Source organism: Giraffa tippelskirchi, chromosome 4, assembly GCF_054371585.1.
Source record: "Giraffa tippelskirchi isolate mGirTip1 chromosome 4, T2T-mGirTip1v1.2.pri, whole genome shotgun sequence".
Classification (NCBI taxonomy): Eukaryota; Metazoa; Chordata; class Mammalia; order Artiodactyla; family Giraffidae; genus Giraffa; species Giraffa tippelskirchi.
The window spans coordinates 203,428,552-203,498,936 of NC_137278.1; the positions used below are offsets into that span (position 1 = coordinate 203,428,552).

At 52.1% G+C, this 70,385-nt stretch overlaps 1 protein-coding gene and 1 long non-coding RNA gene across 10 annotated transcripts; both read right to left on the bottom strand.

Annotated features, from left to right (window-relative positions):
- Positions 1 to 22,751: 22,751 nt before the first annotated feature.
- Positions 22,752 to 42,841, bottom strand: PDGFB (platelet derived growth factor subunit B). 8 transcript variants are annotated; one of them, XM_081590182.1, is made up of 8 exons: positions 42,764 to 42,841; positions 34,473 to 34,569; positions 33,170 to 33,370; positions 32,088 to 32,177; positions 30,761 to 30,969; positions 29,332 to 29,473; positions 24,695 to 24,845; positions 22,752 to 24,344 (listed from the first exon to the last, which is right to left on the bottom strand). In XM_081590182.1, the coding sequence occupies exons 3-7, from the start codon at positions 33,207 to 33,209 to the stop codon at positions 24,721 to 24,723; spliced, it is 606 nt and encodes a 201-aa protein (XP_081446308.1). In that variant the 5' UTR covers positions 33,210 to 33,370; positions 34,473 to 34,569; positions 42,764 to 42,841; the 3' UTR covers positions 22,752 to 24,344; positions 24,695 to 24,720. The 8 variants fall into 8 exon arrangements, with proteins under 8 accessions (XP_081446308.1, XP_081446307.1, XP_081446306.1 ...); XM_081590181.1 differs by lacking the exon at positions 42,764 to 42,841 and adding an exon at positions 41,669 to 41,841; XM_081590180.1 differs by lacking the exon at positions 42,764 to 42,841 and adding an exon at positions 41,669 to 41,841 and having other exon boundaries at positions 24,695 to 24,848.
- Positions 42,842 to 45,240: 2,399 nt separating this feature from the next.
- LOC145545513 (uncharacterized) lies at positions 45,241 to 52,977 on the bottom strand. Of its 2 annotated transcripts, XR_014082129.1 has the most exons (4): positions 52,899 to 52,977; positions 48,487 to 48,565; positions 46,880 to 46,907; positions 45,241 to 45,948 (listed from the first exon to the last, which is right to left on the bottom strand). It is a non-coding gene; the product is annotated as an uncharacterized LOC145545513 (long non-coding RNA). The 2 variants fall into 2 exon arrangements; XR_014082130.1 differs by lacking the exons at positions 46,880 to 46,907; positions 48,487 to 48,565.
- Between the last annotated feature and the right edge of the window lie 17,408 nt (positions 52,978 to 70,385).

Consider the following 70,385-nt stretch of genomic DNA (forward strand, 5'->3'; position numbering starts at 1 on the left):
AATATCATTTCTCATAAATGATAGAACAAAGAGAAAATCAGCAAAGATATAGAAGAACTCAACAACACCATCAACCAACAGATCAACATTTGTAGAACACATCACTCACCTATGGCAGAATGCACATTCAGGTACTTTTGGAACACGTTCGAATGTGAGAGTTGGACCATGAAGAAGGTTGAGTGGAGAAGATTTGATGCTTTCGAACTGTGGTGCTAGAAAAGACTCTTGGGAGTCTCTTGGACAGCAAGGAGATCAAGCCAGTCAATCTTAAAGGAAATCAACCCTGAATTTTCATTGGAAAGACTCATGCTGAAGTTCCAATACTTTGGCCACCTGATGCAGAGAGCCGACTCATTGGAAAAGACCCTGACGCTGGGAAAGATTGAAGGCAAAAGGAGAAGGGGGCGACAAAGGATGAGATGGTTGGTTAGCATCACTGACTCAATAGACAGGAATGTGAGCAAACTCCAGGATATAGTGGAAGATAGAGGAGCCTGATGTGCTGCAGTCCTACTACTGCTAAGTCGCTTTAGTCGTGTCCGACTCTGTGCGACCCCATAGACGGCAGCAGACCAGGCTCCTCCGTCCCTGAGATTTTCCAGGCAAGAATACTGGAGTGGGTTGCCATTTCCTCCTCCAGCGCAGGAAAGTGAAAAGTGAAAGTGAAGTCGCTCAGTCGTGTCCGACTCTTCTCGACCCCATGGGCTGCAGCCTACCAGGCTCCTCCATCCATGGGGTTTCCCAGGCAAGAGTACTGGAGTGGGGTGCCATTGCCTTCTCCGGTGCTGCAGTCCAGGGGGTCGCAAAGAGTTGGACATGACTTAGCAACTGAACAACAACAATAACAACTTTAGAACATGTACCAAGATAGATCATTTTTTCTAAACTCAGTAAATTTAAAATAAATGAAATAATGCAAAGTTGTTCTCTGACTACAATGGAATCAAACTAGAAATCAGTAACAGAAGTATAGTAGGAAAATCTCCAAACACTTAGAAATTAGATAAAACACTTCTAAATAACCCACAGATCAAAGAGGAAGTCTCAAAGGAATTCCAAAAATATACTGAACTGAGTGAAAATGAAAATACAACATAACAAAATATGGGACACAGCTAAAGTATTACTGAAAGGGAAAATTATAGCACTAGGCACACATATTAGAAAAGAGGGAAAGTATCCCATCTAGAGAATCTAGGAAAAGAAGAATATAATAAACACAAAACAAGCAAAGGAAAGAAATAATAGAGATAAAAGTAGAAATCAGTGCAATTGAAAACAAAAATAATAGAGAAAATCAATGAAACGGAGAGCTGGTTCTTTGAAAAGATCAATAAAGCTGAGAAGTCTCCAGCAAGACTGACAAAGAAACAGGAAAAAAGAAAGAATATAAATTATCAATATTAGGTACAAAACAGGAAATGTCACTACAGACACCATAGACACCGAAATGATTATAAGGAAATATCATGAACAACTTTACACACATAAATTTGACAGCTTAGATGAAATACACCCATTTCTAGAAAAATACGAACTACCTCAACTCACTCAATATCAAATCGATAATTTGAAAAATTCTGTAACTATCAAAGAAATTGAATTTGTAGTTTTTAAAACTCACCCACCTACCAAAAGTCTCCAGGCCCAGATAGTTTCACAGAGAATTCTACCACATGTTTTAACACCAACTTGACATGATCTCTTCCAGGGAATAGAAGAGGAGAAAACACTACCCAATTCATTTTATAAAGCTAGTATTATCCCAATATCAAATCCAGACAAAGACAGTACAGAACAAGGAACCAATTTCCTTCATGAATGCAGGTGCAAAGAACCTTAGCAAAATATCAGCAAATATAATTAAACAGCATATGAAAATATTTATATATCATGATCAAGTGTGATTTATTCCAGGGATGCAAGAGTAGTTTGATATTTGAAAAGCTATCAATGCAATCCACTCCACTAACAGGCTAAAGAAAAAGAAAAATCACATGATCATATCAATTGATGTAGAAAAAACATTTGACATGATCAGTTCAGTTCAGTTCAGTCACTCAGTCGTGTCCGACTCCTTATGATCCCATGAATCCCAGCATGCCAGGCCTCCCTGTCCATCACCAACTCCCAGAGTCCACTCAAACCCATGTCCATCTAGTCAGAGATGCCATCCAACCATCTCATCCTCTGTCATCCCCTTCTTATCCTGCCCTCAATCCTTCCCAGCATCAAGGTCTTTTCCAATGAGTCAACTCTTCGCATCAGGGGGCCAAAGTATTGGAGTTTCAGCTTCAACATCAGTCCCTCCAATGAACACACAGGACTGATCTCCTTTAGGATGGACTGGTTGGATCTTCCTGCAGTCCAAGGGACTCTGAAGAGTCTTCTCCAACACCACAGTTCAAAAGCATCAATTCTTCAGCACTCAGCTTTCTTCACCGTCCAGCTCTCACATCCATACATGACCACTGGAAAAACCATAGCCTTGACTAGATGGACCTTTGTTGACAAAGTAATGTCTCTGCTTTTTAATATGCTGTCTAGGTGGGTCATAACTTTCCTTCCAAGGATTAAGCATCTTTTAATTTCATGGCTGCAATCACCATCTGCAGTGATTTTGGAGCCCCCCAAAATAAAGTCAGCCACTGTTTCCACTGTTTCCCCATCTATTTGCCATGAAGTGATGGGACCGGATGCCATGATCTTAGTTTTCTGAACGTTGAGCTTTAAGCCAACCTTTTCACTCTCCTCTTTCACTTTCATCAAGAGGCTTTTTAGTTCCTCTTCACTTTCTGCCATAAGGGTGGTGTCATCTGCATATCTGAGGTTATTGATATTTCTCCCAGCAATCTTGATTCCAGCTGGTGTTTCTTCCAGCCCAGCGTTTCTCATGATGTACTCTGCATATAAGTTAAATAAGCAGGGTGACAATATACAGCCTTGACGTACTCCTTTTCCTATTTGGAACCAGTCTGTTGTTCCATGTCCAGTTCTAACTGTTGCTTCCTGACCTGCATACAGGTTTCTCAAGAGACAGGTCAGGTGGTCTAGTATTCCCATCTCTTGAAGAATTTTCCACAGTTTATTGTGATCCACACAGTCAAAGGCTTTGGCATAGTCAATAAAGCAGAAATAGATGTTTTTCTGGAACTCTTGCTTTTTTGATGATCCATTGGATGTTGGCAATTTGATCTCTGGTTCCTCTGTCTTTTCTAAATCAGCTTGAACATCTGGAATTTCACGGTTCACGTATTGCTGAAGCCTGGCTTGGAGAATTTTGAGCATTACTTTACTAGCATGTGAGATGAGTGCAATTGTGTGGTAGTTTGAACATTCTTTGGCATTGTCTTTCTTTGGGATTGGAATGAAAACTGACCTTTTCCAGTCCTGTGGCCACTGCTGAGTTTTCCAAATTTGCTGGCATATCGAGTGCAGCACTTTCACAGCATCATCTTTCAGGATTTGAAATAGCTCAACTGGAATTCCATCACCTCCTTTAGCTTTGTTCATAGTGATGTTTCCTAAGGCCCACTTGACTTCACATTCCAGGATGTCTGGCTCTAGGTGAGTGATCACACCATCATGATTATCTGGGTCATGAAGATCTTTTTTGTACAATTCTTCTGTGTATTCTTGCCACCTCTTCTTAATATCTTCTGCTTCTGTTAGGTCCATACCATTTCTGTCCTTTATTGAGCCCATCATTGCATGAAATGTTCCCTTGGCATCTCTAATTTTCTTGAAGAGATCTCCAGTCTTTCTCATTCTGTTGTTTTCCTCTATTTCTTTGCATTGATTGCTGAGGAAGGCTTTCTTATCTCTCCTTGCTATTCTTTGGAACTCTGCATTCAGATGGGAATATCTTTCCTTTTCTCCTTTGTTTTGGCTTCTCTTCTTTTCACAGCTATTTTTAAGGCCTCCTCAGACAGCCATTTTGCTTTTTTGCATTTCTTTTCCATGGGGATGGTCTATGACATGATAATTCATGATAAAAACACTCAGAAAAAATAGGAATAGAGGGGAAACTTCCTTAACTTCATAAAGTATGTACAAAACTCTTGCAGATAACATTAGACTTAAAAATGAAAGACTAAATGCCTTTCCCCTAAGATCAGAAACAAAACAAGTATATCTGCTCTCACACTGTTATTCAACATAGTGCTGGAAGTTCTAGCCTATGCAAGAAGGCAAGAAAAATAAATAATATACAGATCAGAAATGAAGAAATAAAATTGTCCTTCTTCACAGATGACATCATTGTTTATATAGAAAGTTCCAAAGAATCTACAAAAAAACTCCTAGAATTAATAAGTGAATTCAGCAGGGTAGCAGGATACAAGATGTATGTTCAAAAATCAATAGTATTTCTATATCATAGAAACAAACATACAGGCACCAAATTTTAAATACCATTTATAATCTCTCAAAATAAATAAAATGCTTAGATGTAAATCTAACAAAATATATACACAGGATTCACATGCTGAAAACTATATGCTAATCACATAAATCAAAGATAAATAAATAGAGTGATATATCATGTTCATTAATTGAAAGACTCAACACAGTAAAGATGTCTGTTCTCCCCAGCTGACATACAGATTTAACTCAAATCCTTTAAGCACTCCAGCAAGATTTTTTGTAGTTATAGACAAGATTATTCTAAAATTTATATGAAGAAGTAAAGACACTTGCATCATTTAAACAACTTTGCTGTTTTCTTAATATATATATTTTATTGAAGTATAGTTGACTTACAATGTTTCAGGTGCACAGCAAAGTGATTCAGTCATTTAACAACTTTGGGGAAAAAAGAACAAAATGAGAGGAATTGGTCTACTTGATTTAGTATTAACTTTTATAACGCATAAAGGATTTATTATACACCTACTGCAATCAAGACTATTGTATTGGCTGCGTGAGTAACACATAAATCAGTGGAATAAACCACACAAATATTCCTGATGGATTTTTTTTTATAAGAACGCAAAAGCAATTCAATGCAGGAAAGACAGGCTCTTAACAAGTGGTGTTAGAGCAACTGGATATCCATAGAGAAAAAAAAAGCCCCCCAAATTAAACCAAAAACCCCTCAACCTAAGTCTCACACCTTTTACAAAAAATTAATTCAAAATGGACCATAGGCTTAAATGCAAAATGTAAAACTATAAAACTTTCCAAAAATGCAGGAGAAAAACTTTGGGATCTAAGGTTGGTGCTGCTGCTTCTAAGTCGCTTCAGTCGTGTCCGACTCTGTGCGACTTCATAGACGGCAGCCCACCAGGCTCCCCCGTCCCTGGGATTCTCCAGGCAAGAACACTGGAGTGGGTTGCCATTTCCTTCTCCAGTGCATGAAAGGGAAAGTGAAAGTGAAGTCGCTCAGTCGTGTCTGACTCATAGCGACCCCATGGACTGCAGCCCACCAGGCTCCTCCATCCATGGGATTCTCCAGGCAAGAGTACTGGAGTGGGCTGCCATTGCCTTCTCTGGGGATCTAAGGCTAGGAGAACAGTTTTCACACTTGACACCAAAACATAATCCATAAAAGGAAAGATTGATAAATTGGACTCCATCAGATTTTAAAACTTTTCCTTTGTGAAAGAACCTGTTAAGAAGATGAAAAGACAAACTACAGAAAAATATTTGTAAACCACTTATCTCACAAAGAAGGGATTCCCAGGTGGCTCAGACTGTGAAGAATGATCCTACAATGTAGGAGACCTGGGTTTGATTCCCTGGAGAAGGAAACGGCTACCCATTCCAGTATTCTTGCCTGGAGAATTCCATGGACAGAGAAGCCTGGTGGGCTACAGTCCATGGGGCCACAAAGAAATGGACACAACCAAGCAACTAACACTATCTGACAAAGAACAGGTATCTAGGACACGTAAAGAACTCTCAAAAGTCAACAGCAAAAATAAGAAAATATCTAATTAGAAAACACATAAAGAGACACTTCACCAAAGAGGATATTCAGATGGCAGGTAAGTATGTGAAAATATATTCAACATCATTAACTGTAAGTGAAATGCAAATTAAACCACACTGAGCTATCATTACATACCTCTCAGAATGGCTAAAATAAAAAATAGTGACAACATCAAGTGTTGGTGAGGATGCAGAGAAACTCAGTTCAGTTCAGCTGCTCAGTCGTGTCCGACTCTTTGAGACCCCATGGACTGCAGCACGCCAGGCTTCCCTGTCCATCACCAACTCCCAGAGCTTACTCAAAGTCATGTCCATCGAGTCAATGATGCCATCCAGCCATCTCATCCTCTGTTGTCCCCTTCTCCTGCCTTCAGTCTTTCCCAACATCAGGGTCTTTTCCAAGGAATCAGTTCTTTGCATCAGGTGGCCAAAGTATTGGAGTTTCAGCTTCAGCATCAGTCCTCCCAATGAGTATTCAGGACTGATTTCCTTTAGGATGGACTGGTTGGATCTCCTTGCAGTCCAAGGGACTCTCAAGAGCCTTCTCCAGCACCACACTTCAGAAGCATCAATTCTTCAGCGCTCAGCTTTCTTTATGTCTCAACTCGTACATCCATACATGACTACTGGACCTTTGACTAGACGGACCTTTGTTGACAAAGTAATGTCTCTGCTTTTTAATATGCTATCTAGGTTGGTCATAGCTTTTCTTCCAAGGAGCAAGCGTCTTTTAATTTCATGGCTGCCGTCACTATCTGCAGTGATTTTGGAGCCCCCCAAAATAAAGTCTCTCACTGTTTCCATTGTTTCCCCATCTACTCGCCATGAAGTGATGGGACTGCATGCCGTGATCTTAGTTTTCTGAATGTTGAATTTTAAGCCAACTTTTTCACTCTCCTCTTTCACTTTCATCAAGAGGCTCTTAGTTCTTCAATTTCTGCCATAAGGGTGGTGTCATCTGCATATCTGAGGTTATTGCTATTTCTCCTGGCAATCTTGATTCCAGCTTGTGCTTCATCCAGCCTGGCGTTTCTCATGATGTACTCTGCATATAAGTTAAATAAGCAGGGTGACACTATACAGCCTTGATGTACGCCTTTCCCAGTTTGGAACCAGTCTGTTGTTTCATGTCCAGTTCTAACTGTCACTGCTTGAACTGCATATAGATTTCTCAGGAGGCAGGTCAGGTGGTCTGGTATTCCCATCTCTTTATATTGCTGGTGGGAATGTAAAATGGTATATCCCCTCTAGAAAACAATGTGGCAATTTCTTTAAAAATTAAACATGCAGCTCTATATGATCCAGTAATTGCACTTCTGGGGATTTATCTCAGAGAAACGAAAACTTATGTTTACAAACAAACCTGTACTGGGATGTCTATGGCAACTTTATTCATAATAGCCAAAACTGGAAACAACCCAGATGTCCTCCATGAATGAATGGTTAAACAGACTGGGGGACATCCACACTGTGGAAAACTACTCAGTGACAATAAGAAGGGAACCATTCATGTCCACAACAACCTGGATGACTCTCCAGAGAATCACGCCGAGTTAGAAAAACCGACCCCAAAAGGTTACATACTGTATGATTCCACTTATATAACATTTTCGAAATAACAAAATTGCATGCTTGCCAGGGGTTAAGGAAGGATAGGGATTAGAGGGAAGTAGGTGTGGCCATAAAAGGGCGACAGGAGGGATATTTGTGGGGATGGAAATGTTCATTATCTTGACTGTATCCATGTTAACATCCTGATTGTGATGTTGTCCTACAGTTTTGCAAGACGTTCTCATTGGGGGAAACTAGGTAAAGGGTACATGGGATCTCTGCGCTATTTCTTAAAACTGCGTGTGAATCTACAATTACCTGAAAATGAAAAGTTTAATTAGAAAAAAAGACTTTAGCCGGTATCGCCTCCCTCTTTCCCTCCCCCCACCTCTAGTCCAGGAGGGCTGATGCTACTCCTGCGGACCAGCTGTGGCTGGCGAGCCAGGGTGTCAGAACCTCTGCCATCATCTTTGAGGAGACTTAGAGAATGGGACTGAAGCCAGATGCTAAAGGCAGGCAAACGTGGTTTCACATGAAACGAGGGGAAATGATACCAGGAGGCCTAAACCGGACGGCTTGACAGACTGGCAGACTTCCAGGGCAGACGAGGACGAAGTGGGACACCTAAATCGTGGGAACCGAAGTGGGTTCTTCCAACAAAATGGAAGTTTTTAGGCCTCTCTGGACCTGCATGAGGTCCAGGTCACCAACTCCCTCCTAGTCTGGCCCCAGCCTGCCCGTTCATGACCCCCATCCCTCCCAGGCCCTCTCCTCTGGGGATGGAAAGAATTTTACCCTGAGAGCAAAAGGGCTAGTGTTCAAGACCTGGCTCCATCAGTGCAGCACACAGTAGGTCTTCAGAAAATAGGTGCAGGACACAGAGTTCCCAAGTCACCTAACCTATGGCTGTCAGGGCCCAGTCATGGAACGAGTTGTAGTTCTCTGGGAACTCTGTCACCTTCACAGCTCCCTAGCCAGGATGCCTAAACCATAGGCAGGAGCTGGGTGATTCCATCTCACAGCCGAGGTGCAGGGTCTGCCACAAGATTCACAGGGCAAGTACCTTCCTGAACTGACCCGAAGTTTCCCTACCAAACATTCTTCCATTCTTGTCTCTCAAAATGCAGTCCCTCGATCAGTAGCATGGGCCTCCCCAGGGAGCTTGTTAGAATGCAGAGTCTCAGACTCCATTTAGTCCTGCTGATGCAGAATCTGCCTTCTGACAAGATTCCCAGGGGATTATTTTGCCCAATAATGCTTGAGAAGCGCTGTCGTACAGCATAGCCCCTAAATCCCTCTATGTGGCCCATTTATATTTGTTCAATCAATCAGCAAAATGTTGTGGGTTTTTTGGGGGGCTGATTTTTGTTTGTTCTTATCTTGGCTGCACTGAGTCTTTGTTGCAGCACACGGGCCTCTCTAGTTGCGGCACTCGGGCTTCTCTTGTTGTGGCCTGAAGGCTTAGGTGCCCCTCTGCGTGAGGGATCTTAGTTCCCTGACCAGGGATTGAACCTGCATCTCCTGCATCGGAAGGCAGATTCTTAATCCCTGGACTACCAGGGAAGTCCCTGTGTTTTGTTCTGTTTCTAGCAGAATGTTTATTAAGTGAATTCTAGCACCTTTTATTGCGGGGGCCTCCCTTTGGGGATAAATTCAATGTTTCCCAGGCAACCATCCAAGAAGCCACTGGGCTCCCACGTACACAGGGTCAGCCCCTGTCTGGTCGAAATACCCAGGCCTTACCCATCTGCTGAGGTGACCATCCTGTGCTGTGATCAATGACCCTCCAAGTGGCAGTCTGGCTGCAATGACGTTAACGATTTTAAAGGCGAGAAGCCAAGGCATGTCCCCTTCCCACCCCCAGCTGAGGTTCCTCCCCTTAACACGTGAACACACACACTTACACACACATGCAAGCACACTTGCACTGCTGCTCACACACATTTGCCCGACTGCATGCACACACACACATGCCCCTCCCAGGCCCTGGTGTGCCTGTGTGAGTCACGGGGTGACTCACAGGCATGTCCTCCTCCCTGACTGGGAAAAGGAGAGGCATAAGAGGTATCTCAGAGGCAAACGTGAGAAAGTGACTTTGGACACGCCTGGCAAGGGACTGCCAAGGTCAGGGCTGGGGCTTGGTCCCAAGGGGTCCCGCCTGGGAAACCAAGCAAGTCACCGAGTCAGCAAGTCCTTCCCTCCCGCACAAGCCCACAGGACTGTGTGGAGACAGTTAAACACACACACACACACAGCATCAGGACCAGGCCCCATCCTCGTGCCTCCCAGTGGCTCCTGAGGGTGAGAGCCATTCCGACTGGTGGCCAACCATCACCAGCAGCCCCCTAGGCCCCAGCCCACCCCTCACTTACAATCCTCACACATCCAGGGCCCACATCCCTCTCCAGGGAGGTGTGCAGACAGGGCAGGGAGTCACCCGCGGCACGGATGAGTGGTGGAGGCCTGGACCACACTGATCTGGAGGATCGTGTTATCTGCCGCAGCCTCCTCAGGAGAGAAAGCTTCATGAGTGACAGGATCAGGGGTGGAGTGGGCTGGGAGGATGTGGGGTCTGGGGGCAACGCACAGGTTGGGACGACCACACCACCCCCTTGAGACCTGGAACCACCTCAGTTTCCCGATTTGGGTGATTTCCTGCCATCACTGACTCTTCTGAGGCTCTGTCTTTCCTCAACTCAGAAAAGACATGGGGGAGGAGGGCAGGTTGTGTGGGGGGAGGGGGCTCACGCGGGGGAGGGGGGAGGGGTAGGGGTAGGCGGGGGAAACCTTGGGAAGATGAACACGTCCCTTCCCTGCCCCGCCCCCCTCTGCTGGGGCCCCAAGTCCTGCTTCGAGACTCAACACCCCCTCCATGTGTGGGATCGTCCTCTGGGCTGAACCCTCGACCCCCGCCTCCCACCTACCCTGGTGGGATGTCTGAGCGCGAGGAGGCAGGGGTGGGCGGCAGAGTCGCCCCGAGTCTGGGAGCTTCTCACTCGCGACGCCCAACTGCTTCCCAGGCCCCAAACAGGTGGCCACGGAGCAGGGCTGGGGGGGTGGGTGGTGCTCCGACGGCCCCCACGCCCCTGCTTTCCGCCTTGATTAGCAGAAACATTCCTACATCTGTCATGGGAAGACAGCCTGCTCCCCGTCGTCGTCAATCACCCAGGAAATGCAAACACATTCTGGCTGCTCCCAGACCTTCTTCCCACAAAGCCGTGGGCACCCTGGGGGCCCCCACCCCCACCCCAGAGCCCAGGGAGCAGGCTTGTGAGAGAAACCCCCTTCCCCCCACCTCGGATCTCAGCTTCTGCCACAGCCGGGGAAGGTCTGAGTCACACACCTCCCTCCTTACACACACACACACACACACACACACACACACACACACACACACTCTCAGGAATACATAGAACTGCCAGCAAAACATGGATGCACTCAAAGCCATGCCCACGGACAGCTGTGCACATGCACGCAAACACACAGACAAGGGGGTGCAAATGCACTCACAGTTTTGTGCCCCAGCAGAGATCTCTCTCTCCCATAGCTAGCACACAGTAGTGCACAGTAGGTCTACACCAAGTGGCCCTTCAGCACTCCCCACCTTGGGACCTCCAGTGTAATGTCCCTATTTCTTCCACCTGCTTCCATTGCTGTCCATTTCCCCACCCCACTGGGATGTGAGCTCTGTATGGGCAGGATCTTTCTCCCATTCACAGTATCCCAGTACCCAGCACAGAGCTTGCATACAGTAGGAGCTCAGTAGATTTGCTCAGTCAAGAAACAAATCTAGACCCAACCTGCAATTTGGAACCAAGTCCAGTCAACCCTCAGACTGGTAAGGGAGACGTGCACTCTCAGGGCTCTATACCACTGATACCACTGAGTCTGGTGTTTGTTACACGGTGTTAACATGTCAGTTGCTGACTGAAACAGCTGCACTCACATGTACTTCTTCACTTGATTCACTGAGCTTATTTGGCTCACCATTATCGTTACTCCTGTTTTTCAGATGAGAGAAGTGAGACAGAAAGGCTACCACAACCCTAAGGGAGGGCAGAGGCAGCGAGATTCCAGAACTTGAGTACTTAACCACCCCATCACTCTCAGTAATCAAATCTCCTACCCCAGAAACAGGGGTGAAGCCACCCATCGGTTGGGGCCAGACTCAGCTTGTTCTCTTGTTCCTTTTTTGACTTGTTCCTCGTGCAGGGAGGCCTGGTCTCCAGGAGAGAGGCCCACAGCAGCCCTCCTTCCCAGCTGAAGCCCTGAAAGTCTACAGAGTAATTTCACAACCTGTGTCTCATTTAAAACTTACAAGAGCCTGGGGAGACAGGTGTCTCTACCTTCAGCTTATACACAATGAGATGTTCAGAGAACTGTACATCTTGCCCAAGGATGGAAAAGAATATGAGGTCAGATAAAAGCTAACATATGTGACATGTATTCTATAAAAATAAATTCAGTTGTAAGCAAACAAAAAAAATATCCAATTAATATCAGTTAAGGGAAGAGAAACAGGGATTTAATTTTTTTCCATCATAAGAAATCAAGAGGTAACAACAGTAATCCAGGCCATGTCCCATAACTTGACAGGGTCAGAGCTGGAGATCTTACTGTTTCCTTGACTTTGTTATCATGTGCATCACCTCATTACTGCAAAATGGCTGCTGATCCTCCAAGCACTGTATCTGCATTCAAAGCAGGAAGGGAGAATAGAGAAGGATGACCTCCCTGAAAGTCTCTGTCTTTTTGTTGCGGAAGAGCCTCCACTGTCACGCTTCCTCTATACCCAACAGACTTCCTCTTACATCTCAATAGTCAAAATAGGGTCACATGGCCACACTTAGACCCTGGTCCAGGGAAATCAGAGGTCCATGACTGGGTTTGACCAATCACAGTTCATCTTCTGGCACTGAGATCACAGCATTTCTGCTGACTTCATAAGCAGATCAGTGTTCTGTTTATCGGGAAAAGGGAGGATGGCCGCTGGTCAGGTGAGGCGACAGACACACCACCAAGCAGTTTCCATACATCATCTCACTTGGTCCTCATACAGCCTTATGAAGCCAGGACTGTTTTATGTCAACTTAGCAAACGAAGTAACAAAGCTGGAGAGCTAGAGAGCTGCTCCGTGTTCTTAACTATTCTTCCAGACTGCAGGTCATGGAGGGACTCACATGCCAGCAAGGCAGGAGATTGTGCAATGCGTCTATGTCAGGCCCACTTACCACACACACCTCACCACGCACCTGCCCTCCCTTGGCTCCAACCGTGCAGGGTCAGAGTACCTTGGTACCCAGGTATGACAGGTGACTGCACCCATGTCTGGGAGGGGGGCTGCCCACAAAGCTCACTGCAGCCACTGTGCTTTAGCCAGAGGCATGGGCTGAGCCACTCTCCCCCACCCCTGCTCTTATGGAGAGACCTCGCTGCCAGGCTCTCCTACTTCAAAGAAATCTTGGGTAGAATGATTAAGGGATTCAGAGGAAAAAGTGCTCACTTCTGACCACAGGGACAGTCTTTTTCCTCCCAGTTTTGTTTTCTTTTTTTAAATTGTGGTAATATGGGCTTCCCTGGTGGCTCAGATGGTAAAAGAATCTGCCTGCAATGCAGGAGATCCAGGTTTGATCCCTGGGTCAGGAAGATCTCCTAGAGGAGGAAATGGCTACCCACTCCAGTATTTTTGCCTGGAGAATTCCATGGACAGAGAAGCCTGGCAGGCTACAGTCCATGAGGTCTCAAAGAGTTGGACATGACTCTAGTTAGTGAGTGACTAACACGCATAAAATGCACATAACATTAAAGTTACCATCTGAATCATTTTTAAGTGTACAATTAAGTGATTTTGGATACACTCAGATTGTTGTGCAACCAGCGCCACCATCCATCTCCAGGACATTTTCATCTGGCAAAACTGAAGCTATAGAGCCATTAAACACTAACTCCCTATTCCTCCTTCCCCACCCCCTGGCAACCATCATTCTAGTTTCTGTCTCTATGAATTTGACTCCTCTAGGGACCTCACTGAAGTGGAATCATACAGTTTTTCTATCTTTGTAACTGCCTTGACTTAGTAGAATGTCCTCCAAGGTTCACCCATGTTGTAGTTTGTATTAGAATTTCCTTCTTTTTCAGGGCTGACTATGGGGCTTCCCTGTTCGTCCAGTGGTTAAGACTCTGCGCTTTCACTGCAGGGGACATGGGTTCGATTCCTGGTCGGGGAGTTGAGATCCCACATATCATGCGGCAAAAAAAAAAAAAAAAAAGGCTGAATAATAATCCATTTGTAAGTATAGACCACGTTTTACTTATCCATTCATCCGTCAATGGACACTGGGTTGCTTCCAGCTTTTGACTATTGTGAAATAGTGCTGCTGTGAACATGGGGTACCAATATCTCTTTGAGACTGTGCTTTCAATTATTTTATGTATATACCCAGAAGTGGAACTGGTGGGTCATACAGTAATTCCATTAAGTCTTTTTAGCAACCACTGTACTCTTTTCCACAGCAGTGGCACTATTTTACATTCCTGCGGGGGCAGTTTTACAGCAAATTGGAGGTTGACCTTGAAGATGATCAGCGAGGCTTAGATGTGGGGAAACCCACAGCACAGTGGGGAAGGAAGGCGGAGGTGCAGCCCAAACTGCTGGCAGGAGGGCAGGCTGTTCATGGGGGCGGCTGGGGAGGGAGAGGTCAGGGTATAGATCAGGGCAGGGGCCTCTGCATGTCTGTGGGTGAGTGTGACTCTCGTGTGAGGATGGGAGCCACAGGTGGCTTTGAACAAAGGAATGACCTGACCGCTCCACCCCCAGCAAGCTTCACGGGGCGGCTGAGAGTGAGGGGGACTGTGACAGAATATTCTGGGGGTGGGAGACCCAGGAGGAGGTTTTTGATAGCTGGGGCAATAGAGTGAGAATAGAAACCGAGTCCACAAAAAAAAGCAAAAAAGCTGTGAACGTGGAAGCAGGATAGAAGGGCTAGGACTAGGGTGAGGCCGCTGAAGCGCTCACCTTGGGCACAACATTTTAAATAAATAATATTTATTTAGGGCTTCCCTGGTGGCTCAGTGTAAAGAATCTGCCTGCAGTGCAGGAGCTGCAGGAGGGAGACACAGCTTCGATCCCTGGGTTGGGAAGATCCCCTGAAGGAGGGCATGGCAACCCACTCCAGTATTCTTGCCTGGAGAATCCCATGGACAGAGGAACCTGGCGGGTCCTTAGTGTCGTAAAGAGTCGGACATGACTGAAATGACTTAGCACACATGCATATTGTTTGTTTAAATAATTTATTATAAGACTTTCCTGGTGGCTCAGTGGTAAACAATTTGCCTGCCAATGCAGGAGAGAAGGGTTTGATCCTTGATCCGGGGAGATCCCACATGCCTCAGAGCAACTAAGCCTGAGCACCAGAACTACTGAGCCTGGGCTCTCGAGCCCGGGAGCTGCAACTCCTGAGCCCCTATGCTGCAGCTACCGAAGGCTGTGTGCCCTGGAGCATGTGCTCTGCAGCAGAAGCCAACGTATCGCAATGAGAAGCCTGAGCACCGCAATCAGAAAGTAGCCCCCTCTTGCCACAACTAGAGAAAAGCCCGAGCAGCAACAAAGAGCCAGCACAGGCAAAAATAAAAATAAATAAAATTATATAAAAACAATGTATCATCATATTTATCATAATGTTCTAATATTTGTATTATAAATATAGATAAAATTTATATTTTATTTAAATAAAGGATCTGACCTGGCCAAGATTAGAGTGAGGCAAGTGAGACATCCTGAAAGTGTAAGGTTGGATTGTGTCTTTAATTGAAATTTGATATTTGGTTCACTGTGGATTTTTTTTTGATTAAAAAAATTTTTTTTTCTGTTAATGAGCATATCTACAAAACAGAAACAGACTCACAGATATAGAGAACAGACTTGTGCTTGCCAAGGGGGAGAGAAGGACTGGGAGTTTGAGATTAACAGATGCAAACTAGTATATTTAGGATAAAGAGACAACAATGTCCTCCTATATAGAACAGGGAACTATATTCCATATCCTGTGATAAACCATAATGGGAAAGAACATGAAAATATATATATATGTATCCTTTGCTGTTCACCTGAAACCATGGCAACATTGGTACGCCCCGATACAAAATGCTTTTGGTGTTAAAAAATTTTAAATTTTTTAAAAAGGAATATATATGTATATACATGTATAACAATCACTTTGCAGTACAGCAAAGTGGTTTACAATGCACAACATTGTAAATCAACTCTACTTCAATAAAATTTTTAAAAATCATGTTGAAAATATTACTTATCTTGATGCTGAGTGTTTGGTGCCCCCTGCAACTTTGCACCTGAGGTGAGCGCCTCACTTATCTTCACCCTGGACTGTGGCATAGATTCATGCAATTATTTGGCAGGACTTACTGTGAGCCTGTGACGTAACTGTGCTAGGATCCGGGGATCCAAAAGTTGGTGAAATCAGTGTAGTTCTCTGTCCTCAAGTTTAAGGCCAAGTAGAGATAATGAATCAGAGAACGGGAGACCTGTTTTAAAAGAGTTTATTATTGTTTTTTTTTTTTTAATGGCTGCATCAGGTCTTAGTTTCGGCACGTGAGTTTCATTGTTGTGTGCAGATAGTTAGAACTTATATTTTATTTAAATATATTTTATCTTCTCTCTAGTTGAGTCACATGGGCTCAACAGGCTCGCAGCTCGCTGGCTTAGTTGCCTCAGCTTGTGGGATCTTAGTTCCCTGATCAGGGACTTGACTTGTGTCCCCTGCATTGGAAATCGAATTCTTAACCACTGGACCACCAGGGAGGTCCCCTGGGGAGAGAGTCTTGGGCAGATAGACTTCTCCTGGGCTAGCTTGGAAGAGATGAGTGAAGTGTGGTACATAATGAAGCAGACATTTCAGGGTTTTGCCCACCCACTCTCTGAACCTCACTTCACGGGTCTTAGGCCCACGGACCACCCACTCCGATAGAAACTAAAAATGCCAATCCCACATTCTCAGACTGCCTTGCAGCTGGGGCCTTCAAGGGGGGTTCACCTGATGGGGCTCACCCATCAGATGCACCAACTCAAGATTTAAAAATAAGACTTGCGCTGCCAAGAAGCAGAGCACCTCCCTGCTGAGCCCCAAGGATGGTGGTGCCCAGGGCTGGGTGTTGGTGTGTGGTACATGCAGGTCACAGGGGTTGTGACATCCTTCAGGTGTTTGGAGCACCAGCCTCAGAGGTCACCTGGGAGCATCGATTTTGTTTGCATACCACAAGCCTGGGTCTCCGGCTCACTAGTGATTCATGAGTCACTCAACATTCTTTGAATATCCTTTTGAGTATCTATTCTTTGAACATCCTTTTCTGCTTAAGTTAACCTGAGTTGGTTTCTACTGCCCAAAACCAAGAATGCTGCCTTATATAGAAATTGGTGCCAGAAGGGGTTGCAGACCATGGATGTTGGAGGATATTCAGAGAAGCTGAGATTGATTGTCTGGACTCCTTGGGACTGGAGACAGTAAAAATTCAGAGCATAACAAGGGATCAGACCAGGAATCCTATGGCATGCGGAGGAAAATGGGAATTCCAGTCCGCCACCTGAAATCACCTGGAATGAAGAGCCCGTTGAGGGCAGGGGTTTTGAGACTGAAATTCCACTGCCTTACAAGAGCATGTAAAGAATGAGGAAATAGACTGTGGGAATGCGCTGCTGGCTCGGACAGATGAAGAAACAGAAGACAGTGTCCTGAATTCTTGACTCCAGAGCCAGATCAAAACCAGAAGACTCATATGCTGAAGGTACCTGATATCTTGCAGCCATAAGGCTGAGACAGCCAAAAATGAAACTCAGAATTTGAGCCTGCAGCGTGGCAAGTTATATCATTAGCGGATGCCATGGCTTTCATCAGCCCTGCTCCGTGGACATCAGATCTTTGGGAAACTGTGAGCTCAGCCTTTGCATGGAGCCACGTGGGAGGGTGTGGGATAGTGCTGAACCCCTCCTTGATCCCCCATACTCACTGAACTCCCTCGAGAGCTGAAGAAACTTCTCCTCACTGATGATGCTGGCCCTGTCCAGGGCCCCTTTAACGAGCCCCCCATGTCCCTCCATCCCTCAGGGTCTTTGGATCACAGAGCCATCCCCAGATGGCCAGTGGGATGGGGCAGCACTGAATATCACCCCCAAATCAAATTCTGGGCAAAACTTCGCCCAGATGTTATTTCGTATCATCAAAAATCTGGAGACAGTCTGTGAATGGACTGACCAAGATGAACCTAACACAGCCGTACCTAGCGGCAGTCCTGGATTCGAGGTGTCAGACTGATCAGTTGGGGTGGCTCTAATTGTTTCCAGGGCTGGTTTGTTTTTCGCAGGTATGCTGAAGCCTGACTCAACGATGGCCCACGCTCACTAAGGCAGGGATAGCAGAGATGCCAAGGTGGAACAGAGAGACAGCTGTGTGAGTTAACCATGGGTGACCCATCCCACCTAAGCACACCCCAGAAGACTTTCATTCTTTCCTTCGTCAAGAGGGTGAGCAGCAGGATACTGAGGCAACCCAACAGCTTTCAAAGGACTCGGTGTCCAGGTGCGGAGTGCTGCCAGTGATCTGACTCCTGATTTCTGGGGGAGGGCGTAGTAGGGGGGCATCTAGCCCTTGGGAGGGCAGAGGTCATGGCAGCCATGACTGGCCATCACAGCAGCAGGACCAGGTGGCCATTCCAGTGATCTGACCATGAGGACGGGTGAGGTTAATGGATCACAAAGTCCCCAGGATGAAAATGGATCAATGACCCACAAGGACCTAAGGCTTTTCTTTTTAAAAATAATTTATTTGATTTTTTTGGTTGTGCTGAGTCTTCATTCCTTTTGCACAGGCTACTCTATGCTGCGGTCCAAGGACTTCTCATTTCAGTGATTTCTCTTGCTGAGCATGGACTCTAGGTGTTCGGGCTCAGTAGTTGTGGTCCACGGGCTTAGTTGCTCCACGGCATGTGGAATCTCCCCGAGACAGGGTGGATTCTTATCCACTGCGCCACCAGGGACGTCTGGACCTAAGACTTTTATAACCAGAAAGATCTGGGTCTGGTAAACAGAGGTCTGACTTGACAGGAATCAATGGGTGGTCTCACCCCCATCTCAAACCCAAGTCCCTTCGCAGACCCAGAGCTCCTTGAGCAAGGAAAGGACCTGACATTATATTCCCAGTCAGTTCCATGCATCTCCCCAAAACATTCTCCCAAGGGGACCATGGCCATTTATGGAAGAACTATGCTCTGGGGAGTAGGAGGGAGGGAGGTCTGAACCTTGCTGAGTCCTTGTTTCCTCATCTGTAACGGAGGACAATAATATCTGCCTGAAAGGATTGTGGGGTTAATTGAGTAGAATAATGGGGCAGTGCCTGGAATATAAATGCACACTCTGGCTGCAGCTGAACTTTTCATCCCTCTGTGATTTTGTGCTCATTCTTTCTTTGTTTCCATTTTTACTCCACTGTAGTTGAGTGTGATTGGCCCTTTGCTGGATGCTGAGAGTTAAAAAATAACACCCCACCACTGACCAAAGTGAGGTACATGCCAGGGGAAGTGCTCAGCCCTCATGTCTCTAACCTGTGCAGCTGCTCTGTAAGGCCATACAGGGGGTTAGTGCTGCTGGGATGGGGCCAGCTGTGTTCTGTGCTAAACCTTTGCCCTCTTCACTGGTGCCACACTCCTAGGAAGTTAATAAAATGAGGTGGCAAGTACAGATCTTGGGACATGGCAAAAGTGAGAAATAGAGAAGGGAGGAAGGAGGGAGATGGGGGATGAGTAGATGGAAGGACAGATAGATAGATGGGTGGATGAATGAATGGACAGATGGATGAATGGGAGGGTGAATGGATGATGGATAGATGGATGAGTTGGTGGATGGGTGAGTGGATGGATGTTGTGGGAGACAGGTAGATGAGTGGAAGGGTAGGTGGGTGGATGGATGGATGAATGGACAGAAGGATGGATGGGTGAGTGGATGGGTGACGGGGTGGATAGATGGATGGATGGAGAGATGCAGATATGGAGAGAGATGATGGCCAGATAGTTTAGAAGACGGATTCGACATGACCCCAGCTCTCAATTATCTTCCAATCAAGGAAGATGGCTGAGAAGTTGAAATATCTTATCTGTAGTTAGTGACTGCAACGTCCCAGCCTCACCACAGTGTGTGTGATGAAGATTAGCCAAGCAAGCTGCCACATGGGGCAGATACACTTGATTGCTCCGGTAACAGACCTTTATATTCATTCATTCAACGGACATCTATTGAGTGCCTATTATGTACCAGGTACTAGGCTCTGGGGACAGAAAGATGGACAGAATAACTCAGTGGGGACAGGGAGGAGATGAGAAAAGATGTACAGTGGACCCTTGAACAATGCAGGTTTGAATGGCATGGGTCCACTTATACACATATATTTTTCAAGAGTAAATACAACAGTACTACGTGGTCCACGGTTGGTTGAGTCTGCAGATGAGGAAGAAACAAGGATGAAAGGTAGATAGGGAGGGCTGACTATAAATGATACACAGATCAACCCTTATGTTGTTCAGGGGTCAACTATACATGTAGAGTGAGCCAAAAGAGGTAAGTTTATGGCGATAAATAAAGCAGGTAAGAAGGCAGTGGGGAGTGGGGGAGTTAGTTCTGGAGCAAGACTCACTGGTGGGTTGACAATTGCATGGAGGCCCAAAGGAAGGGCTGAGATCTGAAAGGAGCAGTGACTTTCCTGGGATCACATGGTAACTACATGACTGAACCAGGACTATACCCCAGGTTGTGTACAAGTGTTGGGATTCTGAAATAGTGGAAACACACCAGAGGTGGTTAGCAGAGGAGAGTGTGGTTGGGATCCAGCCACTCAGGAGCTGCATGATCTTCTGCAAGTCACTTACTCTCTCTAAGCCTTTTTGCCGTCACTTCGTCCTTCATTTCCTCCTCCATTCCTTAAACAGTCCCACTAGTATTAAAAGGTCACAGATATTTTTCTTTATAAGTGACAAAGGTCCATTATTTTGTCATGTTACAGAGGCAGCCAACTGAAAGCCTCCATGGAGGGCTACAGTTCTACTCTATTTGAGGGAGAAGCATTGCTAACTGGGACAGAGAAGGCTCCTGGGGGGCGGGGGTGGGGGTGGGGGATGAGATCTGAGTGGGCCCTGAATAAAGGAGAAGAGTTCACAAGGTGATGCTAAGTGCCCAAGGATTGTGGAAGATTAATGGTCCAAACTGGGAGCCACATCATCTCTTTCCCAGAATGAACAGGGCTATGAGTTATGATTGAGTTTGGTTATGAACAGAAAACCCCACATAAAAAGTAAGTCAAATAGAGACACTTCCTCCTTTCTTATGTAAAAAACTCTTGAGCTAGGCGGTCAGGTGTCAGGGACCCTGGGCCCTTTTGTTGTGCTCCACCAATCTCAGCACTTTTTCACCTCAGTGCTCAAGATGGCTGCTGAAGTGCCAGACATCATGCCTGTATTACAGCCCACAGGGCAGAGAAAGGAACCAAGAAGGGAATGCCCTGTCCCCAGCAGAGCGGATTCTGGAAGAATGTCATTTTAGGTTGGTGGTTCTAAAACTCAGAGAGGGCCCACCAGGACCCTGGAGGCCTATAGGCTGGACACTGCAGCTGCCTGGGATGGCACAGCCTGGGAGAGCACCCGGGAAGGGGAAAGATGCAGGCACCTCTGCCTGTTTCACCCAGGAAGTTCTTGCAGCTGTCCATGGAACATCACAGCTGTTTTCAGACGCCGAGATGTCACATACACTGGGCCCTCCAGCTGCCTGCTAAGTTCCATCCCCTCCTCCTGAGCCTTTTCTAGTGCCTTGGGACCCAGAACCCTGGAGGTCTGGGGAATGGGGAGGGTTCTCAGACAGGTTGGGCAGGCAGGGGTAGAAGTTTTCAGATAAGACCCTCCGATCTGCACTGATCTGCACAGTCCCTCTGATCCATCACCACCACTGCAAGCACAGGGCTATGAATCCCAGGATGAATCTACACCAGATAGCTATCAAAGACCCTGGCAGAGACACACAAAGTACGGGATCAAGGTGAGTGAATGAATGAATGAGCCAGTCAGTCTATCAAGGTGAGTGAATGAATGAATGAGCCAGTCAGTCTATCAATCAACCAAATAACCAATCAATCAAGGGATGCCCCAATGTTATTCAGTCTAACCTCAGCCAACTTGTCACCAAGCTGCCAACTTGTCACTTACACACTTCTAGTGACAGGGAGCTCACCACTTACAGAGGCAAAATGGCTTTAGTTTTAGATTGCCCTTACGATGAGTCAGATTCTCCACCTCCTAGGTTTCCCTGTGCCCCAGTCTGCCAAGGGGCTTCCCAGGTGGTGCAGTGGTAAAGAATCCACCTGCCAATTCAGGAGGCTCAAGAGATGCAGGTTGGGACCCTGGGTTGGGAAGATCCTCTGGAGAAGGAAATGAAACCCATTCCAGTATTCTTGCCTGGAAAATTCCATGGACAGAGGAGGCTGGTGGGCTACAGTGCATGGGGTCCCAAAGAGTTGGACACGACTGAGCACACACACACAGTCTGCCAGCAAGTAAGACCCAGATACATTTAGCATCTTCTCATGAAATCAGATCCAAGTTTTCAGGGATGATGGGAAGCACATAACTCCACAGCTGGGCCTTGGATTCCACAAGTTTCCTGCTCATCTTCTTGTGCTTCAGACAGGGCTCCGACCGGAGAGGGACTATGACTTGCCCAAGGCCACACAGCTGGCTAAGGGCTGAACCAAGATCAGACCCCAGCCCCAACTTTGAGCTGTGCTCCTTCTAAACTCCACACTCCTCAGGGACCTCCTCCAGCCTTCCCCACACTGGGTCTCCCCTCCCACAGCCAGTCCCACCCCATGATGCTGAGGATCCCTTCTCTTTGTAGAGACCGTCAGACTGGAGAAATTCATCTCTTTTCACTGCCAGTGACGGGCACAGGGCTGGCATGTGGGGCCCAGGTATCACGAGCCGCAGCGGGACCTAGCTGTACAGAGCGGGCTGCCTGGCTCTCACCCACTCCCAGACAGAGGCTTCCCTCAGAGCAGTAGGCTGGCATGTGTGCACAAGCATGTGTGAACGTGTGTATGTGTGCGTGTGTGTGAGTTTGTGCCTGAGCCTCCGGGAGCGAGAGGAACACGCCGCAAGCTGTCGGCAAATCCTGCCAATGCAGAAAGGGTAATTGTCACACCAGTGCCAACAGACAGATCTCCGGCGGATTCATTTGGTTTTGTTTTGTGGTTATTTTTTTTTACAACTTTAAATACGGAATATAAATAAATTTTACATTTAAAAAATAAAAGGAAAGCCCCCAAAAATATAATCACCGACTTTACAAACTGAAGAAAGCAGATTTGGGAGACAGCAGGGAGAGGGGAAAGTGCAGTAGAAGGTGGAAAGGGAGGTGGGAGGTCAGACCCCACCCCTAGGGGGCCCTGGGGATCTTTTCCCTTTTCTCCCCTACTCCCAGCCCAAGAGCTGGTTTCCTGGGAGGAGCCACCAGATCTGGAACTCAAAAGGATCTAAGAGGAGGGGTGTGAGCAGAGGCATCGAGCACGGGTTGCTCCCTCCCTTGGAGACACTCTCTTGGGCTTTTCACACCTGCCTGAAGGGAAGACTGCTTGAGCTGAGGACTTGGGGAAATGGAGGCCACATGGACAAATGCTGCCTCCCTGCCCCTCACCAAGGGCTTACTCCTGTCTGACCACTGCAAGTCCTGGGCTGGGTCATAGACACAGCCAGTCCACATGGAGCCTTCGTGTCAATTAGGAAAAGAATCCCTCCATTTGCCAAAAAAATTGTCATAATAAATACACAAATTGGCCATGTCTATGGTGTGTGTGAACTGTGATCCCCACATGCAGTGCCCTTGTGCAGTGCACACCCTGTACAACTTTACATGGCAGTCTTGGCTGGGTGGGGATACAATGGGCAGGCCCCTTGCTGCCCTCTGGCCCCTGGTTTTCTGTCCTACAGAGCACTGACTGGGGTTATCTGGGGCCTCAATAAGGGATCCAAGAGCCCCTTGGTGGAGCAGATAAGGGAGGAGATACAGGATGGAGGTAGAGAGATGAAACAGGAAACAGTGAACTGGGGTGGGGAGTGGGAAGAGGCAGTGGATGCCCGGGTCACCACCTACATCCACCTTCAGAACAAACTTCATCTCTAACCCGTCTGAGAGGGCACTTGACTGCCTGGTGCTCTGGCCCCACCTGCCCAGAGGAGTCCACGTCTTCCAATAATTCAAACATATTAAATGAAAAGAAGCCACTGTGAGCAGAGGTGACCAAGGGGAGACGACCGGGCCTGGGCACCACAGGAGGGTTCTCTCCAGTCTCTGCTCCCCGACCTGGTCTCAGCCACAGGAGTATGAGTACCCTGGCCGGCCTGGGGGTGCTCCCGTCAGAGCTGGCTGGGGGTTTGGGGACCAGGTGGGCTATGCTGAGAGGTCCTCAGGCCCACATGCAGGGTTTCAGGCCAGTCCACAGCATTGGGGAAGGAAGCCCCTTTCTCCCAACAGCGACTCCATCAGTCTCTCTTGCACTTCTATCCCGTTTTCGCCAGGTCAGGAGAGGAAGACGGCGATGGAGTCCAGGTCCTTTGTTTCCTTCTCGAGCTTCTTGGCAAGATGCTAGAGGCCACTGATGGAAGGACCCACTGGTGGAAGGGTGGACAGACGCGTGGAGGGGTGGGGGAAGCACCATTGGCCGTCCGAATCAGGCATCGAGACAGACGGACGAGGGGAACAATATTATCACTCCAAGGACCCCATGGGGGCAATACAGCAAATACCATATTAAATAACCCTGTAGGCCAAGCAGAGGGACATGGGGGTCAGAGACAGCCTGGGGCTCCATCCCACGCTCACAGGCAACCAGGGGCAGGGTTGACCAGCTGTTCCTGATTTCTAGCAGCATTCAGGACTGGGAGGTTTGAAGTTTAGACTTCCTGATTCCTTCAGGATGTACTGGGACACAGCTGGGTCAGGGCCCCCCCAGCCCCTCACCCAACCTGCCTCATGGAAAAACTCCATTGATAACTGGCAAGAGGGGGTCAAGGCTTAGAGCCTGGATTTTGTAAGGGAAATGCTTCTCCCCTCGCCCCTCCCTCAGCCCAAGCCCAGGCCAGACAGAAGGAACAGAGTGCTGGCCCTCACCTGCCCACTCTCTCCTGCAGATGCCCCTAGGCTCCGAGGGTCTCCTTCAGTGCCGTCTTGTCATGCGTATGCTTGAATTTCCGGTGCTTCCCCTTGGGGGGCCGGCGGACTCGCACCGTCCGAATGGTCACCCGAGTTTGGGGCGTCCTGGCTGCTTGGGAGAAAGAAAGGTCTGGTTAGCAGGTGGATGAGAACGGCAGAGGTCGGGGCATGTCAATGCCCCCTTGACCAAGGCCTGGCACAGACCTCCTCAGATCCTGCAGGCTAAGGGGAGGGGAGTCTGGGACCAGACCTTCTGGGTTTGGATTCCCAACTCCACTGCTCACCAGCTGTACCTGAGGAACAATGACTGAGCCATTTTATGCCTCTGTTTCCCCATCTGTGAAATGGGGATAATAGACTGTTCACTTCATAGGACTGGTGGAAGGAATAACTGATAGTATGCTGGCCAACACAGAGAGGAGCGGATGAATTCTGGCCTCAATTTATTTGTCATTACCCCACTGACACTGGCCCTTGTTTCCATGCCCTTGAACCTGGCCTGGACTTGGACCTGTTAACCAATATAAGGAAGCAGACTGGTACTGCGCAGGTCCAGACATGAGCCTTAAGAAGGCCTGGCAGCTCCCACCTTTGCACTTTGGGGAACCCTGTGCCTCCACATAAAAAGTCTGGTTCCCCTACTGGGGATGCCATCTGTGGAGGCTACGGGGTGAGGAGAAGTCCTGGACTTCAGGGAGAGGGACAGAGGCCCAGCTGTCTCAGTACAGCCTCCAGATAACTGACTGCAATCGTAAGAGATGCCAGCAGACCCACCCAGCTGAGCCCAGGCAACCCACAGACCAGAGAACAGAAAATGGCCATTGTCTTAAGCCATTAAGTTTAGAGAAGAAGTGATCAGCAAACAGCAGCTGTTCTTATTCACTTGGTTCTTTTTTCCTCAGCTTGACCTCCTACTGAGGTTTCCTCCCACCAACTTCAGCCCTTTCTGGTCGGTCGGTCATGGGATGGCGGAGCCACTAGGCTTTGAGCATAACCACATCTCCCACCAGGGACCTGGTCCTCTGCCTCCACTGTACCTGTGGTCTACCTGGCCCTCACCACCAGCACAGCAAGGTGGGCCAGACCCCTGCATCCAAACTGGGCTCTCCCAGGAGTTACTTGGAAGCTTTGAGGAAAGCCATGCACACTCTCTGTGCTTCAATTCCCATACCTCTAATAAAACTGAGAACAGCTGCCCTGGCCTCCTAGGGTTAGGAGATAATGCGTGGAAATTACCAGAAACCCTTAGCTAGCACTTACCACGCACCTGGCAAAGTTCTAAGCCTATTCCTCCTCACAGCAGACAGAGATTTGAATGGTTAACAGATGAAGAAACTGAGACAGAAAGTCTGGAATTTTAACCCAGGGATCTGCCTCCAGAGTCCATGCTTTTAATCACTGGGCTGAAATCACTGTGCCTGAAAGTCTTGGTCAAGGTTAGCACTTCACTTCTGTCTCTCTTCCTCCTGGGCTGCTAGGTAGACAGCCTGGAAATGAAAGTTTTCTCTGCCAAGCTCAAGGCCCACCTCTTCCTGGGAGCCTTTGGAGTTTCCCTCTTGGCTCATCCAGCTCTCTGGGGGCCAACACTTGACCTTCCACCTCACAGACACAAGTCCCCATGAGGCACTTATCCCACTACAGCACATGCGAGATTTAGGGACTTGGCTGGGTCTCAGATCCTTCTTGAGGGAGGCTGCCCAGGGGGGCCACTGAAGGGCCAGAGGCTGAGCCATCAGCAGGACGCTAGGCTGGGCAAAGTCTGAGCAAACTCAAGGTCATCACTCAGCTCACAAGTGACAGGACAGAGATTTGAGCCCAGGAGGCCTCACATTGACCATCACATGAGCCACACCGCCAGCTGCCAAGGGACCTGTCCCCCAGGGCCAAAATGCTGAAACTAAAATGGCAAGACCTACATAGCAAGTGGTTGAACATGCCTCCTAAGAAACTGGTTTAGAAAATCATATGAAACAAAGGCAGGGAAGAGAACCCCATTCTAAACATAAAGAAGAATATAATTTTTCCTGAATAGAAATCACTCTCCATAGTAACTCTACAAATAATGTACTGCATGTCAGTTTGAAGCTGTCAAATTATCAGCCTTTCCCAGGGCATCCCTGCCTCAGCTCAGCTCTGAGAGCAGGAGGAAGAGGCTGAGATGGCTCTGCCTTCAGGGGGCTTGTTAGTAAGAAATGACAGTGAGATTGTCCTGCCCCCTAACCAAAGAAAGTTACTGAAAATCAGAACAGTCACTTGCATGGATTTTTTTTTTATGCTTATCTAATCCTATTGCCAGGAGAAATATCAACAACCTCAGATATGCAGATGACACCACTCTAATGGCAGAAATTGAAGAGGAACTAAAAAGACTCTTGATGAGTGTGAAAGAGGAGAGTGAAAAACCTGGCTTGAAACTCAACATTCAAAAAACTAAGATCATAGCATTCGGTCCCATCACTTCATGGCAAATAGAACCAGAGAAAGTGGAAGCAGTGACAGATTTTATTTTCTTGGGCTCCAAAATTACTGTGGATGGTGACTGCAGCCATGAAATTAAAAGACGCTTCCTTGCTCCTTGGAAGGAAAGCTAGGACAAACCTAGACATCATATTAAAAAGCAGAGACATCACTTTGCTGACAAGAGTCCATATAGTCAAAGCTATGGTTTTTTCCAGTAGTCATGTATGGATGTGAGAGCTGGACCATAAAGGAGGCTGAGTGCCAAAGAACTGATGCTTTCAAATTGACGTGCTGAAGACGACTTGAGAGTCCCTCAGACTGCAAGGACATCAAACCAGTCAATCCTAAAGGAAATCAACCCTGAATGTTCATTGGAACATGTGATGCTGTTCACATGTTCACTTCAGCTTCAGTGATGCTGAAGCTCCAATACTTGATGTGAAGTGCCAACTTGCTGGAAAAGACCCTGATGCTGGGAAAGATTGAAGGCAAAAGGAGAAGGGGCTGGCAGAGGATGAGATGGTTAGATAGCATTACCGACTCAAAGAACATGAATTTGAGCAAACTCCGGGAGATAATGAAGGACAGGGAAGCCCAGTGTGCTGCAGTCCATGGGGTTGCAAAGAGGCAGACACAACTCAGTGACTGAACAACAATCCTATTAACTTAATGAGTCTCATATAATCCTTACTTTTCTCCGAGGGAGAAAAGATAGCACAATACAGTCAAAAGAACCCCAAACTAGATGTTCCAAGACCTGGGTTCCAGGCTCAATTTTGCCACTGTGCAACCTTCATTAAGTCCCTTAACCTCTCTGTGCTCCAGCAGCCCTATAGTAACACTGAAGGAGGGACTTGTAAAGTCATCTCTAGCTCCAAAATTTTTAAATACTTAAAAAGAAGAAATGAGCCAGTGACAGCTGTCAGGGTGAGAGAAGAGCCAAGAACAAAACTTCAGAATACCTGAATTCTAGCTATGCTCCTGTCTGGAACTGGCTGTGTGACCTTGGGCAAGACCTCGACCTATCTAGGCCTCAGGCATCTCTTCCATATAATGTAGAGGAGGCAACTGGACCGGATCGTTTTTTAGTCCATTTCAATTCTTTAAGTCAAACTGCACGCCTGTGTGCTTGGTCATTTCGGTCACGTCCGACTCTCTGCGACCCCATGGACTGTAGCCCACCAGGCTCCCCCGTCCCTGGGATTCTCCAGGCAAGAACACTGGAGTGGGTTGCCATTTCCTCCTCCAATGCATGTAAGTGAAAAGTGAAAGTGGAGTCGCTCAGTCGTGTCCGACTCTTCACGACCCCATGGACTGTAGCCCACCAGGCTCCCCCGTCCCTGGGATTCTCCAGGCAAGAACACTGGAGTGGGTTGCCATTTCCTTCTCCAGGGGATCTTCCTGATCCAGGGATTGAACTCGCATCTCTTATGTCTTCTGCATTGGCAGGCAGGTTCCTTACCAGTAGTGCCATCTGGGAAATACATGTAGTTAAAATCTCTCTCTGGTGATTTTTCCCCACTGCCCCTAATTCCTTCATCAAGGCTACAAGGAATTAATTTGATTTTTCATCTCCAGGACAAGTTGTCAAATATCTGAATATGATATATGCATGGGGTGTTCTCTTATCCAGGTCACGGTTCCTCCCACCATTTCATGCACTCACTAAACAAAGCAGGGGGCTGTGGCAGCAAGACTGGGAGGGGGGCTGCTCTGGATGAGGTGGCCAGCAGACCTCTAGAAGGAGGTGACTTCTGATCTTAGACCCAAGTGAAGAATAGGAGCTAGGCTTGGGAAGAGCTAGGAGATGTGACTTTCACCCAGACTGACATGTGCAAAGGCCCTGAGGCAGAAACTTATCTGGCCACTCAATGAGGCCACCCTGGCTGGGATGGCATAAGTGATGGGCACTGGTTGGCAACAAGGACAGAGGGCCAGCTGGGGGCTACATCCTCCCGTAAGCTCTCCCAGGCAGGGGAGGAATCCGGACTGTTGTCAGTGCTATGAAAAGCTTCAGGTGAATTTAACCAGGGGCACACCTGATCCAATTCTCCCTGAGTGCCCCCAGCAGCTGCCATAGGAGAAGGGGGCTGCAGGGCTGAGCAATGAGAGGCAGACCTTGGATGAGCAGTTACCTCGCTGCTCCTGGGAACTCCCCGGGGTTCGGGTCACGGCTCGAGCCACCACCGTCTCACACCTGCACGCCAGGTGGTCCACCAAGGTCACTGTGGCCTTCTTAAAGATTTTCTTCTTCCGCACGATCTCAATCTTTTTCACCTGGAGGACAGAACCCCCAAAGTGCCTCTGAAGGACCACACGGGTTGGGGCCCGAGGGAGCCGCCTGCCTGGTCAGCATCCCCTGAGGTCATCTTTCCTCGAAAGCCCAGAGGGCGGCAGGGCAGGCGCTTCAGCCCGAACAATGGCAGGACTTTGCCCTCTGCCCTCCTCATAGCTTTTCCATCAAAACAAGCCCTCCCGACCTGGCCTCCGGCAGTCCCCTTAGGATCTCCCAGAGAGGGAGAAAGGCATTTCCGGGTTGAGTGTGGGGCCTGTGGTATCCTCATTCCCGGAGCGCCAGCCAAGGTCAGGGGCTGCGGCAGAGGCGGGAGATGGTTGTCTGGAAGGAAGCAGGGGGAGGCTTTATCCAGGAGGGAGGCGGGAAGGGGAAGGTCAGCTGTTAGGTGTCCATCCATAGAGCTGGCAGGGCTGGGGACAGGAGATATCACGGCGGTGGACGCCGGGGTGGAGAGTGACATTGGTCATCTCGGGCCCAGGGCCCAGACTTGAAATAGAAGGGGGACACAAGAAAAGGCTGCGGCTGACCACAGGGGAAGGGAGCGCGGTGAGGAGGCAGAACACTTGGCAAGAGGAGGCAGGGGTCACCTGTTGGTCCTGGGCCCTGGGGAGGTGTGCCCACCACCCAGCAGCTGGTGTGTGGCGAGGCTGGCCAGAGGGATGCGGAAAACTTTCCACGTGAATCAGAGACTTCTCTGGCCCTGCCCCGCCCCATGTGAGACCAGGAGCTCCGAGGACGGCCTCTGCTCTAAAATTTCCCTTGAATCACAGTGTATATCCAATCTTTCCAGCAAAGGGGCAGGCTTCAGCCTTCTGATTCTCTGCTAGGGGCTCCCCCAGCTCTTGCAGGGCCTGCTGCCTGGGGAGTGGGGGGTCCTCTGTGCCCCCCTTGCTGAAGACATGACTGGTTGAAGGGAGATAAGTAGGTGCTAAAGATGCTGGGGTACCTATGAGCCCTTCTCTGTGTGGAAGGAAGAAAATGGAGATCCCTGTATAGGGGAGAGCTTTGGGGAAAGCTGAACACCTGCCCAGAACATCCTGAGTGTCCAGTATGTTAGCGGACCTGTCTGTTGCAGGAACATTTGGGGATTTTATCTACCTGGGGGCTTGTCTGTGGCTCATGGTCACCCTAGCCTGGGGGGCCTCCGGGAAACCATGGGCGGCCTCCCCACGCCTGTCAGCCCTCTCTGGACAGACCCCAGGAGCCCTCCAGGAAGGCCTCTGCACCCACCCCCCGCCCCCATTCCGGGCTGGACGAGGCCTGCGCACCTGCACCTTCCGATCCTGCACCTGTGTGGGGCGGCACTGCACGTTGCGGTTGTTGCAGCAGCCAGAGCAGCGCTGCACCTCCACGCAGGGTGGCCACACCAGGAAGTTAGCATTGGTGCGGTCTATGAGGCGCCGCGAGATCTCAAACACTTCCGTGCGCGTCTTGCACTCTGCAATCACAGCTGGCTCTGCGGCAACCGTCGGGGAACCTGGAGGGAGCAGGGACCTCCTTCAGCGGGGGTGGACCTGTCCAGAGGCCCTCTAGCCAGTGGAAAAGCCCAAGGCTCTAGGACTGCTCGCCTTCAGAAGCAGGCAAGGCCTGTCCCACCTCCTGCAACCCCGGGTTGGAAGGTTACCAGCCATGGGAACTGGGCAGGCTGCTGATGGGCTCGAGGCCTCAGTTTCCCCGACTCCAAAATGGGGTTGAAATCTACACCCTAGAACCACTTTAAGGATCAAGTTAGATCGTTCTAACTCTGCCATGAACGAGAGTGCTGATCTGTGCTACATGTCAGTTCCTCCACCACTTTATTTTACGATTTCACACATTTATAAGTTTGCCCAGTATGTGGCCCTTACTTGTGTATTACCTTACATTGCTGTTTACACTGTAATATAGTCTTATCTTTTTTCAAGCCTCAGTTTCCTCACCTGTGAAATGGGACAATAACTCTGCCTACCCTGCATTTGCCAACTGAACAAGTAATGGGAGTGAAACTTGGCCTGCAGCAGACTGACAGTCAGTGCTGGGGCAACTGCCATCTGTCAATCACATACAAAGACTGAGGCTCTGAGAGCTAAGTTAGCTGCTCAAATTTACAGAGTAAGGAATGAAACCCAGGCCACTTGATTCTTATGTGGCAGGGCCCCAGCCTCAGTCTACAGCGTTTTGGGATTGCAGGCAGACATACAGGAGGGGCTTGGAGTGGGCACATGCCTCCCTAAAAATACTGCCGTGGGACCCAGTGACCTCCATCCTCCTTTGCTTGATGTGCATCACCACTTGCTAGCTGTGTGACCTCAGGCTGCTTCTTCACCCTCTCTGGGCCCCAGTTTTCAACTCTGTAAAATGAGGTCAATAATATCTACCTCCCTGGTGGAACTAATGAACAAATGAGGTTTTAAAGAACTATACAGAGCAAAGAGCCTGTGTTGGAGGAGGGGAGAATGATGACTCATCGCCTGGATAGAGGGTATTTAAGGGTGGCTACACACTTTTAGCTCCATGCCTTCCCAAGCATCAGGACGAAGGAGCCGGCCCTCCAGCCCAGTTCTCCATCCCTGGCTCCCACCTTTGAGGGGCCATCACCGTCACCCTCAGTCTTACCTAGGCTCCTTCTCCCACGGGATAAGCTCTCGAGCTCGCCTCCAGAATGGGACCGGGTCAAATTCAGGTCCAATTCAGCCCCGTCTTCATCTGTAGGAGGATGTCAGACACACTGAGAACCGTGTGAGAATCTGATGGGGATTCCAGGACAGGTGGGAGGATTGCTCCCCTCCCCCACCCCCACTGGACCACCACCACTCCAGGAAACAGTCTCCCCTTCTGGCTTCCTGTACGCGAGGGCCCGAGCTCTGAGGAGGGGCCCCTCCAGGCAAACAGACTCCAGGGTAGCCACAGGGCTCAGGGGGTGGGGGTGGGGGGGTGGGGGCCCTTGACTGCATCACCAAGGGATTGTCAGCCCCACTCCCGGCCCTTCCACCACTTATTTGGACAGAACCCATGTCAATGGAGTTAAAAATAACCCATCCCCTTTGCTACTGTAAGAGAACCCTCCTTGGCCTCCAGGGCAGGGTGAGGACCCAGAGCTCTGAAGGCCAGTTTCCAGTGCCCCTCCGCCCAGCGTTCCCACAGGAAGTGCTGAATGGAGAAATTCCCAGCATCCCCAGGGGGGACCAGCATGCCCCGGACGCAGCCCCTCTGGAGCCCCGGACAATGGCCCAGTCGGGCGGGGGAGAGAGAGAGGGAAGGCGAGGGGTGGGGGTGGGGTGGGGGCCGAAGACGGAGAGAAGGGTGGAGAACCAGGTCTGCTGGGGTAGGGGCGCCCTTGCCATCCCCCCTTTTGGGCATGAGTCTCTCTCCAGCCCCCAGTCTTTTACTGTGCTTATGTCTCTCCCTCTGCCCCGTGTCTGCCCTCAGCTGTCCATTTACTCCTAAAGTCACAAACCACAGCTCCCTTCTTGAGCCTGGGCGGCCCTCACCTCAGCGTCATTGGCATGCCTTGAAGGCATCTCTCTCTCTGGCAATGGCAGCCGGAAGCCGCTGCAGGAAGTGAGGGCCGCAGAGGACTCAGAGCTCCATGCTGAATCGTGGGCAGCCCCTTCTATCTCTCTGATGGCTCAAGGGTCAGCAAATAAACCATGCGGACATGGAGGACAAGCTGCTGCCTGCTTCACACAGCACCTCACCTCTTTTCCTCTGTCTCCCCAGCCTGCTGGCCCTGCCCATGACAAAGCTCCCTGCTCATCCGTGCAGGCTCCTGGGGGGTCTTGTTCGGAGCAGACCGTGCCCTAACTGGTGCCTTTCCGTCTAATCTGCTGCTCCTGCGTCAGCACATCTGTCTGTCTTTCTCACTCCCTTCCTTTCTCTCCACCATCTCTGGAATGTCCCTGGTGGGGAGGAGATGGGGAAAAGAGGTGCTTTGTGGAAAGGTTAAGTTGATTAGGAAAAAAATAGCCACATGGTTGCCTTGAAACAGGCCCACTATTGAAAGGTTCATCTCTGAGATCCCGACCCCCACCTGGGGTACGTAGGGGCTGTCCGAGGGTGGGGGCCAAGGGCCTTGGAAAGAAACAGCAGAAGGGCTAAATTTGGCAGTTGCCCCATTGTGTTGACCAGGGCTGGCCAGTCGGGCATGGGGTGAGGGGTGTGGGAGACAGGGGTGGGGGGCCTGGTGAACAATAGGTGGGCCCAGCTGGGTCCCCCTCCCGCCTGCATCGCCAGCCCCCAGCACTGGCGGGTTTGAAAGGGCCCGAGAATGCTTTTGAGAGGGAGCCAGGGGCCCAACGGGGAGAGGAAACAAAGGCAGGAAATGCTGTCCCCCGTAGATAGCAGTCTGGGCAAGGATTACAAAGTGACAAAGAGACAAAACCCCAGAGGGAAGGGGAGCTGGGGGTGCGGGGGGGGGGGTGTGCCGACCAGGGCTCCAGGGAACAGGCCAGAGAGAGGTTAGAATAGAAAGGAATTTGCTCTGAAGACAGCGTTTATAAATACATTCCCTACCCAGCCCGTCAGCCCCGCCACGTGTGTGCCACCAAGCACGTGCCCATGTGCTGGGTGCGCTCTTGGGCATGGGCAGGGCTGCCTACTGGTCCAGGCCAGGTGTCCCCGGGAGACCTTGGAGACTGGGCCCTCAGCCAGAGGGGCAGGGAGATGGCTCCTCCCACCCCACCCTCCCTGGCTGAGTCCACACCTGGATAGACATTCAGCAGATGCCTGGGCACCTTCTCTCCGCCCCCTCCTCTCGGGACCCCACCCTCTGCACCCGGCCAGAGCCATATGTGGGAGCTTCGCTTGCCACGCCCCAAGTCTCAGGTAGCAACCCGCCCGCCTACTCAGCCCTGCCCTGGACAGGTGTGGCCAAGCCCTCCCAGGCAGCCACAGGCCTCTGGTCCTCTGAATGTCAACGAAGAAGGGATGTCCTTGCCCGGCCCCTCGCGGCTCCCCAGGACTCAGCGAAGGGCCAGAGCACTGGGTGAGGATTCAATTTACCTACGGAGTCTCCGTGCAGCAGGCGCTGGAGGTCATCGAAGGAACGGATGGAATGGTCACTCAGCATCTCGTAGAGCTCCTCGGGAATGGGGTCTCCCTGCCAGGCAAAGACGGGGGGGCCAAGTGAGCTGAGAGCAAGGGCTTTCCAGCCATGGCCCTCTTCCCCCCAGCACACACACACGCTCCCTCCCACGGGAAAGTTCCCACAGGGCCTCTTGGCCAAGGGCAAGTGGACAGCCAGGATGAAGGCAGGTGGGGGTGGGGTGAGGGCAGATTCCAGGCTGGACAACCAGGAGCACAGAGACCTGGGACCAAGCCTCTAAGACCCAGCTCAGATCTGTGTCCCTCACCCCAAACAGAACCCCAGCTTGCTTTAAGGTTAGATTTGACCGTATGTATCTGTCTCCCCTTGAAATCCATATTCTTGCCTGGAGAATTCCATAGAGAGCCAGGCAGACTAGAGTCCATGGGGTCGCAAAGAGTCAGACATGATTGAGCAACTAGCACACACACACATACACACACCTGCCTCCCCATCACACTACAGGTTCCGGAGGCCCCAACAATCTGATTTCTCTCTGCCTCCCCTCCACACCTGACAGCTAAAGGCAGACAGCATTTGTCATGGGAGATAGAATTATCTCCATTGGACAGATAGAAAAACAGTGGCTCCTGTGGCTGATTCATGTCAATGGATGGCAAAACCCATCACAATATGTAAAGTAATTATCCTCCAATTAAAATAAATTAATTAATTTAAAAAAAAAGAAAACTGAAAAAAAAAAGAAAGAGGCTCAAAAAGGCGACATCCTTTGTCAGAGCCCTACAGCCGATTATCAGCAGAAGCTGCGTTCAAATCCAGTCTTTCTGATGGCAGAGCCCTGCTGGGTACACAAGGTGTTTAATAAGTGCTTGAAGAGCTGGATGGTCTCAGGAGGCCGCATGTACTTGCCTTATCTGTTTAGCCTCTCACTCAGAAGAGGAGAGAAGGGAATCCTCAGATATGGCCAGGAAACCTGAAAGTTCACCCGTGCCCCCTGCCCAACCAAACCCTATTTTTAGAGCCCCTCTGGCCTGCCACCAAAAACACTTGAAACTTAATAGCACTTTAACAGGCCCTGTTCGAAGCTGGGCTTCCTCCAGGGAAATCACAGGTCCCACAATAACATGACAGCAGCCCTCGTAGGAAGGTCACAGGCACGTCCCCCACAGTCCAGGGAGACCCAAGGGGCTGATGGCAAAGGTCTTAAGAAAGAGGTGAGGGCAGAACAGAAGCTGAAAAGCAGACTCTGACCATCAGTGTCTCTGGGCAAAGAAAATGCGCAAGATCGGCTGCAGGTCCGAACTCACATGCCTGCAGACACGCCCACGTGTACATGCAAACACACAGAAGGGCCCTGTCTTGTGGGAGGAGCCCCAGCGGGGGCATCAGCAGACGGGACTTACTACCACCTGACCTTAGGTAACACAAGTCCCGCCTCGGTTTCCCCAGATTAAGAAGAGAGGTGCTCCTGCTCCAGCTAGTTCTCTCTACATTCCGAGGACTAGAGTGCCAAGAGGCTCTGCACAGGCTGCCTTGAGAAAGTGGTGCCTTCTCCCTGCCCGACAGGTGAAGGAGGTCATCCTGCCTCGTGGCCAGTCCCAGGGATGCTCCCAGAAAGGTTTGTTAGGAGCCTGGTGATTGATGAGGTTTTAGCCTCCCCCAAAGCTCCATTTCCTCATCTAAGGGTCCCATCGCTTGCAGCCCTGGCCACTGGAGTCAGCCCTGGAACCAGAAGACCCAGGGTGGAGCACGGCCATGCTTTTAAAGCAAATTCCTTAAGAGCCTTGAGCTCAGTTGCTTCATTTGAATGTGGAGCTTATAATCCTGCCTGGTGCCTAGGCCTGTTGGGAGAGAAGGGTAAGGGTCTAGCAGTTAAGCCTGGCTGGAAGCTGGGGTCCACGATTGCACAGCCGGGAAACCAGATGATGCGTGTGTGAGATGGGAAGGATGTCAACTCGGCTGGCCTGCACTTGCCTTTCCCATCTCCAGCCTGCCCTGCCTCCTCCCACCCAGAGAGACCATGCCTTTATTGGTCTCCAGATATGAACACAGGACCCAGTTCATGCAAGGGAAAGCAGGGCTGGTCTCCAGTGAAGCCCAAAGCAGGCCATGCCCCCTGAGGGTTCTGTCTGTCTCAGAGCAGGTAGTGCAAAGAGCTGGATTCCCCCTCCACTGCTACTGACCATCCCGTGAACTCAGGTTGGCCACTGCCCCTCTTTGGTCCTGGCTCTCACCTATGAATAGAAGGGGTTGAAGACACTTGATTCAATTCTCATCCTGCCTGGGGATGGCTAGAGAAGCAGGAGAGGAAAGCCAAGGGTGGGGTACCCAGCCAGGTCTCCCCGGCTTCTTGTGGAGTAATGATTCAATTAATTCCCCAGGAGAGGGGCCCAACGGCCCAGGACCGAATGGCACATAGCACTCATGCCAAGACCTCCTTGCCCCCTAGAGCACTGGCTGCAGCTGCCAGCGATGGCAGAGCAGGCAGGTCCCCAAACCAGCCTAGCAGATGCTCCTGACTCTGCTGATGATTCCAAGAAGATGCCATCTCATGGAAGCAAACCCAGGACCTCCCAGCCTGAGAGGGGAAGAGCCTGGGAGAGAGACAGGGGAATTGGGAGAAGCACACAGTAGGTGCTAAATAAATGCTGGTAAAATGCATGAAGGACTCTCCCCTTCTCTCTGGAGTTCCCTTCTGTGTGATTCTCCCACCCCCTCCACCAGGAGGACCACTCCCAAAGCACCCTGCCTCCTAAAGAGTCCACTTTTTTCTAAGCAGAGAGGTGATTCCTGCACGTGCTTTCTGTAATTTGGCCACCAGATGCCCAGAATGCCCTGAGAGCTCCTGGATTTGATACTAACACCACAGCTAATGTCTATGAAGCGCTAACTACAAGGCAGGCACTGAGCTAAATGCTGTACCAACGACCAAACCCAAGAGGCGGGCGCTGCTTTTATTCCCATCTTCCAGAGGAGGAAGGTGAGGCTCAAAAAAATTAAGTAAACAGCTACAAGTCTACACGACTCCTAAGAGGCAGAGCAGACCCCCCTCTCCCAGCGCTACGGAGGTGCTCCTCAGTTGCTGTTGGCTCCCCACCTTGTGTGTGTCATGAGCAGCGGTTCTCAACCAGGGGCGAGTAGGCCTCCAGGGGACACTGGTCATGTCTGGAGGCATTTTTAGTGGTTACAAATAGAGGAATGCTGCTAGTATCTAGTAAGTGGAGGCCACTGAGGCTGCTAAACATCCTTCTATGCACAGGACAGCCTCCACAATACAGGATTCTCTGGCCCCAGACATGCACAGAGCAGAGATGGAGAAGCTCTGTAGTAGACAAAAAAAGCAAAGGCTTCAGCTGTCACGGAAACCTTGGGTTCTTGGAGTAAGCATTTTATTTATTTATTTGTTGGCCTTGCGGGATGCTGGATCTTAGTTCCCCCACCAGGGTTCAAACCCGTGCCCCCTGTAGTCGAAGAACAGTCTTAACCACTGGATCACCAGGGAAGTCTGGGAGTTAAGTTTTTCAACAGCCTAAAACCTCAGATTCTTTCTCTTTTAAATGGGGCTCACAATACCTCACCTGGGTTATCGGGAGGTGGAATCAGACCTAGCACAGCAGCCAACAGACTGATGGGTAGTTAATGAGCCCCACTGTGGTCCGCATCCATTCCTTCCCTGCGGCTCCTTGAGGGCAGCAGTGAGCAGCACACATGCGTGGGGCCAGCAGTGCAGGACATTTTTGAGGATAACAGTGGGTGGGTGGAAAGCTGCCCACCCAGGGGAGATATGTGGCTGTGCGGACCACAGGAAATGACACCTGAGCCCCACCCTGGCACTTGCCGGGGGCCCTGTAGGCTGGTGGGTGGGTCCCTTCCGGGGCTGAGGGCGGCTGAGAGGTGGGGACATTTCGCCTTGTGGTCAGCTCCAGGATGCGATGCTCTGGTGGGGACTCAGGGCACCTGCCGGGGGTCAGAGCCTCCTCATGGCGTGGGAGCGTGAGCAGCCCAGAGCCTGGGTTTCCTGGGCACAGGTTCGAGAAGCCTCCTTAAGTTGGGCAGCTCCCCCTCTGAAATGGGAAAGGAGGCCTGGCACCCTGATAAAGCTGCCCCAGATCTCAGGCCTGGGGTTCCTGGCAGGGCGAGGGCGTGGCGAGAGAAGGCAGCTGGGGCACAGCCAGCCTCGGGAGCCAAAGCAAACAGCCTCCTCCCCACCCCACCCCACCCCCAACGCCAGCTGCAGAGGTAGGAAGGGCACAAGCTGGCTAAGGCCAGGTGATTTACCTGCTCCCAGCCAGGCTGGCAGATTAAAGGGGCTTGGACCCCACCCTCTGCCTGGGCCCCTGTACGCACACAGATACACACTCCCCAGGCTGCCTGTAGTTCCGCTGTGGGAGACGACAAGGGCTTGGCCCAAGCAACCAGGGGCGTTGTCAGTGGCTGGCAGAGGAAGAAGGCCTCGGAGCACCCGCCTGCCTGAGAGTCTCAGGCCTGATTTAGATTCGATGCCAAAGCCAAGCCCTTTGAAGAAGGCTTCTCTGGGCAGACCATAGAAGCCTTTTAGAACCAGCCTTTCCCACCTAGCATTTCCCTGCCCTATTGCTCCTGGGACCCTCCCACTCCCCCATCCCTATTACTATTAGCCCACCCCACCCCCCAGTGGGCTCCCTCCTCTCCTTCCAGCAGAAAAACTGTTAGACCGGGAAGACAGAGGTCAGAGCAGCAATTACAATTCTGGCAGTCCACTGCAATCACTGCCCCCAGCCACCACCACCACCCTGGTCCCAACTCCCAGCAGCCAGTGGGGCCCAGGAATCTGCATTTTCAAGAGACCAGGTAATTCTGCTGCTCTTGGGGAACTCTGAACTAATCCAGTCTTCCCTCTCTCGCGCGCGCGCGCTTTTGGATGGTGGAAACTGAGGCCCAGCTCAAAACACCCAGAACTATTTGTGATCTCATTTTCCTCCTGTTTCTTCCCCTCTGTCCAGTCCACTCTTGGCAGTCCAAGTCCCAAGACGTGGAAAAGAAAGACATGCTTGTCTTTCAAGACTGGGGGATGGTGCAGGGGGACTCGAAGATGTCTGCTGAAGAGCAGGAGAGCTGTACTGGGCTGCCCTGGGTGAGGACGGAATGAGGCCATGTTTATAAAGCACTCAGCAAGCCTGAGACACATGTCCAGTCCTTCCCTCCCCCCTTCAAGGATTCACTGTCCTCTCCACAAATATTTACAGATTATCCATCATGGCCAGGCATCATTCTAAGCAGGGGAGACAGTGGTGACCAAGACAAAAGCTCTCTAGTGGAGTTTACACTCCAGTGAGGAAAAATGGGTAAGGAACAACTAAATAAATCAGAAAATGAAGATAATTGCACTAGAAGGGGTATTTCAATGGAGAAGGGGGGTGAGGGAAGATTCTGAGAGGGTCTTAGGAGGCCCATGGCAAGTATTTCTTTACTACTTCTGCTGAATCAATCTCTCTCACACACACTATTCCTAGGTCTTGCACCAGAGCCTTCAAATTCTGTTTGATCCTAAGCTTGCAGACACTTCTAGGGTTGGGAGATTCCAGCAAGGCAGTTTCCCACTAAGTAAGGCCATTAGCAAATAAGAAAGAAGCTGGGTGATGAAGGTCTTCTTGGCAGAAGGGCGCTGAGGCCAGAGGCATCACATGACAATGAGTGTCACCCTCCCGGAAGCCAGCTCAGCTAATGGAGATGAGACCTTATGGACTTCAGCCGACCCTCAACCAGGCCCCACCTCAGAGCTCCCTATCCTTCCTTCCCAACTGCTGGCATGCAGGGGACAGGACCAACCCCAAGGCCACCTCCACCAGGAAGCCCTCCTCGATTGGCTCCCATGTCGCTAGGTTTTCCCTTTTCCCTTTAGATCTCCTCCCTCGGAGCCTCCTGAGGCTTACTCAGGCTCTGCAGGAAAGTGCTTCATCAACTGCAAAGCACGACACAACCGTGCTGTGATTCAAGTGAGGAGAGAGGCACCAGCTTCCTGGCCAGAGCCTCCGCACCAAGCACACACCCCCATGGAGTTGTGGAACAGGAGGAGGAGGTGCTGGATGAAGCTGGAAATGGAAAGGGCAGGCCTGGAGAGGCCTTTTCCAGCTGTCACCCAGCCTCCCCAGAGCCGGTTGGGGAGGGAAAGACGATTGAGCCGTCAGGGGTGGGAAACCCCCTCAGAGGTTCAGGGCCCTCAGTCTTGGCTGGAGGTTCAAAGCCGGGCTTATCTGAAGTTAGAAGTGCTCTGGACATCACAGCGCCCCCAGTCACACCAACATCTTTTTCGGCCACCTGAGGATGGTTTGAAAAAGCAACCACAGAGGGGTCATGCTTGAGGGGCGTCGGGCTGACTTGACCAGGCAAAACCCAGCGCGCGCTGTGGAGCCGGGACCTGATGGGAGGGTTCCTGTTTCCATTCCCTCATTGGACCCAGGAAGGAAATGGGGTGGCTGCAGAGGTGACCAGGTTCCAGGGTCACCTGTCGCGCGGGGGTGGGCACCTGGTACAGGGTGGGTATACGGGCCCTGCGTGCCTGTGTGCGTGCGTGGGTGTGCGCGCACGTGTGCTGAAGCTGCGTGTTCGGCGGCCGTGCGTACGTGTGTATGCGGTGCGCGCGCGTGTGCCCCGCGTGTGCACGGGCGTGGCGGCGGCGGCGGGCGCGCGACCCGGCCGCGGTAGTGCGTGCCCGTCGCTCTGCGCACCCGCCCGCCCGCCGGAGCGCAGCATCGCCTCCGGCCAAGAGTGTGCATGCGTGGGGTGAGTGAGCGCGAGTCGGGGGGCCGGGCGGGGTGGGCTGCGGAGAGCAGAGGCGGGGGCGCTGCCGCTGTTCCCAGGACGCCCTGGCACCGGGCCCAGCCCCCCAGGCCCCGCGGCGAAACAAGGCGGCAGCTGGGGCCGGCCGGCGCCCCCCTCCCCAACAGCTGGCCGCGGCCCGGGGGGCTGCGGGAGCGGAGAGGAGGGGACGTCGGGAGGGGCCTGCAGGCGGCTGGGCCGAGCCCCGTGTCCTCCCTCCCGGGTGCTGGCCGCCGGGAGTTGGGGGGGGCGGGTGGCCGCGGAAGGGCGGGGCCCCAGAGCGGGCGGCCGGCGGCCCTCGAGGAGCCCCGAGAACAAAAGGAGACGGCGACGGCTCCTCCGTGGTCAAAACAACCTGCGCTGGCGGCGGCCCAAGGCCGGGCCGCGGCCTCGGAGCTCTTCACCTTAACCCCTTCGCCGCCGCCGCCGCCTCCTTCCTGCGCCTCGTCGGAGGCCGAGAACGGCCGGTCCTCCCCCCGGGAGCGGGCGAGGTGCGGGCTCCGGGCAGCGGCCGAGCGTTGGCGGGACGGAACCCAGGCGCGGCGCGCGGCCCGCCGCCCTCTCCTCCCCGGCACCTCGCGCCTCCTCCCTGCCCCGCCCCCTTTCCCACCTGGATTCCGGATAGACTTGCCAACTCACTGCTACGTGAGGCTGGGAGGGGTGCGGGGGACCCGTACGATCTGATAGCTCCCGCAGACGTTTCCCTATGCCAGCTTCCTTGCTGCGGGGCTTTTCGAGGCGGCGCGCTCAGCACCCTGCGAGCGGGGGAAGAGAGGTGCGTCCTCTCGCAGGGTGCAGGCGCAGGTATGGCGCGGCCTCAGGCACACACCGCCACCGGGGCTGGATTCCCTACGAGCCCCTACTCCGCCCCTCAGCCCAGGTGCCCCAAACCTCTCTGCACCCACCGCGCCCAAGACTGCAAGCGGTTCCGGCACTGCACTTTGGGGCCGGGCAAGACCTGCACGGCCCGGTGGGCACCCGCCCCGACCGGGAGCGGGATCCGGGGTAGTTCGCAGACCCCCGCCGGTGCGCGAGCTCGCACCTCCCGGGCAAGCCGGGTCCTGGGCAGGACCTAAGCTTAACCGAAGTGGGCTCGCGAGGACGCGCTGCCTGCTGCCTAGGCACCACCCCACCCCTCTCGCTTGGCTAGGAAGGGGCTTATTCTCGGGTTCCTGGAGGGGTGGGGGACAGGACCACACACACCTCCTCCCCTGACGCTTAAAAGATCGGAGATCTGAGATCGCCCCTGGGAAAAGAAAGCCACCGCTGCCCCCTCCCTTTAGAGCCTAGCACCCCCCGGACCTCGCGTCGCAGCCCTCGGAGGTCACCTCACGCCCGCCGCCAAGCCCACGGGTCCAAAGTTCACTGCAGCGAAAGGAGGGGGCGATCGGGAGGCAGGGATGGGGGTAATGAATGAAGCGAAGCAGCCCCAGCCGCCGTCGCAACTCACCTCGGCGCTGACCAGACGCAGGTAGCAGCAGAGAGACAGGAAGAGCGCCCAGCAGCGATTCATGCCGACTCCGGGCCCGGCCCCGCGGGGCCCCGGACGCGTGGACCGAGCGCGCCGCCCCCGCGGCCAGGGTGGGGGGCGGGGGCTGGGGAGGGAGGTGGGCTCTGCTCGGGTCTGCGGCGATCAGGCTCTCAGGCCGCTGCAGCCGCCACCACGGCTCACCCGCATGGCCCCCGGGCGCCGCCGCCCCCAGCCCGGGCTCCGTCGTTGGGGGGTTGGGGAGGGCCTGGGCGCGGGACCAGGGTCCGAGGCCGCTACCTGGGCGGATCCCGAGCCTGAGCGAGCATCCACGGCCGGGGGGCTGCGTCGCGAACCAGCCGAGGCGTCTAGCCGTGTGGGGGCGCCCAGGGGACTCCAACCTCCAAGAGGAAAAAGAACACGGCAGTCGATGGTTCGTCTTCACTCGCCGGCTAAAGGCGTTTTCCTCTGCCCGCCGGCTTAGCTTTTTTGCAACATTTTCTGGAAAGGTCCCTGAAGTCGGAGAGCGCAGAGCTGGGCACCTCAAAGCCAAAGTCTCCCACAAAAAACTTTTTCCAAAGTTGGCTCTGCAGCGGCGGCTCGAGTACCCGGGCAGGGAGAGGTGCAAACTCCCGCCCGGGCCGGGTGGGGGGGGCCGGAGCGTGTGCGCCCTGGCGCGGGGCCCGGGCGGCGGGCACGGCTGCTCCGCGCGCGCGGCGTGTCCGCTGCGCCCTGGGCCGCGCCCGGCAGACAGGTGGACGCGGCTCGAGTCTGTCGGTCCGTCTGCCCGCCCTCTCGCCGCTCTGGACGTCCTCTGCGGGCTGCGAGCTGCGGCTGCTCCGGCTTTCTCTTTGCAACGAGGCTGGAGGGTGGGTTGTCTTTTTTTTTTTCCCCCTTTTTGCGCGTGTGTGTCTGTGTGTGCGCGCAAAATATCTCTTATCTGGGGAATGAAAGATGGGCGCTGGCGGCCAGAGGGGAGCCCTCGGGGAGGCAGCGGGGGAGGTTGCGGGCGCACGGGGAGGCAGGAGGAGAAGTTGCCACCCTTTCAGCTGTTCCGGCCTTTATAAAGGAGACGGGAGAGTGCGAGAGGTGGGTGGAGACAGCTTTTCCTCTTCTGGCCAAGAGTCAGTACCGGGAGGGTGGGGAGAGCTCCAGGAGGGCCTGAGGCGAGGACGGGGCGCTTAGGGGTCTCCGAAAGCCCCGCCACCCCTCTGCCCAGGAATCTGGTCCCTGGCAAGGGAGAACTAGGGACCATCAAACGCTGGGCCCCTCAGCAGTGTCTGTGGCCTGGTTTCTAGCCCACGTGGTTGGGGGCCAGGGTGTCTCCCAAGCCGGTACCTCGAAGACCGGAGGTTTGCGGCCCTAGTACAGGCGTGTTGCTGAAGGACTTCAGGCTCTGCAATCCTGCCTGGCGCTGAGTAGCTGGGTCACCTTGGGCAAGTCACTTCCTTTCTGTGCTCCTCCATCTCGCCTCAAAGTGGGGTTGGCGGACTGTGAGGACTTAATGCCTGGAAAGGGCAAAAAGCACCCAGCCCCAAATCAGCCACAAGGTGATCACACAAACCCTGCAGCCCGTACCATGCCGCTGAAAGCCTGATGCACTCGTCTCTTCCTAGCCGGTTGCCTGGCACACAACAGGCACTGCCAGCATTGGCTGAATTTGAATTTGTTGAACTGCAAAGTCACACAAACCCCACAACCCTGCAGCATCCTTGTAGGGCCGCCATCATGCTCCTCCAATCACCCTGATGTTTACTACCTCCCTCAGCCCCCAGGTTGAAGGCTCGGCCCCACCCACACCCACACCCACACCAGCATTCATACAGTTAACGCCTTCCGACCCCCAGCCCTGGGAGCTGCTATGTCCCTGCTTTCAGCAGTCACACGGTCACAGTCACGGAGTCACACGCTCACACGTGGAGCCCAGCACCCACCATGAGGCCCGCAGGCTCACCGCATCGCCCAGCTCCTGGCTTGAGGACACCTTTATCTGGTCTCCTTGTGCTGTCTTTGTCGTCTGCCCTTTGTACCCAAACATCCCTATGGGGTGGCAGCCTGCTCCTCAGATATGCACACACCCTTCTGAGAGACGCACCCACCGTCTATGCCTAGATTGTCTTCTTGGACCTGAGTAGGGGTGGTGAGGAGGGAGAACCTCCCGGGGGGGCGTCTCTACAGACCGCCACACGCTCCCACCCTCTTCCCATTACCGCCAAGGCAGCTTGGCCGGGGATGGGTCATCTTGGTTCAAATACTGGCGTGGCCGCTTGCTGACCAAGTGTCTCTGGGAAATCTAACTTCTCAGTCCCTCAATTTCCTTCCCTATCTCAAAACTGGAGAGAAATCTACAATTGGAGGGAGGGAGGGATTTCCAAGAAGCATGGGACATTTTGGGGGGGGGTGGTGGAAGCATTTGTCATCTTGGCTGGGGGTGATGAATTCACAAGTATTCACATATATCCAGACTGATAAGTGCTTTATTGGAGCTCAAGACAGTTGTAGAAGAATTGTTATCTACTTCATAGAGTGGTCTGGAGGCACAGATAAAATAATCCACGTGGAAGCACAGAGCAGGATGCCTGGTACATAGAATGCATCATTCCTTCAACACAGTCCCCCGGTGGCCAGGCACCGTCCAGGCACCGGGGAGACGGCTTGGTGCTGATTCTGCCCTGGAAGAGCCCCATGTGGAAGGACAAACAGAGGCACGAACACATAAATTAGGAGACAGGGAGACAAGGGGGACAGGGTGGGGAAGGTGGGAAGGTAATCCCCAAACCCAAGATTTGAAGTCTGGAGACTTAGAGATAAAACCCTGCTCCACTGGACAGCTAGGTGACCTTGACCTTGACCTCCTGTATCCTTCTTTATAATTGACAGTAGCTACCATTATGACTGAGCTGTCCTTATGGCTGATAGTGTTCTTCTTAGTCTGCCTATGATCAATGCTCCAGTGAGAGATGTTTGCTCCTATCTTGTAAATGAAGTCAGTGAAGCAAGGTCACATAGCCACAGAGTTCAAGGTCACATAGTGGTGGAGCCAGGACTTGAATTCAGGTCATCCAGCTGCTGCGCTGACACACTTGCTTAAACCACCATGCTGTGCTGCGTCCTGGCAGGTGATGGTGATGACCTCAATGACACTTCTTACACAGGGCTTTGATGAGCTTCAAACACACAAACACCAAACAAAACACCAAATCAAACACACAAACCCCTGCAAAAGCACGTTGCCAACTGAGAGTGCTGTACCAATATGAGTTCTGACTTAAGTACAAAGTGCTGTAGGAGCACAAAGGGAGAGCACACAGCTCAGCCTCAGAAGGGGGATGTGATGGGGGAGGCTACTGGGAACAGCATCATTGAGCACCTACTGCATGCAGGCCCTGTGTGAAACACTGGGACATGGAATCAGGAAGGAGAGCCAGCCCTGGCACTCTGGGACCGCCAGGCTCTTGAGTGAGGGAGGCATAAATCATTTCAATCTAAGATGGCTTTGCACACTGGTTAGAAGTGGCAAGACAGGGACCACAGCAGAGGCAGCAGGGACCACATGGCACATGGGCCTGAATGCCATGCTGAGCAGAGCCCTTTCCTGCAGCAAGCACCATATCAATGTGGGCGTGGCAGGGAGGGGGAAGAACACCTCCTACTTTTTCTCTTGACAGGCTGGGTTTAACGGACACCTCCTCCAGGAAGCCCCCAGGCTTGGTGCTTACTTTGGGTTCCCACAGCATGTCCCCCGTAGTATTGAAAGTGGATGTGTTAGTCACTTAGTTGTGTCTGACTCTTTGTGACCCCATAGACTGTAGCCCACCAGTCTCCTCTGTCCATGGGATTCTCCGGGCAAGAATACTGGAGTGGGTAGCCATTTCCTTCTCCAGGGGATCGTCCCGTCCCAGGGATTGAACCCAGGTTTCCTGCGTTGCAGGCAGACTCTTTACCATCTAAGCCACCAGGGAACCCCCCGCCTCCATTATATTGTCATTGCCCTTTTATTAGTCTAGCACTAGACTGACACCCATTTCAGCTTGTGCTGTACAATAGTTGCTCAATAAATATCTGTTGAAGAAACAAATAAATGAGTCAACATCTTACCTGTTTCTTCCTGGCCTGCTGCTTCCATCTGAAGGGTGGAAAAAGTTGGGGAGGGAGCTTATAACATGAGCCTCTGAACTGAGATGCACAAGATATATGTGGGGCACCCATTTGCAGAACCCAGCCCATCTTTGGCACTGGGACCGCTGAGGAATCAGGCTTTCCAGGAGGGCTGGGAGTGGATTACGATGGGTGGAGGCCATACTCCCATAATTCTCATTCCCCCTCGCCCCAAATAGGTCTGACCCAAGTGGAAAACTGAGCAGCCAACGCCCTCAAATAGGTGCTGGAGGGGGCCTGCCCAAAGCTAGGGGCTTTGGGGATTGTGTTTAGAGCAAGCTAAACCCTCATCCATTGAAAGCATCTCATGCCATGGGAGTGGGGACCAGGGGCTGAGGAAGGAGTTGGATTCAAGCCCACCCTCAGGTGCCCTCAAGTCCAGAAGGATGGGAATGGCATGTCCTGGGTATTCCTGCTCTGCAGAGGGAGCCCTGGAAATACCCCTGCCAGGCAAGTTAGCTTTTCCCAGCTTGATGGAAGAGGAACTGGACTGCCAAGCTGGGGACAGTCCAAGACCAGGCCACAAATGGCCTGAGACCCCAGCCCGGCCTGACTGATGGCCAAATGCGTCCTCTGTGCCTGCACGCTGTAGCTGCCATCGGCTCCCCCAGACCCCCTCACTGGCCAGTCCCCTGCCTCCCTGATGGCAAGGCCTTTGCCCTAGCCTTGCCCTCACGATCACCTAGGGAGGAAAGTGTTACATCGTATGTGCTCATTTTACAGTTGAGGAAACAGACTTAGCAAGGGCAGTGGACAAGGCTTCCCAGCAAAGACTGCCTGGGTTTAAAGCCCTGCTTTACCATGTATCAGCTCGTGACTTTCAACAAGTCATCCCACCTTTCTGAGCCTTGGTTTCTTCATCTGTAAAAAGTGAATGACAGTTGTAATTACCTCATAGAATCAAATGAGTTAATACATCTTAAGTGTTGAGAGCAGGAGCAGGCAGCCCAGCAGTGTCACCATTTGTCCCTGTGTGCGTTATTATCACTCTAAGCTGCACACGTGTGTGCACGCACACACCCACCTGTGAACTCCAGAGGCAGGGCTAGAAGCCCACAGCTGGGAAGGCCACAGCATGTGACATGAGCGGGGGGACTTGTCCTCACATAGTGCCCTCGCCAATCCTGTTAGACACCTCCCACCCTGGTTGAGGCTCAGGCCATTGAGGCTGTGAGTACCAGGGAGGCAGGAGAGACCCCAAGAAGGCAGAGAGACAGACACCCGCCCCCCGCCCCTGCCCCCACAGGCCTAGGGAAGCCTGGAGCAGCCCACCACACTGCCTTTGCGGCCTTGGGCCTTGTGTCCTGTAGACAAAAGCAAGGGAAGCGTCGTGTTTGTTTTCCCAGGGCCAAGGCAATGCATTTTTAGCTCCTCCAGTCTCCAGACAAGGAAGAGGATGTTTGGACGGGCAGCTCTGATGTACCTGTCCTGGAAGCTGACTGGAAATGGAGTAAAGCCTCCCAGGGTGAGGGGAGCTGGGCAGACAGCCTGGGAGACAAGCCCCCTCTGGCACCTGGTCTGCTCTCACTGCACCTTTTGCTGCTCACCTGCTGGTCCTGGAGCACCCTAATCACTGAGACAGCCTCACTTCCGGAGCACTCGCCCTGAGCCAGAGCTTTACCTAAACTGACAGCATTGAGAGAAGTACAGCAAAGATCACCCTTTCAGCAGCAAATGAACATGACTGACCAAGTCCTTACCCGCTTCCCAGAGGGCTGGTGCTCTTATCATAGTGTTCATACCTGGAGGAGGGGTCAGTGAAGGTCAGAGAGAGACACTAGTTTGCCCGGTGTCACCCAGCAAGGGAGTCACTGTGCCAGATTTTGAATCCAGGGCTGTCATGCCAAAGCCCACACTTTTGCCACCTCCCTGATACATGATGCCTCCCTGTGTGGCCTGGACCACAGCTGCCCAGCTTTTCATGTCACTTTACACATAGAAAAGTAAACAAATTACACAAGCCAGATGAAGGAGGCTGGGCAGGGCGGGGGGCAGTGGGCCTCCAGGACCTGCCCACCACCCCAGGGTGGGAAGCCGCCTTCTAGATCTGAGTTAGCCATCCCTTTACGAATCAGGGTGTCCTGGCTGCTGGGTGCTGAAGATTTGACTAGGAATTCTGGAAAGGATGGGACAGGAGGTAGCACAAGCCCCCTGGGTAGGGGTACAACTACAACAGCACACAAACCCTCACCAGCTTTCCAGGGGGATATATCTGTCACTGCAGGAAACATAATGGACCTGTCAGTGGGAAGCCAGCTGCAGTGTAAAAGTCAGAGATTTTTCATCAACATTCATGAGAACAAACGTCGATGTGGCACTCACTTCCTTGGCAGCTTGCTCCAAGCCTTTCAGGTGTATTGACTCAGTTAAGCCCCAAGAGAGGAACCATGATCACCTCATTTTACAGATGGGAACACCAAGATCTGGTGCAGTTCCGCCAGGGCAGGGTTGAGGAAGGGCAGGGCTGGGATTTGAACCTAGGCAACTGGGACCAGCATCACTCTCTGGATGTCTACACCCATCTGCCAGGCCAGGCAAAGAGGAAGACATGTAAGTGCCCAGTCCCCCTGGGCCCCGCCCTCATTCACCCACAGGTTTTGGCCCAGCTCCACTGCTCTCTAGGGAGGGCCCTCTGGTGACATTGGTCTGGACCCCTGGCTAAAGAAACCTCCTCACACTGTCATGAATGATGCTGCCACGTACTGGGGAGGGGACCCTAGAAGCTTCGAGAAAGGAAATGCACATGGGAGGTATACATGGTCCAGTCCTGGTCTTCCTCTCTCTCTGCCTCAGCTTACCCACCCACACCCCCATCTCCTCCACCGCCATTAGGAAGCGCCCCTTTGGGAGAAGGTCTGACATGGCTTCAATATTCAAGATTGATGGACAACGACCCCACTGGGTAAGCCCTGCAGGTCTGCCTTTGAGACCCGGCAGGTGCCAGTTACTAGCTGTGTGTCCTTGGGCAGGGCATTGGCCTCTCTGAGCCTCACTTTCCTCATCTGGACACTGGGATAGGCACACTTGCCTTGCAGGGCTGCTCTGAGGATTGGACGGGAGAAATGGTGTGAAAGAGCCTGGCACCACATACTTGCTCAGTTTGCATTGAGGTCTAGCTCTCCACTGATACTTCCCACAGTGTGGCCCACCCCACCGACCAGCAGCCATATCTTCGGGAGCTTGTTAGAAATGCACAGTGCCAGGCCAACCCTAGACTTGCTGAGTGAGAATCTGCATTTTGGAAAGACCCTGGTGAGCCATGTGCACAGTCTGAGGAGCCCTGCTCTAAAGCATGGGTCCAGAAAGGTCCGACATTGTGATTTCATGGCTCAACCCCTGAACCACCTGACAATCCAGGGAGAGCAAAGTGTATCCCCATTCTACAGACAAGAAAACTGAGTCCTGGAGAGATCATGTGGCTTCCCTAATTCACATGATCGGGAGGCAGCCAAGTCAGATGTCATCCAGTGCGACGGGCTTCAGGGCTGGACCTGCTGGGGTGGCCGTCCTGGGCCAGTCTGGCGCTGGGCTTGGAGGAGAGCATTGCAAGATCTCAGCGTGCTCATCTGTTGAGTGGGGTCCCGACACAACCTGATGGTGGGGAGTGTGTGCAGATGTGGCCTGTGTGGTGCCCTGGAGTTGTCCTCACAGAGAATAGGGTGTTGCATTGTTAGCTCACCTCTCCGGAGCCCCCTGCCCTTGAGGGGCTTACAGGCTGAGGCAGGCAGGTGGAAGACAGAAAGACCAAGACAACTGTGCAAACACCCTCGGGCGGTGCTTATATAAGTCAACAATCAAACAGAGGGCAGCCCGGCGGGAGTGACTAATCATCTTAATAGTAACCACCACGCAGCGGGCATAAGGCTGCCTGTCGTGGGGCACATCCCTGCTGTAGCCATGGGGTTGTCATTGATGGACCCAGTGGGAACGTGAGACCCAAGGAAGCTGGGCCACCTTGCTCCTCTTACCCTCCCCCTCTCCCCGCCCCCCCTCTTCTTCCTTCTCCCTCTCCCCCTCTTCCCCCTCTTCTTTGGGGTGCTCCTTCGTTTTCCTTGGATATGAACCATGCTGAGGAACCCAGAGTTCACAACCAACCTCCGCCACATCCCAGCTGTGTGACCCTCAGGTGGTCCCTGCCCTCTGGGCCATAGATGAGCGTAATTCTGGAACATACATTATTTGGTCAGAGGGGTTAATCTAGTGACTGGATGTAGGTGCTTAGCACAGAGAGCATGCTGGGTAAACGGGGGCTGTGGTTATCAGTCCCCTGACTTGGAAAAGGTGGTCCCGGCAATTTGCCCCGGAGGGAAGCACCATGGAGAAGACCATATCTTCATTACAGATGAGAAAACTGAGGCTCAGAGAGGGAAATTGACTTCCCTTAGATCTCCCTGCCCCTTAGAGTTGGAGTGAAGCCAGATCTGAACTGAAGTCACAGGACTTCCAGGGCAGCCCTCAAGGGGAGGGAAAAACAAAGGTCAGAAAGGCAGACCCCTCCCCAAGTCCCACCCACCCAGAGGAAGACCTTTCCTCCCGTGGGATTTAGAGGGGATTGCGGGGATGGGCGTATGACTTGGGTGTGAGAGGGGACCAGGGGAACATGGGTCTTGTGCATATCAGCATCTGTGTACTATGTCCATGAAGGCACATGGGCCTGGGGGTCAGAGAGGACAAGAATGCCTGGGGCAGCCAGGGGTGGCCCACATGGGGGACACACGGCGCCAGTCCTAGCACCCCTGGGGCCCTGTGTGCAGCTGCCCAGCCAGGGGGCTCCCCGCCCAGAAGACCACCACAGGGTGGAGGGTGCATCTCGGCCTCCACCCTTCATCTCTCCGTCCATCCCCCACCTCTCCCAGCTCCTTCCTGTTTTGATGGAAGGAAAAAATTTCAGCTTTTTCCTTCTTTATTTTTCCAGACGGGTGACTCGCTCGGGAAAGGAATTCCCCCCTCCCCAAACCATCATAATACCTATAAATCGATGCCATAGATCCAGGCCCATCCTGTTGTGCTGGGACAGGCACCGCTATTTTTGGGTGCTCTATGGGGGTGGTACCCTCAGGGAGGGGATATGGTGGGGGGAGGGGGACCTCAGCTGCCTTTTCCCAGTTCACGTCCCCCTCCCAGGTTCCTCCCCTCCCCCACTCGTCCTCCCAGCCTGGGTTCTGGGAGGAGGGAAGGAAGCCTGCTTAGCCAGGGTATAAATAACTCAGGTGGTTACTCAGCTCCTGAGAACATGATAACATGAGTCATGATGTGAAATCAAGAGAAGCACTGAACAGCCCTGGGCTGCTGCTCCGGGCAGGGCAGTGGGGCTGCAGGCAGAGAGCTGGTACCTGGAGACCCGCAGTGGGCAGAGCTCAGGAGGATGGGGGAAGCTGCTCTCCCCCTCATGGTCTCAGACAAGCCTCCTCCTAGCTCAGACCCTCAGCTCACCCATTTGGAATGTGGGGAAGGGTGGGCTGGGTGGACTTCATTCCCAGGGTCCTCCCTGAGCTGGGAAGAGGATGGAGGGCAGGGGCCATTCTGAGCATTGAAGCCCAGGGTCCTCTCCCTTCACCTGTCCCAGTCAGCTGGAAGAGCAGGTCTGCTGGAACTTCTAGTCCCCTCCCCCCACCTCCAAGGCAGGTGGCCCAAGGAGTTCCCTGGGCCTCCAGGGGACGCGCAGGGTGGGCGATGGGGGCTTAGACGGGAGCCCAAGGCTCCTGGACACTTGGCCTACTGACCTTCCCCCACCAGGGTGGCCCTGAACCAAGGACAGTCCCCGTCCTCCTCCTTTGGCTGCCTGACCTCGGGGTGGACATGAGGCGTGGGTGCAGAAACAGGACACCTTCAAGGATCCCGGCTTAGCCAGTGTGATCAGCCTGGGCAGCCTGGCCAGGCTGCTGGCTCAGTCCCGGGTTCTGGCAGATGGGGGTCAGAAGGCAGCCCTAGCCGCAGCCACCCCCGCCCCAACACACACCTGCTCACCCAAGGAAGTCCTCAGCTTCAGGCTGCTCTCCAGAGCAGGGCAGGCCTGGACCCCATGTTGCCATGGCAACAGGTTCTGGAGCCTGCGCGCAGGCGGAGCCCTGTGGCTGCCTGGCCTGCTGGGGAGAAGGCCATGCTGGAGCGAAGGCGCACAGTACTAGTCCTGGTGGGAGGGGGCGGGCTGGGGCACAGCTGATTGCTGTGGATCCAGGATGAGAGTCAGGACCCGGGCCATCTGCGTGGCAGTCAGCAACTCACGCCTTAGATCCTAGCCCCACCCCTGACTAGAAAATGGCAGAGCTACCGGGAGGACTGATGGTGTCTTGGCTGTGAAGAGCATCGCATAGCTGAACGGCTGTGATCAGGGCTGCCCAGAGCCCCCTCTTCTCATCTGTGAGGCCTCCCCCTTCTCACCTTTGGCCTTAATCCCAAGGGTAGCACCCCCAGTGTCAGCACCCCCACCACCGCCACCCCCCACCCCGGCTCTGTCCTGCTGACCCTTGGCCTGGCTTCTCCTCCAGCAGGCTGCGGGCCACCCCACCACTGCCCCCCACCCCTGCACGCCCAGACAGCTTGGCATGGCTCAGACCCAGCCATTCAGTGGACTGCCTGCCCTCTGGCCCGTCACAAACAATGGGGACTCCAGGAATATTGTCCTGCCTGGGCTGAATCAAAGGCTCTAAATTTAGCCCATCTGATGCGTTCTCTGCTTCCTGCCCCTGCTGCCCTCCTTTCAAGGCGATGAGGTCACCCCGGAACCGCTTGCCCCAGCAGCCAGACCCAGGGGGTTTCCAGGTTCAGGGTTGTGCTCTTGCTGTTGGGGAATGAGATGCCTTGAGACCAAGGGTCATAAGTCCTTCCTCCCTCCTTCTCTTCCTCCCTCCCTCCTTCCCCCTCAGGCTGCTTTGCCCAGAGCTGAGTCCCCAGAAACTTTACCACCAGCCTGAGTTGGGGAAGTCCACCACAGAGGGAGAAAGCAGTGAGCAACCAGGGAAGAGGCTCGCATTGACAACCCAGAGGCCTGGACATATTGGAACAGAGTTTCATCATCATCCATTCAAAAAAGTTGTATTGATGGGGCCTTCCCTGGTAGTCCAGTGGTTAAGACTCTGAGATTGCAATGCAGGGGGCACGTGTTCAATCCCTGGCCTGGGAACTAAGATCCACCGTGCTATGGGGCATGGCCAAAAAAAAAAGGTATACTGAGTGCGTGCTCTGTGCTGGGCCCAGTGTGGGAGAGAAGGTAACCCTGCCCGCCTGGAGTAGACAGATCAGAGGAAGAAAGAGAATCAGCGGAGTAAACAATAAATGACCAAGATCATTTCTATCATGACACGTGTTATGAAGGAAAGAAATCAAAGAGATGGGCTCATGAAATGTGAGCGGAGGGCCCTGGTTCAGAGAAAGGGGTCAGGGAAGTCCTCTTGAGAGGTGACATTTGAACTGAGTCTTGGATGACCAGAACGAACTATTCAAAGATATGGGTGGGGCTGAGCCCCCCCAGGCCGGAGGAGAGGCAAGGGTGGCAGATGGCCTGGAGAGAAGAAACTGGTCAGGTTGTCAGGTTGGGGCTGTCAGGAGGCCAGGAGACCATCCCAGGAGGGATGGGGTGGGGAGGGGGCAGGATCAGGATGCAGCAGGGGCTATGTGAGGAAGAAGCGGGGTGACATTTCCCGTGTGAGAGGCAGTCCCTCCCCCCCGGGTGATGAGCAAGGGAGTCATGTGCCTGACTCCAAGATTTAAGAGAATCTGTTGGTTGCTGTGTAGAGGTGGGACAGTAGAGAGACCCGAGAGGATGCTGAAGCCGTAGCATCTCAGCATAATAAAAACCGTTTGCTAGAGGGCATCTTCAATATTCACCTGCTTCAGTCCTCGTGGGTCTCTGAGGCCCAGAGAGGGTATGTGTCTTGCCCAAGGTCCCACAGCAAGTTGGCACTCTGCCTGGAAAACCTTTGATAGGAGTTAGTAAGAGGGACTTGGACACCTGAAAAGAGCATCTTGTCTGAGACGCTGCCCTCAGCCTGGCTTTCCCAGTCTGTAGGCTGAGCCGTGGGCCATGCCCAGGATCCAGTTGGGGTAGAGGTGAGCCAAGTGGAGATGTACGGTCCCTGGGGGATGGCCAGGCCCCTCCCACCATAACCCTTTCCCCTCGCAGAAACCCCCGCTCTCCTGCTCTGCCAAGAATCTGGGGTTGGCAGGGAGTTGCGGGGGGCCTCTGGAATGTCGCTTTCTGGTGCCAGCAGCAACGTGCCAACCTCGGTGGAGGCCACAGGGGCGGATGGGGGATCACCGGATCTTGTCTGGAATGGGGAGCTGTCTGCCGGGAGCCAGGGGAGGGCTGGGCCCTGCCTGCCGCATCCCAGGTGGGGGACATCCCACGTTGGAGCTGCCCCTCACCCTCCAGCTTCTGTGAACTGCTGACCAACTGACTCTCTACTCACTATCCCTCTAGGAGCAAGGAAACCGGTTCCCTAGGAACAGTGCCCCCATCCCACTCTTCCCTCCAAGCCCACATCCTCTAGCTTTATCCTGGATCCCAGCTGGGGGTGAGGGGAGACTATGCTCTGTGAGATTCCTATTATAACAGGATCGAGGAACAGTGCTTTGGACAGAAGCTGATCCGGGTTCAAATCTTATCTTGACAGTGGTGGACTTTCTGGGCCTCGGTTTCCTCATCTGCAAAATAGATATGATCCCCCTGCACAAGGACTTGGTGTGAGAATGTAATAAGGAAACCCCCACCCCACTCCTGGACTTCCCTTGTGGCTCAGCTGGTAAAGAATCTGCCTGCAAAGCGGGAGACCTGGGTTCGACCCCTGGGTGGGGAAGATCCCCTGGAGAAGGGAAAGGCTACCCACTTCAGTATTCTGGCCTGGAGAATTCCATGGACTGTACGGTCCATGGGGTTGCAAAAGAGTCAGATGCAACGGAGTGACTTTTATTTCACCCCACTCCCAAGGCCTGGCACCCTCCAGCGCTCCTTGTCTGTTGGTTCCCCCCTCCTCTCCCCGCTCCTGATCAGTTTCCTATCCCCGCATGCCCTGGCCACCATGGGGAACTAGGAAGCTTCTCTGCTGTGACGGGACCAGAGACCAGGAGAGGTGGAGCTCGGGAGTGGCAAGGGGCACTGCGGTATCTGGTTAGGATCCTGGCTCAGGAGTCAGACAGAACTCAGTTGAGCCCTGGCTCCTCCGCTGACCAACTGTGTGGCCTTCTCCAAGTTACTAAACCTCTCTGAGCCTCGATTGCCTTACTTATCCAATGGTAATAAATAATAATAGTGCCTTCCCCCACCAGGTTATCAAGATATGGTTGCCACTGTTATCAGCTGGTAGGGGAAAGAGAGTCTTGGGGAATCTCATGTACCCCATTGGCCTCAGGTTGTTGGAAGCCTCTGGTGAAGGTCAGAGACAGACTTGAGTGGCTGGAGTGAGGAGAGGGCAGCCAGCACCCAGACACCCACCCACGCTCTTGTGCCTCTCGTGGCAAGAGAAGCCGAGGGGCCAGAGATTCTCTGGGGACCCCCCACGTGCCCAGCTTTGCTGGTGGTGGAGCTGGGTGAGGCTCCTTTTCCAGCCAGATGCCCTTCAGGCCTGGGCCAGGGCTGCCCCCTCCTCCCCTCTGCCAGCAGGGCCCAGGCCAAGATGCCTTTATTTTTATACCCACAAACAATGCCTGGCCGGGCACGGCCTCCTGCAGAGGACAGAGAGCAAGGATGGGCTGGAAGCCACACTTCCTGGACCAGCACTTCTTACCCCCAGACAGGTGCCAAGAGGACACGACCCTCCCTCCGACGGGGGCACAGGGCCTGCTCGGGGTCCTCTCGCCCCTGGCCTTGACCCTGCTCTCCCTCGGGGGTCCGGATTCCAGAGTCCTCTGTAGTCCCTGTTCCCCCCTGGCTGGGATGAGCCACCCCCAGCAGACAGGCCTGAATGAGGCACACCTGCTCTTCTTGGGTGCCCCCCCACAGGGTCCAGTCTCTAGAGTCTCTGTGGAACCCAGGACATCTGGCTCCTCACAGGGATTGGCTCAGATTCCCACCCTGCCCCAGAGCCCTCTCTGCGTCCTCAGAAAGGCTCCCCTTCCCGCCCTGTGTCCTTGATCCACTACTGCCCCCTCACCCCGCCCTCTGCTCCCAGCTCTCCAGAAAATTCCTGAGGGTGTTCAGCAGGAGGACGATGAACCAGGCAGTGACTGGCAGCAACACAGCAATACTCCCGGAGGGCAGGGCAAGACCAATGGATCAGAAGTCAGGGACGCGGGGTCTGGTCACGCCATCAACCCCCAGGTGACCTTGAGAGAACCCCAGAACCACGTTTCTCCCTCAGTTTCCTCTTCTGCGAAACGAGGATAATTAACCGACCCTCCTCCCATCTCAAGCTGGGAGACGGTTGTGAGCTGCTGCAGACGCGTGGGTCACAGGGCCTCTGGATGGGCAGGAGACACTGGAAACAGTTGTCCCCAGTGCCCACTGGTCTAGATGAAGAGCCACAGATGCCAAACCCCAGAGCCAGACAGCCTGGCTTCAGATCCCCACTCTCCGTGATCAGGCTTAGACTTTAGGTGGGGCAACTACCCGCTTAGTCCCCATCTGTAAAATGGAATCAAGACAGTACATGTCTCAAAGAGTTCTTGGGAAGACTGAGATAAAAATATAGAGAAGATGTGCTTGATTCACATCAGCTCTTACCACATGTGTGGCAGAGCTGAGAGGCACACGTGTGAGCATGTGTCCGGGTATGTCCACACGTCTCCTCCTGCTGGCATCTCCTCCTACTGGGACCCCACTCCCACAGTCTAGCCCCACCCCCGGCTACCGGGGAGCAGCCTCAAAGGGCGACATCTGGAAGAGGGTGCTGGAGAGGGGGACGGGTCACCAAAGTCCTCGACACAGGCTGTCTGTCCTATCCCCCAGGCTGCTTTGACATTCCCCATAGCAGTTCTGCCTGGTACAGTCCCCGTAGTTGCTTTATCTGCCTTCTGCCTGCACTTGTGAATGTGCGAGTGCTCAGTTGTGTCTGACTGTTTGCTACCTTTTGGACTGTAGCCCCCCAGGCTCCTCTGTCCATGAGACTTTTCAGGCAAGAATACTGGAATGGGTTGCCATCTCCTCCTCCAGGGGATCTTCCCCACCCAGGGACTGAACTCGCGCCTCCTGCATTGCAAGCGGATTCCTGACCCGCTGAGCCACCAGGGATGACCGAGATTTTGTCTGTTTTGTCTGCTGCCTCAGTGCCTAGACCAGTGCCAGACACACAGTAGGTGCTCAACAAGCACATGGATGGATGGTTTTGTTGTCAGCTCTACTGAGGTGTCATGCACACACAATGGAAGTCACCAGTTGTCAAACTCAAACGTATACAGTGGTATAAGCACCACCTCCATCAGGACAGAGATTACTTCCTCATCCTAACGGTTGCTTCAGCCCCTCCTTAGTGAATTTCACCCCTGACCCCAGGCAAGCACTGGCCTGCCTTCTATTATGATAATGTTGAACTTTCCAGAATGCCACATAAGGTGTGTGACATGATCGGCCTGCCTTGGAGGAGATGACACCAGCTGTTGCGTGGGTCCTGGCAAGGAGGGCCGAGGAGGGTGGAGGGACCCTGCAGGATGGAGGTGACAGTGACAAACCTGGGCCAGGAAAGGTGGAGGGCTTGAGAGGAACCCTCAGGGCCAGGCGAGCATCCGGCTGTAGCAGCCAAGGCAAAGTTTCCTGCTGGAGCAGCCGACCAGAGGCCGAGGGGTCTGTCATGAAGCAGGAGTTCAGAGGGTGTTGCTGGCTTGCCTGGAGAGAGAAAGACACTCACAGGCACCTGAGTCCGTGGGTGTGCACGTAAACACAACTGTGCACACACAAGGAGGAGGGCAGCCCAAGCAGATGGCCATGAGTTAACAGCCGCCGAGAGGCAGAGCCACTGCAAGCCTCGCTGTTTGCATCTTCTCTGCAGAGAGGTTCTTCTCTCCAGGCTGCACAGAGCGGAGCCAACATGTTCGGTGAGAAGGAGGGAGAGAAGGTCTTGGTCCCTGGGCCTAGCCCTGTGAGAGGCGTGGTGTGTGTGGAAGGAATCCCAGCCTTAGGATGTAGCTGGTATCTGATGCTCCCTCTAACATATGAGGATGCGGAGGCGTGAAGAGGCTGAGCGATTTGGTCTTGTTACAGTGACAGCACTCAAATACCGTTTCTTCAATTTGTGACATGCTCTCCTTACAGCACAACCTCAACCTTCCCTGCATGGAGACACATCCTCCTGTGTTCCCCCTCCTCCAATCTAGAGAGACTTGGAATTTGCAGACACAAAGCTCTGTGCTTTCTGAGTGAGGTCAGAAAATGCGATGTAGCTTCTACTTGGTTCTCCTAGGACACTCATCTCTGAAGCGCTGAGCTGCCGCCCTGCTGAGAGGAAGCCCAACCAGCCCACGTAGACCAAATAGAAGGGCCCAGAAAGAACAAGAGGAGGAGAGAGATGCCCAGCCAGCCGACTGCAGCCACTGGCTGCAGCTGCATGAAGGATCACAAGTCAGACCACCAAGCGAAGCCCATTCCAAATTCATGACCCATAAAAGCTATGAAAAACAGTAAGATGATTCTTGTTGTTTTAAGCCGCATAAGTGAGGGGTTGGTTTGTTATGTGGCTAATTAAAACACAACCCTCATGTTGATGGATGGCAGAAATGGAACCAATTTTGTAAAGCAATTATCTTTCAATTAAAAAAAAATAAACACAACCCATTGCAAATCTTATGGGACTCATGATTCAAAATAATCTAGAATCAAGCTGCTTCTCACCTCTCCACCCATACCACCCTAATCTGGGCCCCCCTGTCGCCTCTTGCCTGGACCACTCAGCAGCCTCCTGACTGGTCTCCCTGCTTCTGCCCTCAGCCCTGCAGTCTGTGGTCTGCACAGCAGCCAGAGTGAACCCCTGGAGCCAAAACACCTGCTCAGAGCCCTCCAGTGGCTCCCGTCTCTCTCAAGTCTTGAAAGCGACCCACAGGCTCTACGTGACCTGCCTCCACAACCTCTCTGACCTCAGTCCTCCCAACTCTCCCCTCCTTCACTCCACTCCAGCTGTTTCTCCAAATTCATCAAGCTCAGCCCTTCCCCAGAGCCACTGCCCATGTGATTCCTTCTGCCTCGGATTGTTTTTCCTCCTGAGGTCTGCCTGACTCGCTCCCTCACCCCTTCAGCCAGCTCTCACCCCCAATGCCACCTACTCAGTGAGGCCCCCCAACTGCCATGTGCCCCCCAAACTCCCATCCTCTCCCTGCTTCACTTTTCTCCGTTGAATTTCTACCTCCTAATGATGATGATAACTTATGTCTCCATTTTTTGCTGTGTGCCTTCGTTGTCACACGAGCTCCCTGCCAAGAGCAACTTTGTTTTTTTTGTTGTTGTTTTCTTCTATTTTTTTTTTCTTTTTCAATTTTTGTCTGAGCTGGGTCTTCATTGCTGGGCTCAGGCTTTCTCTAGTTATGGCAAGTGGAGACTACTCTTCCTTGCAGTTTGCGGGCTTCTCATTATGGTGGCTTCTCTCTTGTGATACATGGGTTCTAGGGCATTCTGGCTCAGTAGTTGTGGCACATGGGCTTAGTTGCTCCATAGCATGTGAGATCTTCCCAGACCTGGGATCGAACCTATATCTGCTGCGTTGGTAGTCAGATTCTTAACCACTGGACCACCAGGGAAGCCTAAGATCAACTTTTTTTCACTGCTTTGTCCTCACTGCCTAGTTCAGGGCCTGGCATGGAGAGTTTTGATGTCTACTGAATGAACCAAAGAATGGATGAGTGAATGAATGACTCCTTCCAACTAATGAATGACTCCAGAATCCACTCAACTAAAACCCCTGATAGTTAAGAGGATAAAAGAAGAGGCAGTGAGCTGCCCTCCTGCCCATCCGGGGTATATCCTCATGGTCCAAATGAGGAGACTAAGGCCTGAGAAGGTAAATCATTTGTTGAAGGCTAGCCAGTCATTTATGTGGTCAACAAATGTAAAAGTTTTAAAGCATCGAAACCTTCTGGAGTCTTCACATCCAACCTTCCTAGTTCAAATCCCATGGCTTCCCCTTGCAAGCCTAGGGGCGATTTACTTCATCTCCGTGCCTCAGTGTCCTCCCGTGTAACATAGGAATAATCTTCCACCCCAGAGGCAGCACCTTTGCCCTGTGACAAATGAGCTTTAAGCCCCAGCACCCCTCAGCTGCATGGCCCCATCCAAGGCAACATTTCTATTTCCTGTTTCTTTTATAAAAAAAACTTTTTTTACTTGATATTGGAGTAGAGTTGATTAACTTTGTTGTGTTAGTTTCAGGTGTACAGCAAAGTAATTCATGTACATGTATATGTACATGTATATGTTGTACATGTATATGTATCTATTCTTTTTCAAAGTCTTTTCCCATTTAGATCGTTAAATAATATTGAGCAGAGTTCCTTGTACTAAGCAGTAGGTCCTTGTTGGCTATCCATTTTAGTTTTTTAATAAATTAACTTACTTTTATTGGCATATAATTGCTTTACAATGTTGTGTTAGTTTCTGCTGTACAATGGAGTGAATCAGCTTTATGTATACATATATCCCCTCCCTCTTAGACCTCCCTCCCATCCCCACATCCATTTTAAATACAGCGGTGTGTACATGGCAATCCCAAACTCCCTAACTCTCCCTCCCCTGACCCACACTTCCCCAGCTGGTAACCATAAATTCATTCCCTAAGTCTGTGAATCTGTTTTGCAAGTAAGTTCATTTGTACTATTTTTGTTTTAAAGATTCTGCATGTAAGGGATATCACCTATTTCATGTTCTTAATCACATTTTCCTTAAAGATCTCAAGAATGATTCAGCTTCATGCCCCACCAATCCAGGACTGGCCCTACCACCCATGGCATGTTCAGAATTAAATGAGTTACTGCCCACGGGATGGTGCCTGGCATATAGTGAATGCCCAGTGCTATGTTGTTGAGGGCCCACTGAGTGCCAGGCACTGTGCTTGGAGCTGGGAATTCAGTGATGAACAGAACAGACCAAGACTCTGTCCTTACAGAGCTTTATGTCCTGAGAGGAAGAACAAACAGCGAACAAGTGAGCACAAGGTGATTAATGGCAGGCAGTAACATACAATTAAGTGGTACTGCAATGGGGAAGGAGGTTGGGGAGGGGGCAGGGCAGTGCAGAGGGGTCAAGCAGGTGATATTTAAGAGGTGAATGAATGAGAGAACAGAGTCATTTCAGGCGGTAGGAACAGCGGGTGCAAAGGCCCTGAGGTAGGAAGGAGTGGGATGCGTTGGAGAAACAGCACCAAGGCCAGTGGGAAGTGAGTGAGGAAGCAGCGGCAGGAGATGCCGTCAGAGGAGCCCCGGCGCTGGGTCCACTTCCCTCTCCCCTTCCTGCCTCTGACGGAGGAGCACTTGCAGAACTACCCCCCAGCCCCCCAGGCCCGAGCTAGGGTGCTGCTCCGCCACCGCCCCTTCTGCCTTGTGACCTCAGCTGCAGCCCAGCCCCAGCCCAGCCCCCACTTCCCCTTCCAGTTATGACCCGGGAAGGCAGGAACAGCATCCTTTACTAAACTGCGTCTTCCCTGCCTCACTCCCTCTTGGACTTCCAGAGAGGACGGCGGAGGTCGGAGCAGCTGACCGACCCCCGGGCAGCGGCTGACTGCCTTCTCACTCTTCCCCCACCCACTGGCCCCCAGTGGGGTCAGACCCTGGCAGCCTGCTCTCCCTTCCTTTCAACAACCCTCCCAGACCCCATGGGGGTTCCCCAAAAGCATCAACCATTCCTTGGGCCTAGGACACCCTTTCTTCCCTCCTCACCTCTCAGCTGTTACCACCTTCTGGAAGTCCCTGGGTTATGAGCAGAAGAGGGATCTTGCTCATCTCTATACCTGAGGGCCAGGCATAGGGCCTGGCATCGAGAAGGATCTTAGTGGATGGATGGATAAATGAATGAACAAACAGGGAAGTTATCCGGGTCCACTTGGCACATTAGCCACTGGTCTGTGTGCCTAGCATCGTGCTGGCCACGGAAGTCAAAGATGACTATGACAGACAGATCCTCTCGAGTTCAAGTGTGAAGACCCCATCCCCCAAAGCCAGGGATCTGAAGCAGGTCTGAGCTTTGCACACATGTACTGTGTGACCTTGGGAAGCCACTGACCTGTGCTGAGCTTCTCATTTGCCAAAGCCACAGCTGGAAGAGGCTAAGTGGTCTCGAAGCATCATGATCACGAGTGTGGACTCAAGCTAGGTGGCCTGGAGTCAAATCCTGACCCTGTGTCCGTGCAAGCTGTGTGACCACGGGCGAGTTTCTTAACCCCTCTGATTCTCCAGTTCCCCATCTGTAGGTGCTGAAGAGCTTCAGGGCCTGTCTCATGGAATGGGTCTGAAGATTCACATGATGGCTCCTATGGGAAGCACTAGACATGCATTAACCATCAGGTTAGTTAGACCATAATCAGGGCCAAGGTCCTTGATCTGCGCCTATGAGGGTGTGATAGGTTTTTGGACATCTCAGCTGTGTATCAGAGCAGAAGACTGGGAGTGTCCAGGACTGAGGTTCTGGGGTCCCTCACGGCATCAAGGATGGGGTGACTGTCACCCCTGGCTGAGAACTGGTGCACACCACTTGTATGTTTGGGCTGTGCGTACACAGGTGTTCTTTCTTGTGTACCCACCGCTGGCCCTAACGCAGCCTCTGCCCTTCCTCCCCCGACTGGACCCTCTGAGGGGTCAAATGTGACAGTGGGCACTGAGGGAAACTGAGGGTAATCCCACCGCACGGACTGAGCTTCCAGAAACTCTGGGACAGGTCCCCCCAAACCACCCACCCTCCCCAACACTCTCCTGGGGAATGGTAGGCCAGAAATGAGGTCACAGGCCACACATAGGAGGTTCCGGGGATCCCAGCCACTAAGGGGCTGCCTCTCAGAGTCCTGCATCCCTGCCCCTAAGGGCTGGGGTGAGAGGACCTCAGGTGAACAGAGTTTAGGGGTTTTAGTGACCCCTGTGTCCAGAGCCTACGGCAAGGGGAAGCTGAGGCCAGGAAGGCTGAGTGACTCGCCCAAGGTCACACAGCAGTAGAGGAAGAACTGGGACAAGAACCCAGGACTCTAAGCCCCTGGCCCTGTTCCTCCTCCACACAGTGATGCATTTCTGAAAATTACCCCTGGTTGACTTTCCAAAATGAGTCAGGAACATCTGTACCTTGGGGGGCCAAAAATACTCCCAAGGACTCCAAACAAAGACACTGACATCTTCCCAAGGTGACTGAAAGTAGAACTGGCCTTCCCAGGAACTGCTAATAAGGATACCGTTGGGGTCATTCAGTCGGAGTTTCGGAAGGCATGAGAAAGCCATGTTCTTCTCCTGTTCTTGCTGCTATAAAGTGAGGGACCAGGCCCCATTTGACAGGGGACATCACTGAAGCCCAAAGGGATGGAACAATTTGCCCAGGGTCACACACACACACATACACACACACACATCCCTGGTTCTGAACTTGGGTTGCCAACCCCAAGCCCAGAACCTTCTCTGATTCCCCAGAGGAGACTGTGACCTTCCCTCTCAGAGACCTGGGTAGACTTTAGACTGCATCAACTCCCACTTCCCAATTCACATTCTTTTTCATTTTTAATGAAGCAACAATACGTGTTCATTTATGAAAACCTGAAAAATGCAGAAAAGTCAAAATAAGGAAGAAAAATCACCACCCACGGCCCACCACCCAGGACAATCATTGTTAAGGTTTGATGGATTTCCTTCTATAGTTTTTTGTTTGGAACCTTTTTTTAAACCTGGCTGAGGTCATACTGTATATTAAAAGAAAAAAAACAAAACGGTGGTATCCTGCCTTTTTGACTTGCCATTATATCATGGGCACTTTTCTGGTTTTTTCACTCCCTGTAACCCCGTTTCTTTTTCCCCTTCGCTGAACCTCATTTTTATTGGCTGCCTAATAGTTTGTCAAGTGGAAGTTCCATAGTTTATTTAGCCATTCCCTTATTGTTGGACATCTCCGTTATTTCCAGTTTTTCGATGTTATAAATAATGTATTTTGGTAGATCTTTGTACATAAAGCTTTCCTTTTTCCATATTTAGGGATATCTCCTTGGCTGGAATGGAATTACTGGGTCAGTGAGTCATATAGATTTCTGGCACACTGGGTCGAATTGCTTTCCAAAAGCCTTAAGCACCATCCATTCTACAGAAGAGCAAAGAGAGGCCGCAAGAGGTGATGTGAACTGTCCATGATCACTCAGCCAGTCAGATATGCCCACCACACTTCCTCAGTAACTCACCTCCCTCCACCATCAGGCATTCCTCTAATCATTCATTCATTCATTCATTCAGCAGAAGAGGTGCACCTCCTCTACGCCAGGAACAGGCCTAGGTCCTCGCAATACTGCAGTGAGCAAAACAGACAAAACCCCTGCCCTCAAGACATTTCCATCCCAAAGGCATGGAGGGAAAGAGCTAACAGGAAGACTGCCCTGGCATTCGGCTCTGTGCCAACGAGAAAAGGTGCTCATTGGCCTGTCAGAATTGGACAGGCAGAGGAGGCAGAGGGTGACATCTGGCAGCCCTGAGGGCAGAATCCAGCCCAGTTTTTCTTGACCCCAAACTGTTTTCTAAAATTTGGCCTTCCCTTAAAAATTGGGAGAGTTCTTGGATTGTTGGCATCTCCTGAATACTCTACAGACCTGGCCAGGCAGGGCCAGGTTCCCAGATGGCCCCTGGAGACCACTGTGGCCCAGACCCCGCCCCCGGCCACCTGGGCCCACACTGCGCTCGGCTCTTCAGTTGTGCTTCCTGCACGAGTGCAGTCCACGGGCCTTTCGTGATGTGAGCTGGGCTGGAGGGACTAAGAACAATAACAATCGTAAATAACACTGAGACAGTAGCAAGGAGGCCAAGTCTCAAGACAGGTGACAGACTACAAGCGAAAGGCAGGGTCTAAATGGGGTGATCGGGCTCCTGAGTCCAGGCTCTCGACCGCACCTGGCTGACAGTTTAGTGCAGAAGCTATCAGGTACCAGAAGGACCCCCAGGTGGACAAACAGCCATGCCTCGGCCAGGGAGAGCTCAGAGAGGTCCCCAGGCCAAGAAGCAGTGCTGAGAAAATGGGCGGGGGTCAGGGGAAGGGGAGTTGACAAGGCAGGTTGGAGATTTCCTGTTTCTTTGAACCTGGGCTTCCCGCTGCCCAGAAGGTCCTCTCCTCCTTCCTTTGCCTGCTTAATGCTTACATTTGCTCAGCTGAGATGCCACCTTCTCCAGGAAGCCCTCCTTGACCCCGGGGGCAGTTTGCAGCTGGCTCCTGAACCCTGGTCCATCCCAGAGAAAGCACAGGGCCTGGAAGGGTAGGAGTTACTGGAGCACCAGCAGCATGTGGGTTCTTAAGTTCCCACAAGCCAGACCTTCTGATGCTCACTCTTCAACCCCCAATCCCTGATCCAGCTCCCACCCCTCAGTGCAGATTAGAGAGAAAGGAAGAGTGAGTGGTGACTACAGGACAGAGGGCGTGGCTGGTGGCCTCTGACAGCCCAAGAAGTCTGAGTCCTGGATGCATATCCCAGCTTTAAGCTCCCCAAATGTATGACCTTGGGCACTCCTTAACCTCTCTCTGCTTCAGTTTCCTCACTTCTATTTTTTTTTTTTTTTTGCCACACCGCACAGCATATGGGGCCTCCCTGGTATCTCAGAAGGTAAAGAGTCTGCCTGCAATGCGGGAGACCTGGGTTCAATCCCTGGGTCAGGAAGATTCCCCTGGAGAACAAAATGGCAACCCACTCCAGGTTCTTGCCTGGAAAATCCCATGGATAGAGAAGCCTGGCAGGCTTGGCAGGCCACAGTCCGTGGGGTTGCAAAGAATCGGACACAACTAAGCAACTAACACTTTCACTTTCACAGCATGTGGGATCTTAGTTGCCAACCAGGGATGGAACCCCCCACGGCCCAAGGCAGTGATAGCACTGAGTCCTAAACCCTGAACCACCAGGGAATTTCTTCCTCACTTCTAAAACAAACTGTAAGGCTTCCCTGGTGGCTCAGTGGTAAAGAATCCGCCTGCCAATGCAGGAGACACAGGTTCGATCCCTGATCCGGGAAGATCCCACATGCCACTGAGCAACTAAGCCCGTGTGCCACAACTATTGAGCCTGTGCTCTAGAGCCCTGGAACCACAAGAACTGAAGCCCGCACGCCCTGGGGCCTGTGCTCCTTAACAAGAGAAGCCAGGACAGTGAGAAGCCTGCACAGCTCAACTAGAGAGTAGCCAACACTCGATATAACTTGAGAAAAAGCCCGTGCAGAAGTGAAGATCCAGCACAGTCAAAAAATAAAAATAAATATTAATAAATCAAAATTATTTTTAAAATAAAAAACTGTAATGGTATGCTTCGCTCCCAGTCACTATGAGATTTAACTGGAAAAGACATGGGGTGAGCACCCCAATAGGTGCTTACTCTGTTTTATGAATGAACAGGAAGCAGGCACCCAAGGGGTCACGGGCTCAGAGGATGCCAGGGGCTTACAGAGCCCCAGCCCCTCTATCCCATTTTACAGCTGAGAAAACTGAGTTCAGAGAAGGAGGAGGCCATGCCTTAAACAATAGCCTCTTCTCCCCTCCCCCAGTTGCTGTCAGCAGCTGCCCTTGGTCCTAGGTCCACCCAGCTAGAAAAGGTTAGGAGACTCAGTGACCCCTGGCCTGGTCCTTAAAGGACTAGCATATGCCTTCCGTCCTGGGCCCAGCCAGGGCCTGCTCCCGGAGCATTCACCTCTCTGGGAAGGAACTCTTCCCCCCAGAGACCGCCTCCCCTGGCCATCAAGGAGGGGGTGGCTTCCTGGCCTGAACAATGGGGCCGGGATGTCCCTCTCTGGCATGCAGGGGTGTGGGGACATTTAACGAGGATGCCATTCCCATTCAGGGAGCACAGGGAATATGAAGAAGGGGGCAGGAAGGGGCTCTAAGGCCCCAGTTGGAAGCAGCAGTGTCTTTGGGAAATGCTGCCCAGCCTTGTCCTTGTGACTCGGGGAAGGGGCTCCATCTCAGTGGGCCTCAGTCTCCTCACCTGTAAAACAGAATGACGAAAACATCTACTCCATAGGATGGTTGTGAAATTAATCAGATTCTTTCAAGGGTCTCAACATGGACCAAACGGGCTCAGAATTCACACACAGGGTGAAGCCAGGCAGTGAGGGCAGCAGCTACACACACACACTCAGCTGCCATCTGCCTGGGGGAGAAGCCCACTCTGTTGTCCCAGCTGTGTGACCTTGGACAAGTTACTTAACCTCTCTGTGCCTTAGGGGCCTCATCTGTATAGTGGGAATACATCATAACAGTCCCTCTGCTGAGGAGTATTTGACGACTAACTCAGTTTACACATGTAAAGTGCTTCAAGAACCATGCTGAAAAAAAAAAAAAAAAAAAAGAACCATGCTGGGCCCTTCCTAAGTGTTCATTATTGTGGCTGTCATTATTATCTATCTTTACCCTCGGTATCAGCTTCCTGTGGCTGCTGTAACAAATGACTACTAATGTAATGACTTAAAACAACATAAATTTTTAATCTTACAGTTTTGGAAGAAAAGCTGTTACAAACCTAGACAGTGCCTTAAAAAGCAGAGAAATCACTTTGCTGACAAAGATCTGTATAGTCAAACTTTGGTTTTTCCAGTAGTCATGTATGGATATGAGAGTTGGACCATAAAGAATTGGTGCTTTTGAATTGTGGTGCTGGAGAAGACTCTTGAGAGTCCCTTGGACTGCAAGGAAATCAAAACCAGTCAACCCCAAAGAAACTCAACCCTGAATACTCATTGGAAAGACTGGTGCTGAAGCTGAAGCTCCAATACTTTGGCCCCCTGGTGTAAAGAGCTGACTGACTGGAAAAGACCCTGATGCTGGGAAAGCTTGAGGGCAGGAGGAGAATAGGGCAACAGAGGATGAGATGGTTAACGTATATACAGCCCTGTAAACTGCAGACTTTATTCAGATGTCACCAGCTTCACCACCAATGTACTTTCCCTGTTCCAGAATCTGTCCAGGATCCCATGTGACATTCTGTCACCTCCATCCCTCCTGTCTGTGATGTTCCTCAGTCTTTCCTGATCTCAACATTTTTGAGGAGTCCTGCTTGGGTATTTTGTCCCTCCATTTGGTCTTTTAAAAACAGCTTTACTGAGATGTAATTCACATACCATACGATTCACCCATTTAAAGTGTATAGTTCCAAGGGAATTCCCCGGTGGTCCAGCCGTTAGGACTCTGCACTTCCACAGCAGGGGCCACAGGTCCACTCCCTGGTTGGGGAAGTAAGATGCTGCAAGCCCCGCCCCACCATGTGGTCAAAATAAGTAAATAAATAAATGAAGTATACAGTTCCGTGACTTGGGGTTTACAACATTATTACTTTTCTAGAATTGCAGTAAAATAGATCTAATGTAACAGTTGTCATTTTAACTGCTTTTAAGTGTGCAGTTCAGCTTGTCTCCTTCTGACAAAGACCCTGGTGATTCCATTGGGCCCTGCTGGATGATCCAGGCTAATCTCCCATCTCGTGATCACATCTGGAGAATTCCTTTTGCTCCAAAGGCAAAATTCCAGGGATTAGGACTTGGCTATCCTGGGCAGTGGGGCGGGGATGGGGGTGAGGGGTGCGGGGGCAGTTGCTCTGTCTGCCACGCCTTCCTTGGAGCCATCAGCCACCTTTTACCCGCAATTACTTGTCTGCCCACTGGCCTTAGGCTCTTGAACACAGGGTCTGGCCGTCCTTGCTCATCTCTGTGCCTCCAGTACCTGGAACAAGGCCCGAGAAACCTGAATTCCTACATTCACCAGCACTCACAACCGCCTGAGCACAGGAAATGGCCGTTTTTGTCAAAAATGGTCAAATAGAAATTTCCAGTCGGTCGCCCTGGTTTGCACCAGCACTGCCTGCAGCCACCAGCTCAGGGGACCTTGCTTCCACCTCAGTTGTGCAGGACGAGCCATTCTCAGGTCCACTTTACAGACAAGCAGACATTATCTCCCAGTGTCTCTGTCCCTGGGCTCCTCACCTCGACATCGTATAGGCTGAGAGTCACCGGGACCTTCCAGGTTGCTAAAATCCTAAAATACAACCAAATCTACCCGGTAACCGGCCTCAGCTCCAGGTCTCCAAATGCCCCCCTGCACTGCCCAGACCCCTGCCTCCAGCCCTCAGGGTTCCTCATGAGCTAGTAACTAGCGGGTCTCACCTTTCCTAGAAGGGGGTCCTCGGACCTGCTTCCCCTGGTCACCTGACTGGCTGCTGCCTGTGCCCCCCTGGGTGTGAGCACTTATCAATCTCTCCCCTGCTCTAGCACATAGTAGGTGCTCAGTGAGCATGAAACCCCTTGCAGCCCCTGCTCCCCGCCCAGTTCTCAGTCTATTTAGCCTAACTTCTGGCCCCACCACCACAGCTTCGGTGCTGCCGGGGAGCCCCGAACCCCCCTC

What these genes read in the sequence shown, in the direction of transcription:
- PDGFB (XM_081590175.1), bottom strand. Translation starts at nt 42,826, where the DNA reads ATGAATCGCTGCTGGGCGCTCTTCCTGTCTCTCTGCTGCTACCTGCGT. An exon ending in CCGTGGGAGAAGGAGCCTAG is followed by an intron (nt 30,970 to 32,087) that starts GTAAGACTGAGG and finishes TGCTCCCTCCAG; the next exon opens with GTTCCCCGACGGTTGCCGCA. An exon ending in TGCAGGATCGGAAGGTGCAG is followed by an intron (nt 29,474 to 30,760) that starts GTGCGCAGGCCT and finishes TCTGTCCTCCAG; the next exon opens with GTGAAAAAGATTGAGATCGT.